The 51,891-nt window shown below is 47.0% G+C and overlaps 1 protein-coding gene across 7 annotated transcripts; it reads right to left on the reverse strand.

The window, feature by feature from the left end:
- Nucleotides 1–10,809: 10,809 nt before the first annotated feature.
- On the reverse strand, nucleotides 10,810–36,090 carry LOC139235097 (outer mitochondrial transmembrane helix translocase-like). Of its 7 annotated transcripts, none has more exons than XR_011588412.1 (10): nucleotides 32,017–34,437; nucleotides 29,996–30,094; nucleotides 28,843–28,963; nucleotides 27,783–27,983; nucleotides 26,982–27,088; nucleotides 25,154–25,243; nucleotides 24,900–24,950; nucleotides 24,616–24,788; nucleotides 16,712–17,091; nucleotides 10,810–15,585 (listed from the first exon to the last, which is right to left on the reverse strand). XR_011588412.1 is itself a non-coding variant. In XM_070866254.1 (10 exons), the coding sequence occupies exons 2-10, from the start codon at nucleotides 32,176–32,178 to the stop codon at nucleotides 16,971–16,973; spliced, it is 1,125 nt and encodes a 374-aa protein (XP_070722355.1). In that variant the 5' UTR covers nucleotides 32,179–32,194; nucleotides 35,985–36,090; the 3' UTR covers nucleotides 16,888–16,970. The 7 variants fall into 7 exon arrangements, 5 of the variants coding, with proteins under 5 accessions (XP_070722355.1, XP_070722359.1, XP_070722356.1 ...); XM_070866254.1 differs by lacking the exon at nucleotides 10,810–15,585 and adding an exon at nucleotides 35,985–36,090 and having other exon boundaries at nucleotides 16,888–17,091; nucleotides 32,017–32,194; XR_011588413.1 differs by lacking the exon at nucleotides 10,810–15,585 and adding an exon at nucleotides 19,525–19,661 and having other exon boundaries at nucleotides 17,003–17,091.
- Between the last annotated feature and the right edge of the window lie 15,801 nt (nucleotides 36,091–51,891).

Here is a 51,891-nt window from a genome sequence, read left to right on the forward strand (position 1 = left end):
GCATTGTTCAAACTAATAAATTCCAAGGGTAGGACTGCCGGGATTACAGACTCCTCCCAGCACACTCACACATGAACTGTTCTGATGAAGGGTCCTCATGGAAATATTAATCGATCTTTTCTCTTTCAGATGCCAAATCACCTGTTGTGTATTTCCAGGACTTGGGGCAATTTCATTACAGTTCACCTTCTCCAAGCTCTTTCAAAAGCCTCTTCTAAACTCAGCTCTTATGCTATACCTCCAGTTCCTCTCCCCTAACTTCTCTCCACTGGTGTGCTGCACGCATGAACAAAATACCAAGACACATAGAAACATAGAAAATAGGTGCAGGAGTAGGCTATTCGGCCCTTCGAGCCTGCACCACCATTCAATATGATCATGGCTGATCATGCAACTTCAGTACCCCATTCCTGCTTTCTCTCCATACCCCTTGATCCCTTTAGCCTTGAGGACCACATCTAACTCCCTTTTGAATATATCTAATGAACTGGTCCCAACAACTTTCTGTGGTAGAGAATTCCACAGGTTCACAATTCTCTGAGTGAAGAAGTTTCTCCTCATCTCGGTCCTAAATTACTTACCCAGAACTCTCCAGTGGCTCAATCGATAAGCTCGCTGCCCGGTGGTGGACAAAGTCACACAGACCGAAATGTTTCCAAGTTTGATTCCCGGACTAGTTAGGGACCTTTTGCCCGAATGCCACCCAGTGGCTCTTGCTGGATAGTTCATCGGTGAGGACATTAGGGCCTAAATATTTGAGTGTGCCCAAAAATGGGGTACAGGGAACAATCCTCGCACCTCAATAGATAGATCCAAAGTGGTATTGGGCCTCAGGCCTTGTTACCATCAAGCCAGCAAAGGATGGACAAAGGTCAAGATTGGATGAGAATTACGCCCCTCAGATTAAGGAGGCAGAGAAGGGGTTGGAAGGTTATGGCTCTGTGGTGCTGCACAGGAAGCCAGGGTGACTGTTTGGGTGCTCAATCCTGCTGCCAGCAAGATGCTACTGGGTTGCTTTTCCATGTTAAAAGAAAGATAAAGAACAACTTGCATTTATATAGCACATTTCACAACCTCAGGATGTTCCAAAGCGCTTTACAGCCAGTGAAGTACTTTTGAAGCGTAGTCACGGTTGTAATGTAGGAAAGGCACTATATAAATGCAAGTTGTTGCTGCTAACCTCACCGCCACCCTTGGCAAGAGCCGGGTGCCTCCCCACAAGTTGCAAGGTGTTCCCCTGGAAGTGGCAGAGGTACTGGGGGCTGGGGAGGGTCTCCTCCAATGCCCGACCTGCGGTGGCCATTGCGGCCCTATTGTCCTGCAAGACAGTAGATTGACTGAAGGCAAGGCGGGCAGTTGAGGGGTGTGTGCCAAGTGGCATGGGAGAGGCAGAGTAACAGAAGTGAAGGTATGAGGTTGGTTAAATGCAGAAAGGGGTTTTAGGGTTGTGCTTGCAGTGGGTACGGGAGTGTAGTGGTTGCGTTACTGGACTAGTAATCCATTTAGAGAAGGAAATCTGCCGTCATGACCTATATGTGACTCCAATCACACATCAACGTTGTTGACTCTTCCCTGCCCTCTGAAGTGCCCACTCAGTTGTATCAAACCGCTTGCAGTGGTTCAAGAATGACATAGAGTGTACAGAACAGAAACAGGCCATTCGGCCCAACTGGTCTATGCTCCACACAAGCCTCCTTCCAACTCCCTTCATCTGACCCCAAAAGCATATCCTTCTTCTTCTTTCTTCCTCGTGTGCTTATATGTTAAGGCATCGATGCTATTCGTCTCAACTACTCCCTGTGGTGGTACATTCCACATTCTCACCACGCTACGGGTAAAGAAGTTTCTCCTGACTTCCCTACTGGATTTATTTGTGACCATCTTACATTTATGGCCCCTAGTTTTTGTCTCCAATACAACTAGCACAGGAGCCACCGTATCCTGTTGAGAATTTGATCAAAAAGCAGAGGAACATTGGAATTGCTCGATGTAACCAGACCAAGGTCCATCGAGTGCCCCTTCTACTGTCCTGGTAGTCGTATGATACAATGATCATGGAGTTGTTGACTAACCACAGCAAGCAATCTCGATCAGTTTGTCTCCAACAGACCCAAACCCAAAGTGAGGAAAACTCCCAGTGCCGGGGAGATTTGAGAACCAGAGGCCCAAAGTCACTTGTTCCTCCCAAGCACACTGCCACATGTCAGGTCTCAAATTACTCAAATACTGCATCCTACAATATTATTTTCTGAAAGTCTCCCTGATTTGCTAAGCAGCTAGTGAAAATATTAGCATCTTAACACTGGCCAGGGAGAGGAGTGCCGGGTCCCACCTAAGACAGCCACAAACAGGTTCATCGTGTAACTGAAAGCCCGCTCCTACCCGTCTGGTTTCTCATGCGCTTGAAGCTTGGAGGTGTCCAAGTCAGCAGAGAACGGACAGGACTGTGGCTCTGCGGAGATTCCCTGTGCCCTCCTGGTCCTGGGAGCGAGCGGAGTCCTCGGGAGCACAGAGTAGCACTTGTGGAGCTTGCTTCTCAGATCCTGGATCTCCCGCTCTTTCTCGACAAGGTGAAGCTCCAGCTCCTGAATCTTGGCCTCCTTCAGGGTCAACAGTGCTCGGACGCCAGGCGCTGTCTCGCTCATTTTCAAGATGCACAGACTGCGAATCCAGCCCAGCTTGTGAACCCAAGTGAAACAAAGTGGGGAATGGAATGGTGGGCTTGACGAGAGAAAAAAAAACCTTGCATGCGCACACACACACACACATAAGCCTCTGCGTCATCTGCATTCCAACCAGACCAGGTCTCAGTGCCCAATAACTGCACTCATCAAGAACTCATCCCCCTGGTCATTAGCACCAAGAGTAGTGCTTGCCTCTCAAGTGCACAAAGCAGCGTCGATGCAGTCGGCTGTGTATCAATGTCGAAGCTCAGCAACGACGAATATTTGTTTCCACTGCAACCTGCCCGCACTCAAGTTGTGTGTCAGAGCCTGGATTAATACAGAACTCAAGAGCACTTGAATTCTCAGCATTAAGAAAATAAATGGAAGGCCTGCGCACAACACTCACGGGTCGCCAGTCTTGGCAGACACTGCTGCCGTACGACTCGAGGGGCAGAGGATGAAAAAGGAAAAAAATCTCTCCTAAAATTACCCCCCCTGCAATCAACCAACCCAGACAATCTCCAACTTCCCTTCATGGCCATACGCGAAAAGCTACATCTAGAATTTCCCCAAGAGCTGGTTTCAGTCGAGCTCAGCTCCAGCCTCTTACTGATTCTGTGTGTTCATCTTACAACAACAACTTGCACTTATCGTCATCATAGGCAGTCCCTCGGAATCGAGGAAGACTTGCTTCCACTCTTAAAAATGAGTCCTTAGGTGGCTGAACAGTCCGATACGGGAACCACAGTCCCTGTCACAGGTGGGACAGACAGTGGTTGAGAGAAGGGGAGGGTGGGACAGGTTTGCCGCACGCTCCTTCCGCTGCCTGCGCTTGATTTCTGCACGCTCTCGGCGACAAGACTCGAGGTGCTCAGCGCCCTCCCGGATGCACTTCCTCCACTTAGGGCGGTCTTTGGCCAGGGACTCCCAGGTGTCGGTGGGGATGTTGCACTTTATTAGGGAGGCTTTGAGGGTGTCCTTGTAACATTTCCGCTGCCCTCCTTTGGCTCATTTGCAGTGAAGGAGTTCCGAGTAGAGCACTTGCTTTGGGAGTCTCATGTCTGGCATGCGGACAATGTGGCCTGCCCATTATTTCTATCTCTGCTTTTTCCCTCCTGACACTCTTCTCTCCCAACTCCTCCCCTTCCTGTTGCCCAGTCATGCCACCTTTAGTTTCTCCCCTTTTTGGTATTCCCCCCCCCGCAAATCCAGCAAGTCCTCCTCCTTTACATTCTCCTGCCGCCATTCCAGGCTTGAATCCCCGTGGATAACCCACCGCTACTCTTTGGGGAATGCCGAAAAAGTCACAAAGGGCCCATCAAGGCACCGGTCGCTGGCTCCTCGGGAGCAGAATCCCCACTACCCCATCCTCCTGTCTCACCACCCTTCCCATCCAATACACCCACTGGGAACTAACCGTGCCAAGCTCCTTCCCATTCCTCACACGCTACCTATGCTGGCTCCTCCACTCTGTGACCACCATTGTAAATGGTTCCCTCTCCTCAGGTATTATCAACCTCACTTTCAAAACCAGTCATCTCCTCTTCAAAAAAAACTTGACCCTTCTGTCCTGGTAAATTACCCACCTTCCCACATCTCCAATCTCCATTTCCTCGCCAAAGTTCTTGAAATCGATGCCCACCTTTCCCGCAACTCCATTTGAATCTCTCCGATGAGTTTTTTGCCCCGTCACAGCCTTAACTAAATCACAGAAAGAACATTCTTTGTGACTGCAACAGTGATGCGCCATCTTCCTCTCTGCAGACTTCAGCATGATCATCCACACAATGCTCCTTCAATACCTCTCCGCCATTGCTCAGTGGGATTGGCCTTGCTTAGTTCCACTCTTGTCTAGCCGATCGTACCCAGACAATCTCCAACTTCCCTTCATGGCCCTGCTCCATTACATCCAGAGTCCCCCTCCTCTTCCTCATATACATGCTGCTCCTTGAGGACATGGTTGGCTTCCACATATACACTGACAAGTCCCAGCTCTAACTCTCCACCACCTCTCTCGACAATATCACTACCTCAGTGTTGTCAGACTACTTGTCCAACATCCAGTCTTGCATGACCCACAATTTCCGCCAGTTAAACATCAGGAAGACCAAAGCCATTGTCTTCGGCCCCCGCCACCAGCTTGATACCCTGGTCACCGATTCCATTCACATCTCCACAGTCACGTTTATTTCTTTGAGATTCTGCCTTGGTGAAACGCATTGCAACATTTTTCGATGTTAAAAGTTGCTGTAATAAATGCAAGCTGATAAACATCATTATTAACTTTCTACTCAGAATATGGAGCTTTAAACTAGAAAACCAGGTGTCTGAAACTCACTGACAGAAAGGGTGAGAGAGGCAGGAACCCTCACCATATTTAGAAGTACTTGGATGTGCACCTGAAGTGTCGTAACCTGCAGGGCTACGGACCTATAGCTGGAAAGTGGGATTAGGCTGGATAGTTCTTGGTCAGCCGGCGTGGACACGATGGGCCGAAATGGCCTCCTTCCGTGCTGTAAATTTCTATGATTCTATTTCTATGATTCTATGAATTAACCTCTGGCTGTTTCTTACCAAACCTGAAAATCATAAATGAAAAAAAAAACATCCTTTGCTATAAATTCCTACATTCTTCACTTGCACATATACCAACTCACACTTCATCATGTGCCAGCAATTTATATCATGTAATCCTGACTAGTGTGAAATGTGCCACATCATTTTTATCACAGCTTGAATCAACCCCAGATGGAATGGACTGATTTGCCTCTGGCTCGAAACCCATTCAATCTTTCATTCTACAATGCGGTCTATCAGGTAGCCCTAGACAAAAGCATTTCTACAAACAATAGGTCACTTACTACAAGATGTTAATTAGTGGTTGGGATTATGCAATAGTTTGGCTCTCATTATCACCATAGGCTGTCCCTCGGGTCGAGGATGACTTGCTTCCACACTAAAAATGAGTTCTCAGGTGACTGATAGAAACATAGAAACATAGAAAATAGGTGCAGGAGTAGGCCATTCGGCCCTTCTAGCCTGCACCGCCATTCAATGAGTTCATGGCTGAACATTCAACTTCAGTACCCCATTCCTGCTTTCTCGCCATACCCCTTGACCCCACCTAGTAGTAAGGACCTCATCTAACTCCTTTTTGAATATATTTAGTGAATTGGCCTCAACAACTTTCTGTGGTAGAGAATTCCACAGGTTCACCACTCTCTGGGTGAAGAAGTTCCTCTGCATCTCGGTCCTAAATGGCTTACCCCTTATCCTTAGACTGTGACCTCTGGTTCTGGACTTCCCCAACATTGGGAACATTCTTCCTGCATCTAACCTGTCTAACCCCGTCAGAATTTTAAATGTTTTTATGAGGTCCCCTCTCATTCTTCTGAACTCCAGTGAATACAAGCCCAGTTGATCCAGTCTTTCTTGATAGGTCAGTCCCGCCATCCCGGGAATCAGTCTGGTGAACCTTCGCTGCACTCCCTCAATAGCAAGAATGTCCTTCCTCAGGTTAGGAGACCAAAACTGTACACAATACTCCATGTGTGGCTTCACCAATGTCCTGTACAACTGTAGCAACACCTCCCTGCCCCTGTACTCAAATCCCCTTGCTATGAAGGCCAACATGCCATTTTCTTTCTTAACCGCCTGCTGCACCTGCATGCCAACCTTCAATGACTGATGTACCATGACACCCAGGTCTCTTTGCACCTCCCCTTTTCCTAATCTGTCACCATTCAGATAATTGTCTGTCTCTCTGTTTTTACCACCAAAGTGGATAACCTCACATTTATCCACATTATACTTCATCTGCCATGCATTTGCCCACTCACCTAACCTATCCAAGTCGCTCTGCAGCCTCACAGCATCCTCCTCGCAGCTCACACTGCCACCCAACTTAGTGTCATCCGCAAATTTGGAGATACTACATTTAATCCCCTCATCTAAATCATTAATGTACAGTGTAAACAGCTGGGGCCCCAGCACAGAACCTTGCGTTACCCAATAGTCACTGCCTGCCATTCTGAAAAGAAAAACACTGAATGTCAATAGTGGGATTCGAATCCACACCGCCAGAGGAGACTGCGACCTGAACGCAGCGCCTTAGACCGCTCGGCCATCCTGACTGTTGATGAACTCACTCTAAATGGAGGAAGATGCCTGTGCGTGAATTCTTTTAACTTAGGGTGGCCGTTGCACACCAGCCACTACACGGGCCTGACGGAGCAAGATCTTGGTCCAGTGGTAAGGGGATCCAAGACGACTGGCGACCAGGCTCCACCACATATGCCAATACACACACACACACACACACACAAACTCAAACATACCGGGGCACTGAGTCTAGCGCCGCACTCAAGAGCGCAATGCTATGCGGAGCATTTGCGTAGCGCTAACACACTACAACGCACTTCCCCTTCATTTAAAGGGGAGGGTCACTGCGCACTCTGCAGGTCCTGCCACTGGGCTACCAGGATTGTGATGGACCGGGTCAGTGGCCTGGCACCCATAATGGATTACCGATGGCAGCCCGGTCGTCCCGGGGGCCACCATTGACAATTTCCCCCGTGGGGCACAAAGGGGTTGGCGTGCACGGCGATGATGTAATTGCTGGGCGTGCACTGGTCTGGGGTGCTAATCGCGGGGCATGGCACAGCGCTACTAGGACTGTGCCCTCACAAACCTTCGAGGCAATTTCCCGGGAGGCGCTTTCATCCCCCGTTTGCCCGGGCAAGAATTTCACTGCGCCCCATTAGCGCTCACTGGAGGCGCTGATGGGGCTATTAAAAGGGGCAATTCCGTCCCCTTACAGTCTTTGACTGGTTTGAGTGTCAGCTGTGGCTCAGTGGGCAGCACTCGCTCACCTCTGTGTCAGAAGGTTGTGTGTTCAGGTCCCACTCCAGAGACTGGAGCACAAAAATCCAGGCCGACACTCCAGTGCAGCACTGAGGGAGCTCTGCACTGCAGAGGTGCTGTCTCTCGACGAGACGTCAAACCAAAGGCTCAAGGTAACTTACAAGTGCACAATTCCAATGGATCACACTCCTTCCCAGTCACTCCCAGCTGCTCCATCGAGCTTGCCCCACACTAATGATGGCCGGAGCACTATGACTAAAAACCTCCCCTCCCCTCACCCCTCCTGCAGCCACGTAATCTCCTGAAAGAGATGGAAAAAGAGAACCCCCTCTCCCCAGGGCCAATAAGGGGGGAAAAATGATGGATACTTCCTCTCCCACTCCCTCAGGCGATGGAAACCAGTCCAGGAGATACATGGACCAAGTGTTATCTATGAAGACACTTGCCTCCTATATGATGTGATCTCTGCCCCAGTCAGGAACCGGACCAGTTCCCTCTTGAAGGCTTCATAGAGTCAGCACCCACCACACCAGCCCGCAACACATCTCAAGAGGCTCACGACTCTCTGGAGAAAGAATCACCCAATATCCAGTCTACTCTTGGACAGTTGAAACTCGTGTCCTCTGATCCTCCCCAATCTGTTAAATTGGAATAATCTAGCAATAGGGATGCTATGCGGCCCTTTAATTATTGCATAGACCTTTATCAGGTCACCTCCAAGTCTACGCTGCCTTGAGCCGACCTGAGTAGCTGGGATTCTTTAAGCTAGGAATAATCACCCGTGTGGCGGGACGGGGGACCAAATCTGGGCACCGTACTCTGGGTGTGGTCTGACAGGCAACCTGTATGATGACAAAATGGTGTCCTTTGATTTATACTGAATGGCTCTATTAATACAACCCAATACCTTGTTAGCTTTAGTTAGTTTTGCTACTTTGGTCATGAACCTTCAATAATCTGTGCACAATAACACAAAGACCTCTTGCTCTCCCACCCTCTTTCAGCATTATTCCCTGCAAATGATACGTCTATTCTATGTTGACCCAACATGCCTGTCACTACATTTATCTAGATTAAACACCTTTTGCCATTGTGTGGCCTACTTCTCTCGAGTATGTAAATCTTTTAGCACTTGATTGCACAGATTTTAAGGTCATCTGCAAACTTACTGATCATACTCCCAACACCATTCTCCGGGTCATCGACAGTGAACAGTAGTAGACCTAGGACCGATCCCTCGGAGATTCCACATACCTCTAGGCTGAACCACATCCATTACCTACAATCTCTTGGCTGTGGGATTGCAGCCAATTCCTAATCCAGCGCTTCAGTTCCCTACTGATACTTCACAGGATAGAATCTTGTGTTATCTAGTCAGAGGCTTTCTGAATGTCCAAACCCCTTCCCCAGTCACTCCTGTTGCACAGAATTGCAAAAGGATAACTGACCCAATTCTCATTCAACACGAGCTTTTCCTGAAATTTGCTCACAAGCTTATCTTCAAATAATGTTGAAAAACAGCCAATCGGGCAGGGTCTGAGGCTGAAGTCTGGGCTGTCAAAATGCTACTGAGACATTGGGGGAAATGATGCACACTGCTTTCAACTGATAGTCACAGCCCTGGACAACAATGCCATGCCCAGGCCTTGGCTTGTAAAGACTTAAGAAAATATTCAAAAGCACAGAACAACCACCTTATACTGAAGTTAAAAAAATAACGACTTGCATTTCGATAGCGCCTTTCACAACCTCTGGACGTCCCAAAGCGCTTTACAGCCAATTAAGTACTTTTGAAGTGTAGTCACTGTTGTAATGCTGGAACATTTAATCATGTTATTGTAAAACTTGTATTCTTTAATGCACTTTTGTGTTACAGACTTTATTCTGGACATTAGAGATGTCCCACTGGGGGAAAAGTGATGGTCAAACATTATTTGCAAAAGTGTGGAGTGTTTTGATTGGTTCACCTTTCCTTTATTGAGGAACTGTTGGTTTTCTTATGCCCTTAATAGATTCTCATTGGTAGGTTTCCAGCCGCCAACCTCACTTGATTTTACTTTTTCACTTCTGATTCACTAGTTTCTCTTGGAACTGAAGTGTGATGTTGGAATTGTGACATTACAAAAGTGTGATCAGCAGGAAGTGCATATCAAATTCAAACTCAATACACAAGTGTTTCGACTGCAGTCATGTGACACATGTATATCATGAAACAGAAAGTTTCATGATATACATGAATATTATTTGAATGGAGAGAAATTACAACATGCTGCAGTGCAGAGGGACCTGGGGGTCCTTGTGCATGAATCCCAAAAAGTTTGTTTGCAGGTGTAGCAGGTAATCAGGAAGGCGAATGGAATGTTGGCCTTCATTGCGAGAGGGATGGAGTACAAAAGCAGGGAGGTCCTGCTGCAACTGTACAGGGTATTGGTGAGGCCGCACCTGGAGTACTGCGTGCAGTTTTGGTCACCTTACTTAAGCTTATAATAGTTTTGGAGGGGGTACAGAGACGATTCACTAGGCTGATTCTGGAGATGAGGGGGTTACCTTATGATGATAGATTGAGTAGACTGGGTCTTTACTCATTGGAGTTCAGAAGGATGAGGGGTGATCTTATAGAAACATTTAAAATAATGAAAGGGATAGACAAGATAGAGGCAGAGAGGTTATTTCCACTGGTCGTGGAGACTAGAACTAGGGGGCACAGCCTCAAAATACAGGGGAGTCAATTTAAAACCGAGTTGAGAAGAAATTTCTTCTCTCAGAGGGTTGTGAATCTGTGGAATTCTCTGCCCAAGGAAACAGTTGAGGCTAGCTCATTGAATGTATTCAAATCAAAGATAGATAGATTTTTAACCAATAAGGGAATTAAGGGTTATGGGGAGCGGGCGGGTAAGTGGAGCTGAGTCCACGGCCAGATCAGCCATGATCTTGTTGAGTGGCGGAGCAGGCTCGAGGGGCTAGATGGCCTACTCCTGTTCCTAATTCTTATGTTCTTAAGTCAGATATTTCTTACTGGTTTCTTTGGACCATGGCAAGAAGCCAGGGGTTTACAAATTCCCAGAAACAGTAAATAGTCTCTAATTGGCCTCATGATTTGTCTGAAGTCCATTACCCTCTAAATGACGCACGGGGTGTACCTGTTCACGGCAGATAAACATCACGGCCTGAAAGGAACATGCCAGGTTAGCAACAGAATAATACATTGCGTGCGACATGATATAATGCCCCTATCCTTGAGCTTTCCATAAACTGGTATAAAAAAAGACTTGAGCAACAGTAAGATTGAGATCTGTTTATTTCGCATCTCTTTACAATGATATCTCACGGTGATAATTTACTAGCAATGCAAGGAAAACCTGGGCTGGCCGATAACTGCCGTCAATAGAACTACTTGTAACAGAAGGCCAAATCAAAAATAAGTCTCCCCTCCTCCCCACTGTCACGCAGTCAATGATGCCGAATTATATACAGACATGGAACAATACATTAGTAACAAAAATCTTTCTGCTCAAGTTTCAGAAATACAAAGTCGCAGCAACACCAAGGTCCCAAAATTGAACTTATGTCTTCACGGAATCGGCTGGGCATCTTGCGCCTGCCCTCGGAATCAGCTGTACAGTTTGCTTAAAGTTTAGTTAGAAATTCAGAAATCCATAACGCGCAATTGTAAAAAAAATGTTAAACTGCAAAATAACCACAAATAAAATCAGGCACTAAAATGTGATCTTCCTTTCCTGTTTGGCCCTGGTCCACGAGTCTTCTAAACCGGCTAGCAGCTTTCCTCCTATTTAGTTGGCTGGTGGACACATGCACTGGGCAGGATTCGCTCACGCCGCTGGCTACAGCACACGTCTACAAAAATCAACACCTGCAAAAGATGATGTCTTCAAGCAGAGCTTTTACTGGTTAAAATTAAAACACCTAAAAAAAAATCTCTTTTGGTGCAACTTTTGTGTTTTAATATAATCAGAATGTTTTTCTTGTGTGTGTGTGCTGACATGATGAGGGCTCAAGTGGTGAGGAGTAACAAGAATAATCTGCAAAGTGACACAGACAGGTTAAGTGAGTGGGCAGCAATTTGGCAGGAGTATAATGTGGGAAAACGTGAGATTATGCACATTGGTCGGAAAAACAAAGAAAGCAAAATTATTTTAATGGGGAATTACAAAATTTTGCAGTACAGGAGGATCTGGGGGTCCTTGTACATGAAACTCAAAAAGTTAGCATGCAGGTACAGCAAGTAATTAGGAAGGCAAATGAAATGTTGGCATTTATTGCAAGGGGGATGGAGTATAAAAGCAGAGAAGTCCTGCTACAGCTGTACAGGGTGTTGGTGAGATCACACCTGGAGTACTGCGTACAGTTTTGGTCTCCTCACAAGAGGGATATACTTGCATTGGAGGCAGTTCAGAGAAGGTTCACTAGGTTGATTCCTGAAATGAAGGGGTTGACTTATGAAGATAGGTTGAGCCTATACTCATTGGAGTTCAGAAGAATGAGAGGTGATCTTATTGAAACTTATAAGATAATGAGGGAGCTCGACAAGGTGGATGCAGAGAGGATGTTTCCCCTTGTGGGAAAATCTAGAACTAGGGGGCATAGTTTCAGACTAAGGGGTCGCCCATTTAAAACGGAAATGAGGAGGAATTTCTTCTCTGAGGGTCGTAAATCTTTGGAATTCTCTGCCCCAGAGAACAGTGGAGGATGGGTCATTGAATATATTTAAGGTGGAGATAGACAGATTTTTGAACGATAAGGGAGTCAAGGGTTATGGGGAGAGGGCAGGGAAGTGGAGTTGAGGCCAAGATCAGATCAGCCATGATCTTATTAAATGGCGGAGCAGGCTCAAGGGGCCAAATGGTCTACTCCTGCTCCTATTTCTTATGCTCTCATTCAGTCTATTCCAGCTCATCCATTCAGAAATGTCCCTCAGTTAACTCTCTCATCATCACAGTATTAATGTTTTGTGCTGGTCACTGCTGATGTGATGCAGTTCTTGATATCAGTCCGAAATTTGCCTTTCCCCAGTTTGAACCTGCGACCCTTGTCTTACAGTCAGGGTTTGAAGACATTTAACTTCCATTCCAGCTCAGTGTGTATGCACCAAAGTCAACTCATTTATAAAAAAAATACTAAATGTAAACAAGCTTCATCCATCAGGTGTTCAGATAAGACCACCCAAAGAAAAGTCAGATTGGCAATTCCCTCTTTACACCGCCGCTCTCTGAAGACTTGCATTTATATAGCGCCTTTCACGACCACCGGACGTCTCAAAGTGCTTTAAAGCCAATGAAATAATTTTAGAATGTAGTCACTGTTGTAATGCGAGAAACGCGGCAGCCAATTTGCGCACAGCAAGCTCCCACAAATAGCAATATAATAATCTGTTTTAGTGATGTTGATTGAAGGATAAATATTTGCCAGGACACCGGGGATAACTCCCCTGCTCTTCTTCGAAATAGTGCCACGGGATCTTTTACGTCCACTGCAGAGAGCAGACAGGGCCTCGGTTTGTCTCATCCGAAGAAATCAAACTTTAAAACTCTGAAGGCAAGAACTTTGAAGTCGCGGGAATGCTCAATGTATAAAGACAGGAACATTGGTTATAGCATCCTGCACTCACAATCTTTCCATCGTATGCACAATGTGACCACCAGACCCTAGGACAGAACCCAAGGAGGTCTGCCCAGCACCAATCCAGGATAACAATCAAGTTAAACCTAAAGCTGACTGTTTTCACCCGTGCTTTGCCGATGATTGCCCTGTGATTATGATGATGCTGACTCTAGCTGTGGTACTGGTCACCCTCCAGTATCTCATCAAACTAGACATTCTTTATGCCTTGGCTTACAGAGCGAGTGTTGGCAATGGCAAGGTGGTGCATTTTGGTAGGAGGAGTGAGGAGGCCACCTACTCCTTGGAAAGTCGGCATCTAAATGGGGTAGACTGGCAAAGGGATCTAGGTGTACAGATTCACAAATCATTAAAAGTAGCAGTGCAGGTTAACAAGGCAATGAAAAATGCAAACAGATTACTGGGGTTCATTTCTAGAATTGAAATGCAGAGAAGTTATGTTAAACTAGTATAGAACCATGGTCAGACCACACTTGGGAGTATTGTGCACAGTTCTGGTCTCCATATTACAAAAAAAAGAGTAAGGATACACTGCTGCAAGTCCAGAAAAGAATCTACAAGCACGATAGCAGAATGGAGAGGGTGCAATGACGAGGAAACATTGAACTGGGTAGGGCTCTTTTCTCGAGAAAAGAGAAGGTTGCGGGGTGACCTGATAAAGGTTCTTAAGATTCTGAAGGAGTTTGATAGGGTAGACCTAGAGAATATGTTTCCACTTGTGTGGAGAGTCCAAAATGAAGGGCCATAAATATAAGATAACCATTAATAAATCCAGTAAGGAATTCAGGAGAAACTCCTTTACCCAGAGAGTGGTGAGAATGTGGAACTCGCTGCCATAGTCATTGAGGCGAACAGTATCGATGCAACACAGCTGGAGTACTGCGTGCAGTTCTGGTCACCGCATTACAGGAAGGACGTGATTGCACTGGAGAGGGTACAGAGGAGATTTATGAGGATGCTGCTGGGAGCGGAGAATCTAAGCTATGAGGACAGATTAGATAGGCTGGATTTATTTTCATTGGAACAGGGGAGGCTGAGGGGAGACCTCATTGAGATGTATAAAATTATGAGGGGCCTGGATAGAGTGGATAGCATATCTTAGCAGAGGGGTCAACAACCAGGGGCCATAAATTTAAAGTAATTGGTAGAAGGTTTAGAGGGGATTTGAGGGGAAATTTCTTCACGCAGGGAGTTGTGGGGGTCTGGAGCTCACTACCTGAAAGGGTGGTAGAGGCAGGAATCCTTAAAAAGTACCTGAAGTGCCATAACCTGCAGGGCTACGGACCTAGAGCTGGAAAGTGGGATTAGGCTGGATAGCTCTTGGTCGGCCGGCGCGGACACGATGGGCCGAAATGGCCTCCTTCCGTGCTGTAAATTTCTATGATTTGAGGGGAAGCTAGATAAACACGCGAGGGAGAAGGGAATAGGAGGATATGCTGATAGGGTGGGAGGAGGCTCGTGTGGAGCATAAACACCGTCACGGACCTGTTGAGCCGAATGGCCTGTTTCTGTGCTGTACATTCCATATAATAGGGATGGGTGCCGTAGGTCAGTATCAGGAATGCTGGCAGATTTCCCATGCTCCTTCAATCCACTGGGGACACTGGGGCCTGCCGTGCTGCCAGAGTGCCTCACTGACCGAGATCAGCTGGTACAGTGCACACACACACACACGAGGACAGGGTGGCACAAACGGACCACCTGCGAGACACAAATCTCCGACGGAAGTCACCAAGCTCATCGGGTAAAGCCTGATCTGAACCTGGAATTCATTTTTGGGTAGGATAGTGACGGCATTTAAAAAACAGTTGGGACTGTTGGCTTTTCCAGATGACTGAAATGAATAACTTCGCCATCTTGCGATCACGGAGCACACTGTACATAAAGGTAAATGACGGCGAAGTTGTAAACATAGAGTGCTTGGGAATTGCTCGTGGTGTCATCAGAGGAAAATAGTCAATTCACTTGAACTTATAATTGATGTCAGTTATTTCTGCAGCATTTTGCACAACCTCAGGACTTCCCAAAGCGCTTTGCAGCCGATGAAGCACTTTTGAAGTGTAGTCACTGATGCAATGTAGAAAACGCGGCAGCCAATTGGAGCACAGCAAGCTCCCACAAACAGCATTGCGATAAATGACCACAGCATCCATTGGTCGAAGGATAAATATTGGCCGGGAGAACTCTCCCATGCTCTTCTTTGAATAGCGTCATAGGATCTTTTACGTCCAGCAGAGGGGGAAGTCGGTGCCTCGGTTTAACATTTCATTGGAAAGACGGCACCTCAGACAGTGCAGCACTCCTTCAGTACTGAACCGAAGTGCCAGCTTGGATTTTGTGCTCGTCTCTGGAGTGGGACTTGAACCCACAACCTTCTGACTTGGAAAAGAGAGTGCTGCCCTTTGAGCCAAGCGGACACCTAGTTGGAAGAATATACAATGGGTAGAGATGCAAAAGCCGAAACCAGCTCTCATGACGGTTCAATTGTTAAAACAAACTTGCGTTTATGAAGCACCTTGTAAGACCACAGAGAAAAGTCTCAATTCATTATCCTGAAGTGCAGTAACGGTTATGTAGCAAATGCAGCAGCCATTTTGCAAAGAGTTTCCCCGCAAACAGCAGCGAGATGAATTACCAGTTCACGTGCTTTGTGCGGTATTGGTCGAGGGAGGAATGTTGGCCGGGGCACTGGAGAACTCCCTGCTGCTCCTTAAATAATGCCATGGTACTATACAATCGAGAACGCCGATACACTACAACGAGGCAGATGGGGCCTCAGTGTAAATTCCCAGAGGAAGACATTTGCTGCAATACATGCCACATCACCACTCCCCCCCCCACCCCCTCCCTCAGCCGTGCCGCTGGTGCAGCGTCGCAACCCCCCCCCCCCCACCCTCCTTGCCCAGCTCACCTCCGGCACAGCGCTCAAGTGCCAGCCGAGATTATGTGCGCAAGTCCTGGAAGGAGGCTCGAACCCACAACCTTTGGACTCGGAGGAGAGTGCCACCAACACTGACCCAAGTGCACTGCCTGATGTGGAACGGAGGAAGCGATTCGACCCCTGGTTTATGGTGAATTCGTTGAAATCAGGCGATTGGTAGAGAGTGTGCAACGATCGATCTTAGCGGCCTGGGTTTGGTGGGGGGGGGGGGGGGGTGGAAGAATTAATGCAGGTTTCCTGCTCCTATTATTGAGCAGCCCCTGTTGACAAGGTTGGGCTAGGCTGCACCACCTACCCTGGGTGCCAAATAGCTTGGTGACATTCATTACCCCGGCTCACAATTTGGGAATAGATTACTCTCCGTGAGGCACTGGAGGGCACCTGAGATACTGCACCCCCAGTGAGAGTCAGCACTGCAGGAGAGGCGAGGAGATTGGATGGGAAAATATAGCAGAGCCACTGACACGTTTAGTCGCGCTCTTGACTGAAGCGGGGGGGGGTCACCCTCACTGGGCGAGATAACTACAGGAATATTGGGTGTACGACAGGCTCTTCCACTAATCCTGGGCCAAGCGAGGTCTGTACCAGGCATACGTCGACTCACCAAACTCTCAGCGCACACAACCTTGCAAGTAGGTTGAACTCTCTTTCTTGAAGCCAGCAGTGGAAGTTGCCGATTGCTACCCAGACAGCGAACGAGTGTTGGTGGCTTCTCAGCAGCACCTGCAGTCCAATCTCACGAAGGGAAGGTTTGCCAAACTTAACCGGAACAACAAGAAGTCTATGGAAGTGCCTTTAAAACAACTGAAAGTGACGTGCACAAGTGAATCCTGTCGGTCAGTGTGGCTCAACGTGTGCCCCGCTCAGTCCACAGGAGAATCTTGCAGTCTCGGAGTGCCAGTCCCTGCCTTTGATTCTTTCATCTTCTCCAAGGCCAGTCGTAGGTCCGTCTGAGTCATTGCTCGCAGATCCTCAGGCGCGGAGCTTAAAAATACAGAACATACATTAGATTGTCCTGCCCGACAGTCAACAACAACAAATTGTATTTATATAGCGCCTTTAACGTAGTGAAACGCCCCAAAGCGCTTCACAGGAGTGTTATGAGACACAAAATTTGACACCGAGCGAAATTAGGGCAGGTGCTTGGTCAAAGAGGCCGGTTTTAAGGAGCGTCTTGAAGGAGGAAAGAGAGGTAGAGAGGTTTAGGGAGGGAGTTCCAAAGCTTGGGGCCCAGGCAACAGAAGGCACAGCCACCAATGGTTGAGCGATTACAATCAGGGATGTTCAGGAAGGCAGAATTAGAGGAGAACAGACATCTCGGGAGGTTGTGGGGCTGGAGGAGATGACAGAGATAGGGAGGGGCGAGGCCATGGAGGGATTTGAAAATAAGGATGGGAATTTAGAAATCGAGATGTTGCTTAACCGGGAGCCAAAGTAGGTTAGCGAGCACAGGGGTGATGGATGAGCGGGACTTGGTGCGAGTTATGAAACGGGCAACCATTTTTGGATCACCTGTAGTTTACGTAGGGTAGGGTGCGGGAGACCAGCCAGGAGTGCGTTGGAATAGTCAAGTCTAGAGGTAACAAAGGCATGGACGAGGGCTTCAGCAGCAGATAGCTGAGGCAAGGGCAAAGATGGGCGATGTTACAGACGTGGAAATAGGCAGTCTTAGTTATGCGTTCAAGTCTGTGTCCCTTGGACTTAAGGGAGCGAAGATGTGAGCTGTACCGGGGGAATGGCCACGGTAAGAGAGAGTAATTATTTTAACGGGGACTAGGAATGAAAGGTGGTGGTGAGGATGTGCTTGAGCAGATTGGGAGCTGCAGAAATTACACGGTGAGTGGAGGGCCAAAGGCTGGACAGTTGGGACTTCATAAGTGCAGTGGTAAGAGAGTCGGGAGTGTTTGTTTCCAGGGGCGGTCACAGAAGGAGGTAGGGTTGGGATGTTGGTGGAGAGTGATACAAGGAAATGGTCAGAGATGGCCTTATCTGTGATTGACACGATGGGAGTAGCGAGGCCACGAGAGTTGGCATGGTCGTGAATATGGGTTGGGGAGTTTACATGGAGGGAGAGATTAAGGGAAGATAGGATGCTAGTGAACTCAAGCGGGGAGAGAGCGTGATGAATTGAGATGGAAGTTGAAATCACCGAGGATGAGAAGTTGTTTGGTGCAGAGGAAGAGGGAGGAAAGCAGTGAAGAAATATCGGTAACATTTTTATGGTACTTGGGTGGGCGAGAATTTTAAAATGAGGGCTGGAATAGGGCGAGATGCTCAAAGGAGGAGAAAGTGCGGAGGAGTGGGGGGGACAGACCAAAGAGTGATTTGGTGATGAGAACCACACTGCCACCACGGTGGTCTGAGTGGAGCAAGTGGTGGAAGGTGTAGCCAGGCGGGAAGGTGTCATTGCCCTTCAACCAGGATTCCGTCAAAGCCATGATGTCGATGCCATCATCCACGATAAGCTCATGAATGGGAAGGGCCTTGTTTGCCAGTGAGCAGACATTCTGGTGGGAAATATGGAGAGGGTCAGTGATGGACTCTCCACTGACAGTGTCCACAGGGTCAGTGCTGGGGGGGGGAGGGGGGTTGAACAGAGCGGAAATTGGCAAGATTAGCCCCCAGTTGAAGGGTTGGGCAGGAATGGTTGACGAGAGAGTAGGATGGGACATTTGGGATTGCTGCTCGCAAGGAGGCAGCGACGAGTGCCTCGATGGGCCCATCGGAGGATGCCAAGAGAGGCACAGAGGGAAGCTGCAGGCTTGTCTAGGAGAGTCGAGCCTGGGATGGCGGCAGGAGAGTAGGAAGGTCAAAGAGTAATGAAGGATTGGGGTTTTGGAGGGCAGAGTACCCGAGAGAGGAGAGATGAAAAGAGGCATGCCAACAGGAGAGAACGGTCAGGGAGGGATCAAGAGGAAAGGAAAGAGGGGGGGAAAAGTAGAAAAGGTATTGAATGGCTCTGGGTCTGGAGCGACAGCCAAAGTGAGAATGCAAATGGACATGGGAAAAGCCCAGATTACATAGGCCCGTTTAAATGTCGTAGTTAATGGGATACAATAGTAGGGTCAAAGTCAGAGGTCTCATGGAAGGACAAAGCCAGCATGAACAGTATGGGGCCGGCATGGAGCATCGAAGAACCGCCGTCCGAAGCAGGCCAATGAAGCCCAGAAGCTATCTGAAGTGCAGAGAGATCGAGGATTTGCTGCAGAAAGACGACGGCCACGTTGTCACAAGTTTGCGCATCGCGGTAGATCGCCGTAAAGCCAGCAACGGTTGAAAAGCGGCAGCACGAGCGAACCAGCAGCTGCTCGCTGGAAGCCAGCGGAGCTGAAAAACCAGCAGAACCAGTTCAGCAGAGACGCAGCCAAAAAGGAAAAATAAAACTTTCAGCAGCAGAGATGGAGAAGGTAGTCTTACTGTACAATCCTGTGTAGAAACGCAGTGGTGTACTCCAAGTGTAGTTCAAAGCAGAAACCTAGTTCAGCCCTGTCCACTGAAGTCCAGGAGGTCGGAAACCAATTTGACAAAGAATTCAGAGCAAGGCCTTGAGGCGACTGAAAGCAGAGTACAGCCAATCAAACAGTGTAGTCGGTAGAGCAACGAAGTCCTGTTCGCGAGTGAAGGAAATCACATTTCTTCAGAGATTCAGCAGTTGCAAACTCTGAGGCAAAGAACAAACGTCAGAGGATGGTCGGTGGGCCCTGCAGGCTTGGAGCTTGCAGGTTCAACTCATAGCTTGGGCTGAAATGCCTTCAACAACAGAGACAGGAGTGGAAGAAAGGAGATTTGGGAAAGAAGGGCAGAGGATGGCCATTGATGACACGGATACAGTTGAGCAGGTCAGAAAGGAGCTTCCACTCCAGGAGCCATCTTGCCCAGACTGGATACCGATAGTTGCTTCACATTGCAGCCCAATGACCCAAACCAATTCATCTTTCAATACTGTCTATCTGCCCTGCCTTATTCTACTCCGCCACCCCGCACCATGCCCCATCATCTCCTGAACCCACTAATTCGCTTGGGTATGGTTCCCTGGGCACTGGTCAGTTTCCTATCTCACTCAAGTGCCCATTCTTCACGTATGTGACTGGACAGAGAGCGGTGGCAGGGTTCCTGACTGTGGGGAGGCCATCACGAGTGAGCTCGACCTCATTGCCATCCAACTCGCACATTCCGGGGGGGGATAAAAGATTGGAGGGGAAAATATAGAGGAGTCCAAAGCTATTGTCACTTTTAATCGCGAAACAGGTCTTCGCTGAAGTGAAGTCACCTTCATTTGGTGAGACATCAACTACAGGAATCCCAGAGTGTAGGACAGGTCTCTTCCACTAATCCTGGGCCAAGCGAGGCCTGCAGCTAATATACCGCTGGTCACTGAACTCTCCACCCACGCACCTTTAAATACGTTGAACTCTCTAGACACCAGCACTGAGAGTTGTGTGTGCACGCGTCTCATAGACCAGACAATAGTTTGGTATTACCCAGTGTCAGGACTTATGCATTTGGCCAATTTCAATGGGATGAGAACGGATCTGGCCTAGGGAAATTGGAATCACAGATTGGCATGCAAAACTATAGTGGAACAATGTGCTGCCTTTAAAGAGGAAACAGTTCAGGTACAGTTGAGGTACATTCCCATTAGGGGGAAAGGCAGGGCAGCTAAAGTCAGAACTCTCTGGAGGACGAGAGAGAGAGAAAGATGAAGCAGAAAAAAAGCGCGTATGACAGACCGAGAATACGTCTGAGAATCAGGCTAAATATAGCAAGTTCAGAGCAAAAGGTGAAATGAAAATAAGAAGGGCAAAGAGAGGGTATGAGAATAGAATTGCAGCTAACATAAAAGGTAATCTAAAAGTCTTCTATAGGCATATAAATAGTAAACGGGCAGCAAGAGGAGGGTGGGGACAATTCGGGACCAAAAAGGAGAGCTACACAGGGAGGCAGAGGGTATGGCTGAGGTACTAAATGGGTATTTTGCATCAGTCTTCACCAAGGAAGATGCTGCCATAGACAGTGAAGGAGGAGGCAGAGGAGATGCTGGATGGGATAAGAATTGATAAAGATGCTGGCTGTACTTCAAATAGATAAGTCACCAGGACCGGATGGGATGCATCCTAGGAGGCTGAGGGAAGTGAAGGAAGAAATCGGGGAGGGACTGGCCATAATCTTCCAATCCTCCTTAGAAACAGGGCGCCAGAGGACTGGAGAATTGCAAATGTCACACCCTTGTTCAAAAAAGGGTGTAAAGATAAACCCAGCAACTACAGGCCGCTCAGTTTAACCTCGGCACAGGGGAAGCTTTTAGAAACAATAATCAGGGACAAAATTAACAGTCACTTGGACAAGCATGGATTAATTAAGGAAAACCAGCACGGATTTGTTAAAGGCAAATCGTGTTTAATCAACTTGATCCGAGTTTTTGATGAGGTAACAGAGAGGGTTAATGAGGGCAATGCAGTGACATGGTATACATGGATTTCCAAAAGGCATTCGCAAAAGTGGCACATAATATGCTTGCAGCAAAGTTAAAGCCCATGGAATAAAAGGGACAGAGGCAGCATGGATACGGAATTGGCTCAGTGACAGGAAACGGAGTAGTGGTGAACGGTTGTTTTTCGGACTGGAGGAAGGTATATGGTGGTGTTCCCCGGGGGTCGGTACTGGGACCACTGGGTTCCTTGACATATATATTATGATTTGGATGTGGGTGTACAGGGCACAGTTTTAAAATTTGCAATCACACAAAACTTGGGAGTATACTGAACAGTGAGGAGGAGAGGGATAGACCTCAGGAAGATATAGACAGGCTGGAGGAATGGGCGAACACGTGGCAGATGAAATTTAATGCTGTGAAGTGATACATTTTGGGAGAATGAGAGGCAATATAAACTAACGGGTACAATCCTAAAGGGGGTGCGTGAACAGAGAGACCGGGGGTATATGTGCACAAATCGTTGAAGGTGGCAGGGCAGGTTGAGAACGTGGTTTAAAAAAGCTTACGGGATCCTGGGCTTCATAAATAGAGGCATAGCGTATAAAAGCAAGGAAGTTATGATGAACCTGTATAAAACACTGGTTCGGCCTCAAATGGAGTCGTATGTCCAATTCTGGGCACCGCACTTTAGGAAGGATGTGAAGGTCTTAGAGGGTGCAGGAAAGATTTACGAGAATGGTACCCGGGATGAGGGACTTCAGTGACGTGGATAGACTGGAGAAGCTGGGGTTGTTCTCCTTGGAGCAGAGAAGGTCGAGAGACGATTTGATCGAGGTGTTCAAAATCAATGAGGGGTCTGGACAGAGTAGAGAGAGAGAGAGAAACTGTTCCCATTGGTGGTAGGGTCGAGAACCAGAGGACACAGATTTAAGGTGATTGGCAAAAGAACCAAAGGTAACAGAAGAAAAAACTTTTTTACGGAGTGAGTGGTTAGGATCCAGAAGGCACTGCCTGAACGAGCAGACTCGACCACAGCTTTCAAAAGCGAGTTGGATAAGTACTGGAAATAATCTTTTTTTTAATAAACAGGGCTACGGGGAAAAAGGGCGGGGGACTGGCTGAGGTGCTCTTGCAGTGAGCCGGCATGGGCTCGACGGGTTGAATAGCCTTCTTACTTGCTGTAACCAGTCTATGATTCATTTAGGGAACGGTAGCATAGTGGTTCTGTTACGAGACGCGTAATCGAGAGGCCTGGGCTAATGATCCAGAGGCACCAGTTCAAATCCCACCCCGGCAGCTGTGGAATTTCAATTCAATGAATTAAATAAATCTGGATGAAAAAGCTAGTATCAGTAATGGTGAGCATTAAATTACCAGATTGTCGTAAAAACCCATCTGATTCACTAATGTCCTTTAGGGAAGGAAATCTGCCGCCCTTACCCGGTCTGGGCCTATATGTGCCTCATGACCCACAACACTGTGGTTGACTCTTAATTGCCCTCTGAAATGGCCTAGCGAGCCACTCAGTTGCATCAAACCGCAAGGAAAACACCTCACGTACTGCAGCGGTTCAAGAAGGTGGCTCACCACTTTCTCAGGGGCAATTATGGATGGGCAATAAATTCTGGCTTTGCCAGTGACGTCCACATCTTGGGAATGAATAAAAAGTAAAAGATTGGTCACTGGTTGTACAACTCTCCGCCACATTAAACTGTACCCCAGCAATAGTCAGCACCTTCAGGAGAAGAGGGGCAAAACAGGACCCAGATCCACAGCTGATTTTGTCACCCACAGAAAAGGAAAAGACTTCGATTTATATAGCACCTTTCACGACCACTGGATGTCTCAAAGTGCTTTACAGCCAATTAAGTACTTTTGGAGTGTAGTCACTGTTGTAATGTAGGAAAGCAGCAGCCAATTTGCGCACAGCAAGCTCCCACAGACTGTAATGTGATAATGACCAGATAATCTGTTTTTGTTATGTTGATTGAGGGATAAATATTGGCCAGGACATCGGGGATAACTCCCCGGTTCTTCTTTGAAATAGTCCCGTGAGATCTTTTACGGTCCACCTGAGGGGGCAGACGGGACCTCGGTTTAACGTTTCATCCGAAAGACGGCACCTCCGACAGTGCGGCGCTCCCTCAGCACTACACTGGAGGGTCAGCCCAGATTTTCCGTGTTCCAGTCCCTGGAGTGGGATTTGAACCCACAACCTTCTGACTCAGAGGTGAGTGTGCTGCCCACTGAGCCACAGTGAACACTGTCAAAGGAAGAAGGATAATGGAACAGTTCCTACCCATGACAGCGCTGGGAAGCGATGAGTCCTCATGTGGTGATGGAATGCGACAAGTGGATAGAACTACAGGGCATACAAGTAGCCCTTGTTTTCTCCGAAAGGGCCGCGTTCACACTTCACTCCTCCCTCTGTATAGACGACGCTCGATCAGCTCCGTTGGGCGGGCAACATCGTCCGCATGTATGACACGAGACTCCCAAAACAAGCGCTCAACTCGGAGCTTCAACACGGCAAGAGAGTCCAGGGTGGCAGAGGAAACGTTTCAAGGACACTCTCAAAGCCTCCTTGAAAAAATGTAACATCCCCACCGACACCTGGGAATCCCTGGCCCAAGACTGCTGAAAGTGGAGGAAAAGCATCCCGGAGGGCGCTGAGCACAGAGTCTCATTGCTGAGAGCGTGCTGAAGCCAGGTACCCCACCCACCCGTTCCTTCAACCACCGTCTGCCCCAACTGTGACAGAGACTGGAGGTCCCGCATTGGACTCTTCAGCCAGTGTGGAAGCAAGTCATCCTCGACTGAGAGAGAGAAAGACAGAGAAAACGGAGCGAGAGAAAACAGAGCGAGAGAGAGAGAGAGAGAGAGAGAGAGAGAGAGAGAGAGAGAGAGAGAGAGAGAGAGAGTGCACGCTCCCTCTGTCTCCCCAGCCCCCTCCGTATCGCCCTGTTACACGTGTGTTAACTCTCCCATTGTAGCACTAACTTTGCCCGTAGGTGCCTCCCAGCCCAAGCACGACTGTCCCTCAATGATACAAAGTCCGCAGCGACGAGAGGCACCTTTCTTCGAAGTCGGCAGCCTGCAATTGCCTCCTGATGCGCTCCATTTGCTCTTTACGGACAAAGTCACGGAGCCGGTGCAGGGCTGCCTCTCTGCAGAGCTCCTGCAGGTCGCTGCCCGAGTACCCTTTCGTCTTCTCCGCTATTTCCTTCAGCTTCACGTCATGGCTCAACTGGAAAGAACATATTAAAAAAAAAACATCAGTAAGTGCACACTACTTATAGCAGAAAGAGCACTGGGTAAGAAACAAATGCAAACCCGAGAAAAGGAGTGAGACACGTACACATTCACCAGAAAGGATCAACTTCAGAATCTCCTGCCGCTGGCTCTGCCTCTGGTGGATTACAGAGAAATGGTTAGTTCTCATTGTAAACTCAGACAAACGGAGATAACGTGCCATTCAATGGAAACTGAATTTCTTGGTCCATTGCCTCCATTCGCCCCTCCCCCCAGACAATGCTCAGATCCACTCAGAAACCAGCACCGTCACCACAACCACACAGAAACGTTAAGGAGGGGCTACAGTCAAACACTCACAGGCAGGCCCACGTGGAATGCACTGGGCATCCTTCGCAAGATGGCTGGATCCACATCCTGGGGCCGGTTCGTTGCCCCCATCACAATCACCTACACAAAGGACACAGAAACAAGAAACAAAAACTGCAAAACGTGCTCTGTTCTCACCTTCCTGGGACATAAGAAATAGGAGCAGGAGTCGGCCATACGGCCCCTCCAGCCTGCCCCGCCATTCAATAAGATCATGGCTGATCCGATCATGGACTCAGGTCCACTTCCCCGCCCGCTCCCCATAATCCTTTATTCCCTTATCGGTCAAGAAACTGTCTATCTCTATCTTAAATTTATTCAATGTCCCAGCTTCCACAGCTCTCTGAGGCAGCGAATTCCACAGATTTACAATCCTCAGAGAAGAAATTCCTCCTCATCTCAGTCTTAAATGGGCGGCCCCTTATTCTAAGATCATGCCCTCTAGTTCTAGTCTCCCCCATCAGTGGAAACATCCTCTCTACATCCACCTCGTCAAGCCCCCTCATAATCTTACACGTTTTGAGAAGGTCACCTCTCATTCTTCTGAATTTCAATAAGTAGAGGCCCTACCTTCTCTCATAAATCAACCCCCTTATCCCCGGAATCAACCTAGTGATCCTTCTCTGAACTGCCTCCAAAGCAAGTATATCCTTTCTTAAATATGGAAACCAAAACTGCACGCAGTATTCCAGGTGTGGCCTCACCATTACACTGTATAGCTGTAGCAAGACTTCCCTGCTTTTATACTCCATCCCCTTTGCAAAGAAGGCCAAGATTCCATTGGCCTTCCTGATCACTTGCTGTACCTGCATATTAACCTTTTGTGTTTCATGCACCAGTACCCCAGGTCTCACAGCATTTTGCAATAGGGGCTTTTACAGTTAATTTCTTCTTCCATTCTGTTGCTGAAAGAGCTGCCTCTGACTGGGATATGGGCTCCACAGGCATCAGCCGTAATTATTCCTAATCTGACAATTAAATCGGAGGGAGTAGGATTTAGAAGTACGAACTTTTAATCAAATCACTGCACTCAAAAGTTGGGAGTATAAAAATAAGGAAGTCTTGCTACAATTGTACAGGGCCTTGGTGAGACCACACCTGGAGTACTGTGCACAGTTTTGGTCTCCTTGTTTAAAGAAGGATATATTTGCCTCGGAGGTGGTATAACAGTTCACTAGATTGATTCCTGGGATGAGAGGGGCTGCCTTATGGAGGAGAGATTATGTAGAATGGGCCGATACTCTCTGGAGTTAAGAAGAATGAGAGGTGATCTCATTAAAACATACAAGATTCTGAGGGGGATTGACAGGGTAGATGCTGAGAGGATGTTTCCCCCGGGCTGGAGAGTCTAGAACCAGGGGTCACAGTCTCAGGATAAGGGATTGGCCATTTAAGACAGAAATGAGGAGGAATTTCTTCACTCAGAGGGCTGTGAATCTTTGAAATTCTCTGGCCGAGAGGGCTGTGAATGCTGAGTCTCTGAATATATTCAAGGCTGAGATAGATAGATTTTTGGAGTCTAGGGGAATCAAGGGATATGGAGATCAGGCGAGAAAGTGGAGTTGAGGTCGATGATCAGCCATGATCTTATTGAATGGTGGAGCAGGCTCGAGGGGTGGTGGGGCCTACTCCTGCTATTTCTTATGTTCTTAAACAATCACATAATCGGCAACATTAAAATCCCCATTTTAAAACTTATGGTTTTATAATTGGTCATCACAAGCAACACAGACATAAAGGAGCTTGGAATATGTAGCTTCAGAGTTCTGTTTCTTGTCCTGACCCTGCCCAAACTGGTTTCAGACAGCTGCCCATTTACCTGGCAATCTGTGTCAGTGCTCAGTCCGTCCCACAGGCTCATGAACTGTGCTTTCATCATGGCCGTCGCTTCGTGGTCCATGCACGAGCGAATCCGCAGAAAGGAATCTAGCAGATTGAACACAGGCACAGCAGTAAGGATCAACGGGATACAGACTGGCATCAGGCAGAGGGCAGGGGGACACAAATCAGCCTCGACTGCTAAACGTACCCCTCGCACATTATCCACAATACCCAGCAAGTACAGGCCCCACCTGAGTGTGTCGCTCTAATTGATGGGTTTGATTTATACACAGGGCAACAGATACCCGGGACTGAGTTACAGGCTGGAATCTAAATCGTGGAACTCAGGGCGGGGGTTAGTATATAGAACAACAGATCCCATTGGTGGAAGGGTCAAGAACCAAAGGACACAGATTTACGGTGATTGGCAGAAGAACCAAAAGTTGACACGAGGAAAATATTTTTTTTAAATAAACGCAGAGTGGTTAAGATCTGAAATGCACTGTCTGAAAGGTGGTGGAGCAGAATCAATTGTGGCTTTCAAAAGGGAGTTGGATAAGTACCTGAAGGAAAACGATTAGCGGGGCTATGGGGGGAAAAGGGCGGGGCAGTGGGACTAGCTGAGGTGCTCTTCAAGAGAGCCGGCACGGGCCCGACGGGCCGAATGGCCTCCTCCTGTGCTGTAACCGTTCTATGATTCTAACCCGCTTTTCTCTTTCAGGGTCTGACAAAGGAGAAACGTTCTGGAGTCACCCCCCCCCCCCCCCATGCAATCATTCTCCAGCGCGTCAGGGCTTACCTATTTCATCAATGAATATAATACACGGTTCGATTTTCGCAGCCAAAGAGAAGACGGCAGCTGCCAGTTTCTGTGACTCCCCGTACCACTTATCAGTTAACGTTGAGGCCTGCATGTTGATGAAATGGCAGCCAGCGACACTCGCTGTGGCTTTGGCGATGAGGGTCTTCCCACAGCCCGGAGGGCCATACAGCAAAACACCTGTGCACAGGTGCAGAAAGAAGGCTCACATTTAAAACCCATCATAAAGAGAGTGTGCTGCAGGATCCAAAAGAGAAAACAGGTGGATGTTGGAGGTCGCTGACCATCACACCCAAAGGTGTGCTTCAGAAATGCAGACCTGGCTTTTTACTTTACAGATTTTTTGAGATTTCCAATATTCAAAGCTTATGGCCAAGCGGTCTGCAAACTACAAATCTACACTTACTGCAAGGGGAGGTCTTGCTGCCCCAGCACAGCGTATGGATGAACAGAGAGAATGACAGCTCAAGGACAGGTAGATAAAGCCCTGGGAGTGTTTGATGAGACAGTGTAGAGGGAGCTTTACTCTGTATCTAACCCCCTGTACTTGCCCTGGGAGTGTTTGATGGGACAGTGTAGAGGGAGCTTTACTCTGTATCTAACCCCGTGCTGTACCTGCCCTGGGAGTGTTTGATGGGACAGTGTAGAGGAAGCTTTACTCTGTATCTAACCCGTGCTGTACCTGCCCTGGGAGTGTGTTTGATGGGACAGTGTAGAGGGAGCTTTACTCTGTATCTAACCCCGTGCTGTACCTGCCCCGGGAGTGTTTGATGGGACAGTGTAGAGGGAGCTTTACTCTGTATCTAACCCCCTGTACCTGCCCTGGGAGTGTTTGATGGGACAGTGTAGAGGGAGCTTTACTCTGTATCTAACCCATGCTGTACCAGGTAGATGGAGAGTTTCCAGACGTCAGTTGTGTAGTGATAAATATACCACGTGATCCCAAGTCATGAGATACTGGCGTTATCTAATGCACTAAACAGTACACCGCACTTCAACTACCATCCTGCCCCCACCCCAAGTCCAAATCAACCCTCACCTTTTGGTGGCTGAAAGAGTTTGGATCCAAGGAATAAATGCCTCTTCTGGAAGGGGAGAATGACCGTCTCCTGTAGCTCAGTGATAACCTCATCCAGCCCAGCAATGTCCCGCCAGGTCACCTACAGGAATGGAAATAGATTATATTTACATACTTAGAAACATCACAAAACACAGCGAGTGCCGTGACTGATATTATCATGGCAGCCATTCTGTGTCCCCATTAAACAGCAATGAAACAAGTGACCAGTTCAACTGCTTTCGCTGTTGGTTGCGGGAGGAATGCTGGCCAGCACACTGAACACATCCTGGTTTCTTCAAGTAGTGCTTTGGGATTTTTAATGTCTGCTTAAAGCACCCAACCAGGCAGACGTTTTAACATCCCACCTGAAGGACAGGACTCATGACAACGCACTCTTTCAGATTACAGATTCAAAACCAAAAATATACTGACCCAAAGCATTACTGACCGAGTCAGTCTGTAATTAGGTCCAGCTCATATCCTGTTCACTCCCAATGGGCCCTGCTCCCCTGAACACTTTCAAAAACCTTATTCTACCCAATAGCAAATGAGCTGTACAACAGAACTTCTCCAACAGACTCCAAAAGACAGATTCCTGTATCACAATGGACTTATCCTGCAGGGTGTATCTGTAAAATGACTTTAAAGTTTCTTGTTCATAACTTTAAAAGATGTTTACACATTCACTTGACAGCAGCTGGTGTCGGCATCAGGAGACAATCTTCAGTGTATTGTGGGGACTCCAGTACAGAAAGTCGACAGAGAGTTGCGAGCACGACTCTCACACTCCTCCGCCCCCCCACCCCCTGATTCCCTCACTGCCTCCCCACCCAAGAAACTTTAGCTCATTTTGTGCACTGCATTCATACCAACAGAGGTTTAGAATTAAAATAAACTCCCCAGAAAGTCCGGACAGCGTTCTTCCACCTTCATGTCTTTACTTTATGCTTTTCTTACCAGTAGCTGCAACTCTTTTATTTACCATTTCTAAAAGGCTCCAGTTCACAATTCAAAACACCCACAATGTCACTACAATGGACACTTGATAGCACAGTCCAGACATGGATAGCATCTGATGAAAGATACATCTTTGACTTAGTAAGTGAACAAATCTATCAGGGCAACGCCTCACCTTCAGTGCTCTGGGATCCACCAGATGAGCTGCTATTGTCAATTCATATTCCGAGAGTTTGATTCCTTCCACGCCGATCTGTTTCATCAGCTTCTCTGCCTGTTGAATAGTTCCAACAACACACTTTGGCTTCAGTCAAACAGGACTCTGGTGAAGGTTTGACATTTATACTATGCAAGAGAACAGGTGGCAGAAATGATCAGGGTAGGTGGGGGCTGTTGGGGAGCAATGCCAGGATACACCTTTTGTTCACGGTGTCAACGAGTGAAAACCCCAGTCAGCGCAAGGTGACATTTAGGGAGCAACGGGCAGAAGGGTAGTCAGGCGCACACTGTTCATCCAAAAGGTAATGAAGTTATAGAATATTAAAGTGTAGTGCAAATGGGCTCGAGACAATTGAACACGTTTGATGAGAGAAGGTCTGAGGGATATGATTGAAAAACTGCAAATGTAACGCCCCTATTTTAAAAAAGGCAGACAAAAAGCAGGAAACTATAGACCAGTTAGCCTAACATCTGTGGTTGGGAAAATGTTGGAGTCCATTATTAACGAAGCAGTAGCAGGACATTTGGAAAAGCAAAGTTCGGTCAGGCAGAGTCAGCATGGATTTATGAAGGGGAAGTCATGTTTAACAAATTTGTTGGAATTCTTTGAGGATGTAACGAACAGGGTGGATAAAGGGGAACCAGTGGATGTGGTGTATTTGAACTTCCAGAAAGCATTTGACAAGGTGCCACATAAAAGGTTACTGCACAAGATAAAAGTTCACAGCGTTGGGGGTAATATATTAGCATGAGTAGAGGATTGGCTAACTAACAGAAAAGAGAGAGTCGGGATAAATGGTTAATTCTCGGGTTGGCAATCAGTAACTAGTGGGGTGCCACAGGGATCAGTGTTAGGACTCCAACTATTTACAATCTATATTAACAACTTGGAAGAAACGACCGAGTGTAACGTAGCCAAGTTTGCTGACGATACAAAGATGGGAGAAAAAGCAATGTGTGAGGAGGACATAAAAAATCTGCAAAAGGACATAGACAGGCTAAGTGAGTGGGCAAAGATTTGGCAGATGAAGTATAATGTTGGAAAGTGTGAGGTCATGCACTTTGGCAGAAAAAAATCAAAGAGCAAGTTATTATTTAAATGGAGAAAGATTGCAAAGTGCTGCAGTACAGCAGGACCTGGGGGTCCTGGTGCATGAAACACAAAAGGTTAATATGCAGGTACAGCAAGTGATCAGAAAGGCCAATGGAATCTTGGTCTTTATTGCAAAGGGGATGGAGTATAAAAGCAGGGAAGTCTTGCTACAGTTATACAAGGTATAGGTGAGGCCACACCTGGAATACTGCGTGCAGTTTTGGTTTCCATATTTACGAAAGGATATACTTGCTTTGGAGGTAGTTCAGAGAAGGTTCACTAGGTTGATTCCGGAGATGAGGGGGTTGACTTATGAGGAAAGGTTGAGGAGGTTGGGCCTCTACTCATTGGAATTCAGAAAAATGAGAGGTGATCTTATCGAAACATATAAGATTATGAGAGGGCTTGACAAGGTGGATGCAGAGAGGATGTTTCTACTGATGGGGGAGACTAGAACTAGAGGGCATAATCTTAGAATAAAGGGCCGCCCATTTAAAACTGAGCTGAGGAGGAATTTCTTCTTTGAGGGTTGTAAATCTGTGGAATTCGCTGTCTCAGAGAGCTGTGGAAGCTGGGACATTGAACAAATTTAAGACAGAAATAAACAGTTTCTTAAACGATAAGGGGATAAGGGGTTATGGAGAGCGAGCAGGGAAATGGAGCTGAGTCCATGATCAGATCAGCCATGATCTTATTGAATGGCGGAGCAGGCTCGAGGGGCCTTATGGCCGACTCCTGCTCCTATCGCTTATGTGCTTATAGGGGTTGATCGATCAAAAAAGGATGGCCTTTTAGGATCAAATGGACTCATCCTGTTCCCAAGCATTCTTAAGGGGCAGACAGATCGGCACTATTTAAGAGGAGCTTGCACTCGATGACCATACCCTTTTTTTGGCCTCCAGCTTCTGTCTCCGTGCAGGATCGATGGCGTCCACCATCCATTTGATGCCGAAGTAGGTGACCGCTCCAAATACCGTGAGGCGGAAGAGCAATCCCAGAACCTCGCTCCGGCTCAGTGGTCGGGTCAGTGCATCGTTCAGCAGCATGTTCGTTATTTGTGAAACCAGGAGGGGAGAATAAAAGTACAGAGGTGAAAGTCCAGTCAGTGCCTCTCAGCTGATCAATAATCAAAGCGACAGTAACACTCGCTTTCATATCCCCTCAAACTAGGAAATGGCTCGATCACAGATCCTTTAAGATAAGGGCCGTTAATACCGGGGAATGAAGCACTGCCACTTTTGACATCCATCATTTACAACACAGGCGACTACATTAAAAAAAAGCTCTACCACTCTACTCTCTGTCCCTACAGAGACCTTCAACCCCATCGGCTGCACCCCGCCTCCCCCAACTGCACCAGTGTGAATACTTGCACTTGCCACGTGGAAAGAGAAAGAACTTGCAGGATTACCAGATAAATGTTGGCAGGACACTGGGAGCATTCACTGCCCTTCCTCAAACAATGCTGTGGGATCTTGCTCGCCCTCCAGAGGGGCTGGACGAGACGTCGCCTCCATCTCGACCCTGTACTGAAGTGTCAGCCGAGAGCTTGCGCTGAAATCGTTAGAGGAATTTGAAAGGCTCCGACTCGAGAGGCAAGCGAGCGAACAACTGAGCCAAGCTGCCGCTATCACATGAACCACTCCTGCGAGCTCAAGAGTTATCCAGATAATGGCCAGTTGGACCTCGTACCCACTCGCCACAAGATTGAGATGCATCAAACAAATCTCCTAGCCTGCAAGTCTTCTTCTCATTAATCACTCCCAACATAGGTTCCCCAACACTGACAACTCTGCAGTTCAGTCTCAAGTTAGATATACAACTGGCGCACAAACATGCCAGTTAGTCTGAAATCAGGGAGCTGCTCTGGGTGTGGTGTGACAATTCAACCCATTATTCCAGGTTAGACCAGCTTGGATCGACTATGCTTAGATATCTTGCAATGTCCACTGGTCAGAGCAGGCTTTGAGCAGACCACTGGATACTGTGCCCTCGTGTTTCGTGGGCACTGGCCGAATTCTGAACATTGCCAGTCAATCTGAGTCAACCATCCACGATCCCAGGCTCCTGGAAGCGAATATCATGACTGCTGCCAAGTCCAGGGGCAGACTTGGGCGAGGGTCTAGAACACCACCAACACTGGCTGGACAGACCACATGACCTCCCACCAACCGCTCGACCCAAACAATAACCAATTTTTTTATAACTAATGCAGGAAAATGTTCAAAGAACATGAAAAAAAAACACAATTTGCGAAATGCCCCTATGATTTTTTTCTTAGTTTGCTTGCAGCAGTGCCCTGGAATTTAATCAATAATTCTGGAGTCTGCAGGGCAACCCTAGGACTTAACACAAAACAGAAGGAGGCCATTCAGCCCCTCGAGCCTGTTCCGCCATTAGATTGGATCATGACAGATCTGTATCTCAACTCCATTTACTTGGTTCCATAAAGTTACTATTGAATCTTCTTTCATCATCCTCTCACGATGTGTACATCCGTACATTCCAGATCATAACTCGCTGCATAAAATAAATTCTCAAGCCCCCTCTGGCTCTTTTGCCAATTACCTTAAATCTGTGTCCTCGGGTTACTGACCCTCCTGCCAGTGGAAACAGCGAACAGACCGTCAATACCGGCAGCAGCAGTCAATACTTGTGTCTTTTTAACATAATAAATCTAGTCAGTTCCTCCCATTGGTTTATTATTTTTCCTTGTATCTCTGGTACTTTATCCTTTTTCTCTGCTGTGACGACCGATACAAAGTTATTATTTAGCAAGTCTGCCATTTCCTGATTTTCAATTACAATATCACCTGTATGTGTCTTCATGGGGCCCACATTAGCCAGCCACCCTCTTTCTCTTAATATTCACGTAAACACAGTTACACTCCTGTTGACCCTGCACACGAGGCGCGTACCGCACAGCGGGCAAGAGTCCAGCACGTTGGTGAAGTGATTGAAGTAGTGGCAAGGTGGTCAACAGCCCCCTCAGCCCAGGTCCCAGGGATAAAGAAAGACTTGCATTTATAGCACGCCTTTCATGACCACCAGACGTCCCAAAACCATTAACAGCCAATGAAGTGCTTTTGATGTGTAGTCACTGTTGTAATGTAGGAAACACGGCAGTCAATTTGCACTCAGCAAGCTCCCAGAAAGAGCAATGCAATAATGACCAGATAATCTGTTTTTTAGTTATGTTGATTGAGGTATAAACATTTGCCAGGTCACCGGGGATAAGAACTTAAGAAATAGTAGAAGGGGTAGGTCATTTGGCCCCTTGAGTCTGCTCCGCCATTCAATAAGATCATGGCTGATCTGATCCTGGCCTCAACTCCACTTCCCCGCCCGCTCCCCATAACCCTTCACTCCCTTATCACTCAAAAATCTGTCTCTCTCGGTCTTAAATATAGTCAATGACCCAGCCTCCACAGCTCTCTGGGGCAGGGAAGTCAAAAGATTCATGACCTTCCGAGAGAAGAAATTCCTCCTCATCTCCGTTTTAAATGGGCGACCCCTTATTCTGAAACTATGCCCCCTAGTTCTAGATTCCCCCACGAGGGGAAACATCCTCTCTGCATCTACCCTGTCAAGCCCCCTCAGAATCTTATACATTTCAATAAAATCACCTTTCAATCTTCGAAACTCCAATGAGTATCGGCCCAACCAACTCCCTGCTCTTCTTCTATATAACGCCACAGGATCTTTTACATCCAGCTGAGGGAGCAGACGTCTTAGCGGTTTAACGTCTCATCCGAAAGACGGCACCTCTAACAGTGCGCCTCAGCACTGCACTGGGAGTTTCAGCCTAGATTTTTGTGCTCAAGTCCCTGGAGCGGAATTTGAACCCACGACCTTCTGACTCAGAAGTGACTGTGCTACCCACTGAGCCACGGCTGACAGTGTCAGGGATGGACGGACGGGGCCCCATGGGTGGAGAAGCGCTGGAGAAGTACCATCAGCGCTGCCTCCGCAAGATCCTGCTAATCCAGTCAGAGGATAGACGCACAGTCAGTGTTCTTGCTCAGCCCAACATCCCCAGCATCGAAGCACTGACCAACACTCGACCAGCTCCGTTGGGCGGGCCACATCGTCCGCATGGCCCGACACGAGACTCCCAAAAGCAAGCTCTCTACTCCTACACGGCATTGTACAGTAGACGCCTCAAGTCGCTGGAGAAATACCACCAACGATGTCTCCGCAGGATCCTACAAATCCCCAGAGAGGACAGACGCACCAACATTAGCGTCCTCGACCAGGCCAACATCCCCAGCGTTGAAGCACTGACCAACACTCGACCAGCTCCGCTGGGCAGGGCCACATTGTCCGCATGCCCCCTGACACAAGACTCCCCAAAGCAAGCGTTCTACTCGGAACTCCTTCACGGCAAACCAGCCAAAGGTGGGCAGAGGAAACGTTACAGGGGACCACCCTCAAAGCCTCCCTGATAAAGTGCAACATCCCCCACCGACACCTGGGAGTCCCTGGGCCCAAAGACCAGTCCGCCCCAAGTGGAGGAAATGCATCCGGGAGGGCGCTGAGCACCTCGAGTCTCGTCGCCGAGAGCGTGCGGAAACCAAGCGCAGGCAGCGGAAGGAGCGTGCGGCAAACCAGTCCCACCCACCCTTTCCCTCAACCACTGTCTGTCCCACCTGGGACAGGGTCTGTGGTTCCCCTATTGGGCTGTTCCACCACCTAAGGACTCATTGTTAGTGGAAGCAAGTCTTCCTCGATCCGAGGGGCTGCCTGTGATGATGATGATGATGATGATGGTGGTGGTGGTGGTGGTTGTTGTTGTTGTTGTTGCAGAAGGGGGCAGCGGCAAGCAACGTCCCGCTTAACGGCCGCGCTCCTTACTTGTCGCCCTTCGCTCGGTTTAGGCCGAAACGCTGCGATATTCGGCCCGCAAGCTGACCCGGCCCGCCGCCATCTTCTGCGCAACCAGGCAATCCGCTCCGACCGGAAGCCGGCCTCCAGGCGGCAGTTCCGCCCGCGCTTTAATTGTTCCGCCCGCTTCGGTGCAAATACAATTGCCAGAATTGTACCGGTGCATGCTTTCTCGCGCTTATTGTATTTATTTGCAAATTACAGTGCCCCCAAATCATTAAATGTTTATGCTTGCAGGGGATTTGAAAAATCTTATCAAGAGCAGAGAGATACAATTGGAACATGTAACACAATTTAAGCCACTAACATTCTGCAGCATTTTACACAAACATTCACACCTGATACATTCAGTCTGACATTATTTCTGCTGCTGCTCAGATACTTTCAGAACAAACTTTAATGGCAGGAATGGCAACTCAACATTGCTGGTTACAGGATTTTCAGATGAGATAGAGAGGGGGAAAATAAGGAAGGGGGTCGCAATATTGGTTGAAGAAACAAATACAGCTGTGAGAAGCGATGATATCCTCCTCACAGTCTGCGGGGCACCGACCTACAGCCTCATGAAGAATCTTCTGGCTCCGGTGAAACCCACAGATAAGTCGTATGAGGAGCTGTGTACACTGGTTCGGCAGCATCTTAGCCCGAGGGAGAGCGTGCTGATGGCGAGGTATCGGTTCTACATGTGCCAGCGATCTGAAGGTCACTAAGTGGCGAGCTACGTCGCCGAGCTAAGGCGACTTGCAGGACAATGTGAGTTGATGCCTACCTGGAGCAAATGCTCAGAGACTGTTTTGTACTGGGCATTGGCCACGAGACCATCCTACGAAAACTTTTGACTGAAGAGATATTGACCCTCAGTAAGGCCATTGTGAAAGCACAGGCGTTTATGTCAACCAGTGATAACACCAAACACATCTCTCAGCACACAAGTGCTATCAATGTTCATAAATTAACTGGAACTGTGTTTGCGAGCAGAAATGTACAGGGCAGAACCCACGAGTCTGCAACTGCCAGCAGGCCTGAGGTGACCCAGATGACTGAGTCCCCAACAAAGGATGAATGCAAGGCAATTCACACCTTGTTGGCGTTGTGGAGGTTTCCATTCAGCCTATTCATGCCACTTCAAAGGGTATGTTTGCAAGAGTTGTGGAACAGTGAGGCACCTCCAACAAGCTTGCAAACAAGCTGCAAGCTCTGCAAAATCTGCTAACCACCAGGTGGCAGAGGAAGATCGGTCCAGGGTGGATCAAAGCAATTTCGAGCTTCAGAGAGAGGAGGCAGATGCTGAAGTACATGGGATGCACACATTTTCGACGAAATGTCCACCTATAATGTTAAACGTAAAATTGAATGCCTTACCCATAGCCATGGAACTGGACACTGGCGCTAGCCAATCCATCATGAGTAAAAAGATGTTTGAGAGACTGTGGTGCAACAAGGCACTCAGACCAGCCCTGAGCCCCATCCACGAACTGCCACTCTGGATTGTCCCGGGTGATGGCCCCACACTGCTTGGAAGGAGCTGGCTGGGCAAAATCCGCTGGAACTGGGATGACATCCGAGCGCTATCACATGTCGATGAGGCCTCATGTACCCAGGTTCTTAACAAATTTCCTTCCCTTTTTGAGCCAGGCATTGGAAACTTTTCCGGAGCAAAGGTGTGGATCCACTTGGTCCCAGAGAGAGTGGAAATCGAGCTGGACAGGCTGCAACGCGAGGGCATCATCTCCCCAGTGGAATTCAGCGAGTGGGCCAGTCCGATTGTTCCAGTACTCAAAAGTGATGGCACGGTCAGGATTTGCGGCGATTATAAAGTAACTATTAATCGTTTCTCGCTACAGGACCAATACCCGCTACCTAAGGCAGACGACCTATTTGCGACGCTGGCAGGAGGCAAGACGTTCACCAAGCTCGACTTGACTTCGGCCTACATGACGCAGGAGCTGGAGGAGTCTTCGAAGGGCCTCACCTGCATCAATACGCACAAGGGACTGTCCATCTACAACAGATGCCCGTTTGGAATTCGGTCGGCTGCAGAAATCTTCCAGAGAAACATGGAGAGCCTACTCAAGTCGGTACCATGCACGGTGGTCTTTCAGGATGACATAATGGTCACGGGTCGGGACACCGCCGAGCACCTACAAAACCTGGAGGAGGTCTTCCAGCGACTGGATCGCGTAGGGCTGCGGCGGAAGAGGTCAAAATGCGTCTTCCTGGCAACAGAAGTGGAGTTTTTGTGGAGAAAGATTGCGGCGGATGGCATTCGGCCCACAGACACCAAGACAAAGGCTATAAGGAGCGCCCCCAGGCCACAGAACGTCACGGAGTTACGGTCATTCTTGGGACTCCTCAACTATTTTGGTAACTTCCTACCGGGGTTAAGCGCCATTTTAGAGCCCCTACATGTGTTATTGCGCAAAGGTGAGAACTGGGTATGGGGAAAAAGTAATTGCTTTTGAGAAAGCCAAAAACATTTTATGCTCCAACAAGCTGCTTGTATTGTATAACCCGTGTAAAAGACTTGTGCTAGCATGTGATGTGTCGTCGTACGGAGTTATATTACAACAAGCTAACGTTGCGGGGAAGTTGCAACCTGTCGCCTATGCCTCCAGGAGCTTGTCTAAGGCCAAGAGGGCCTACAGCATGATTGAGGAAGAGGCATTAGCGTGTGTGTTTGGGATAAAGAAAATGCATCAGTACCTGTTTGGCCTCAAATTTGAGCTGGAAACCGATCACAAGCCCCTCACATCCCTGTTGCTGAAAACAAGGGAATAAAAACTAATGCCTCAGCCCGCATACAAAGGAGGGCACTCGCGCTATCAGCGTATAACTATACCATCCGCCACAGGCCAGGCATCGAGAACTGTGCGGATGCTCTCAGTCGGCTACCATTGCCCACCAGGGGGTGGAAATGGCGCAGCCTGCAAACTTGTTGATGGTGGCGCAGCCCGCAGACTTGTTGATGGTCATGGAAGCGTTTGAAAATGATAAATCATCTGTCACAGCCAGCCAAGATCCTCTGCTGTGCCTAGTAAAAAACTGTGTACTGCATGGGAGCTGGGCCAACATCCCCGTTGAAATGCAAGAGCCAATCAAGCCATTCCAGCGGCGAAAGGACGAGCTGTCCATTCAGGCAGACTGCCGGTTGTGGGGTAACCGTATAGTGCTACCAAAAAGGGCAGGGAGACGTTCATCTTGGATCTCCACAGCACACACCCGGGTAATGATGAAAGCGATAGCTAGATCCCATGTGTGGTGACCCGGTATCGACTCTGACTTAGATTCCTGTGTACAGCAATGCAGCGTATGTGCTCAGTTGAGCAACGCGCTCAGAGAGGCACCACTAAGTTTATAGTCCTGGCGCCCCAGACCATAGTTGAGGATCCATGTCGACTACGCGGGCCCGTTTCTCGGTAAAATGTTCCTGGTGATGGTGGATGCTTTTTCAAAATGGATTGAATGTGAAATAATGATGAGAAGCACCGCCACCACCACCATTGAAAGCCTGAGGGCCATGTTTGCCATCCATGGCCTGCTTGACATACTGGTCAATGACAACGGGCCATGTTTCACCAGTGCCGAATTTAAAGAATTCATGACCTGCAATGTGATCAAAAATGTCACCTCAGCCCCGTTTAAACCAGCCTCCAATGGGCAGGCAGAGCGGGCAGTACAAACCATCAAACAGAGCCTTAAACGAGTCACAGAAGGCTCACTCCAAACCCGCCTGTCCCGAGTACTGCTCAGCTACCGCACGAGACCCCATCGCTCACAGGGATGCCCCCGGCTGAGCTACTCATGAAAAGGACACTTAAAACCAGACTCTCGCTGGTTCACCCCAACCTGCATGATCAGGTAGAGAGCAGGCGGCAGCAACAAAATGTAAACGATGGTCGCGCCACTGTGTCACGGGAAATTGATCTGAATGACCCTGTGTGGAAGAAAGAATCTATGAATCTATGGCTTATGGTAAAGGGAAGGGTTAAATTCTGTTTTTGCTATATTTGAAGAAATAATAGGACTAGAACAACACCCACACTTTTTAGCCTTGAAACTTAGAAATGTAATTAAATGACTATCTGGTATTAAAAGGGAGTCTCCTGATATTCTGCTTATCAGACTGTGAACAGGGAGAAATTATGCAAGGTCAGATAGAGTGTGTGCCTCCTGAGACGACCTTTGTACTCACGGAACTAATGAATAAGATTCCTTTTCTCTTTCTGTATTCTATTTCTGTATAAAGATAGGGACAATTTGCTTGTAGAGCAGAGTCTTCTGCCTTGGTACGGTCCAAGCAGGCTCTCCGAGATATCTCGCTATTTTTTAATAAAATTATCTCGAAGTGCAATTCTGAAAGTCTCCGCCTGAGTTAATTTAAGCTAAATATTACCTCGACAGATTCAGAATTTTTGTTATTTTAGCTTCTTTGAAATACTTAGCTTAAAATTTAGCAAAAAAATAGCGAGATATCTCGGAGAGCCTGCTTGGACTGTACCAAGGCAGAAGACTCTGCTCTACAAGCAAATTGTCCCTATCTTTATACAGAAATAGAATACAGAAAGAGAAAAGGAATCTTATTCATTAGTTCCGTGAGTACAAAGGTCGTCTCAGGAGGCACACACTCTATCTGTCCTGGCATAGTTTCTCCCTGTTCACAGTCTGATAAGCAGAATATCAGGAGACTCCCTTTTAATACCAGATAGTCATTTAATTACATTTCTAAGTTTCAAGGCTAAAAAGTGTGGGTGTTGTTCTAGTCCTATTATTTCTTCAAATATAGCAAAAACAGAATTTAACCCTTTCCTTTACCATAAACCATAGATTCATAGATTCTTTCTTCCACAATTCCCTCCTTGTTGATCTTTTTAAAAATTTTTTAGATCAACACAATTTCCTATATTCTCTTCTTGCTGAAAAGGGGGTTCATACCCTTCAGGATAGGGTCACATTTTGAGATATTCGTCTTCATCAACCTTTTCCTCTAAGCGACTTAACCTTCCTTTCATGCACACACTTTTCCTTTTTATTTCGGAGATCAGGCCTATTACTTGACTAATTACATTTTTTAATTTTATCCACATTCCGCAAAGGATTATTAATAATACAAGCATAACCACATCTACGATTACTATGGGATGTATAGCAAGCTTCAGTACTGCTGTAGCTTTTGGGGACCATCCGGTAAACACATCCCACCAGTGGTGTATTGTCAAAGAGGTGACTTCGTCTGCGATTCTCACTAGCTGCCCCTTCTTGTAACTCATTTCGACTCTAAATTGGTGGATGTCTCTGCCTTGCTTTGACAGAGCTTCCTCAATTTTCTTGTCATTACGTATCAAATTGTGCAGTCTGGTCAGATTAATTACTGGGGGTAAGGGTTCAATCTTGTGCATAGACAGATATTTTTCTACATTTTCCACTGCCCGAAGGTATAAGTTCTTTTTACTTCAGGGTCATACAGGGTGTAGACTCTTCTCACGCATTTATTAATGGGGGTTTATACAAAATTCCATCCAGATAGACAGGTTTATTTCCTGTCACACAGATCTCATTCTGTCCTATTTCCGTAATATCAGTGTCATTTGTTGGCTTTAATTCCCATTTACATACTCCAATGGAGTGCTGCAGTGAGCATGGTTCGTGTATGGCAGTCTGATAGGGACATACCATTCCGAATGGCCACCTAGCACATCCCCTCTGGTGATGTGTCATATTCTTCTCATCGACCCAATCTCCTTTAAATTCTGGGTCCCAGAAGTTCTGTCCAAACAGCTGGGGCATTACTTGGAACTGACACCAAATTTCTTTTCGTGTCTTACTTACTATCTCCATAGTAACGTTACATCCTTTTGAATTACAACTGGTATATCTTTTTTGAGGATTAATGGTTAAATTAAGAAGCTTATCCCTTTTGTTAATTTCCAGCAACCTTTCTCATGTGTTAGCATGGAGGGATAATATTTTCCTTTCTAACTCGGCTCTTAACAGTTGTCTGATCATTTCTTTAAACAGGCAATGGGTGTACTTGTTTACTCCCTGTTGTTCCTTCATTAGGTTCTCTATTTCCTTCTCTATCCCTTCATTCTGTTCCCAGGTCATTTCATTTATGACGTAACCTGATATCTGTAATTGTTGTAATCCTTCATCCCAGGCATTTCTGATCTTTATATCTTCCCCTACCAGTCCCCCGACGGCCTGGATTTTATTTTGTAGGGTCTCGATATCCATGGAGTTCAATGCTCCTATTCCTGCTCCCACTCCACCTAACACAGTCTCTAATACATCCCGTTTCTTTCTTTGGGGTCTTTCTTTTTCAAAAGATACCTTAACACTGGTTGTGTGGCAACCATCTTCTTTCTTTGGGGGATATTTAATTCGTATTGTTAGATTTAATACACCTGGGGATCTTACCACTGGGATGCGAGTGGTCAGCATCCTTTTTAGATGTCCCGGGTCCCGGTCTTCTGGGTGGCCGGATTCTTTTACTGACCATTTTACCACGAATAGGTCTCCTCCATTCACCGGGGTGTTATTCATGCACAACATCCGCTGCCCATCTACCATACTTGTAAATGAATAACGGAGGAAGTCTTTTCTCTCGTCCGGCCCTCCTATGTACCCCCATCTCTTGTTTTTCCCTGTGCTCCGGGTACACTTGATCCACACATCGGCCTGGTATTCTATAAACAACTGATACCCTTTCCCCAATATAAACTGGAATTCCCCTCTTTCTTCCTTCATTCCACATGCCTCACATCGTGCCGTAAAATTCCCTACTTTACAACTTTGGCCTACTGGGCATATAAAATTGCCTTGCTGCCTTGCACTATTACTTCTTTCCCATACCATATTTCCCTTCCATACTCTTCCTTCTTTTAGGACCTCTTCCTCCTGCCGGGAGTTCCCTGTCGCTAAAATGATCAGTGTACCTAACGTCCATTTATAATTTTTCCAAGAGTCCCTTCCCATCTTCCCTTTCTTGTTTGTTTCTATACCACTCTTGAATTAAGTCGTTACAATAACAACACGTCCACACGATAGTAACAGTGACCCAAATAATAAAGGCCCAAACTGGCACACAAATGAGCTCTGACATCCGTTCCTGAACTTTTGGGCAGTACTTTCAAGTCCAAATATTTAATTTAGTACAAGAGCAGGTACAGTTCTTCAGCGAGAAGATGGCCTTTTCCTTAGTCAGGTAATCGTAGTATGTCCTGGTTCAATGCCTTTTCTTTTGGCTGTACTTCGTCGGGAAAATAATATTTACAATGGATTGCATGCACCCAATTTGGATGCTTTTCCAACTTCAGCGTTGTGAGAATTATCTGATATGGTCCTTTCCACCTAGGAGAAAAGGATTCTTTGTTTAATGTTTTTACCAACACTTGATCTCCAGGCCTAAAAGGGTGCATATTTCCTTCCGACGGGGCACCTGTGTCTGCTTTATTTGTTCATACAGACTCCTTGCTATTTCACACATGGCCTGAGCATACTTTAGTGATTTTTCATCATTCCAAATTAATGCTATTTTTTCAGCTGCCAGTGGTGGTTTTACGCATTGGTCTTCCCAACAAGGCTTCATGTGGTGTCAAACCAGTGTTTCGGTTTTTCTGGTTTCTCATTGTATACAATACCAATGGTAAAGCATCTGGCCACTTTAGTCCAGTCTCCTGACATACCTTGGTGAGGGTAGATTTTATTATCCCATTTACTCTTTCTACCATTTCCGAGGACTGTGGCTGATATGGTACATGTAACTTCCACTGGAAACCTAACGCTTCTGCAAGATTTTGCACTATTTTTCCGGTGAAGTGTGTTCCCCTGTCACTGTTGATTCCCATATGTATCCCATATCTTGGTACTATTTCTTTAAATAGAATTTTTACTACTATTCGGGCATCGTCTCTCCTAGTGGCGTATGCTTCTACCCACCTTGTGAACCTATCTACTATGACTAATAGGTACTTAAGACCTGATACTGGACAAAATCAATTTGCAAATTCTCAAAGGGCATACTTGGCTGGGGTAGATGATCATATTCAGCAGGTGTTTTACCTCTGTTATTTTGTTGACAAATTTGGCATGTTCTAGCAACTTTCTCAATTATTACTGTTATTCCTGGTGCATACCACTGTGCATTAATAGCATGTATCATCCCTCCTTTGCCCATGTGAGCCTGACCGTGTGCTAGGCGAGACAGGGGCAAAAATAGAGATCTAGGGCAAACAGTTCGCCCATCAGGGTGGCACCAGATGTCATTTCTGAGAAAACAACCCTGGTTTTCCCAAGTTCTTCTTTCTTGCATAGTAACTTGTTGTTGGGCTGTTTTAAGTTGTTGGATGTCAAGTACCTGTGGAGGGGAAACTGAGACTGCTTGAAGGCAGTCTGCCTGTGCCGAAGCGGCCTGTTTGGCTGCCTCGTCAGCCCTCCTATTTCCTACTGATACTTCATCCTCACCGGTTGTGTGAGCTGCACATTTGATAACGGCTACCTTACTTGGCAACTGAATGGCGTCTAATTTTGTATAACTTCATGTATCAAAGGGGAGTAGAAATTGCCATTCAATTGCCAACAATAGAGGGCAGCCTTTTCTTTGTTATCCTCCCTTTTCTCTTCTTTAATCCCATTAAAGAACTGATGAATTTTATTTGGAGGGAGCTCCATGTACATTCCTTCCTTTGTGCAATAAATTGTGGCTCCTAGTTTGCACAAAGTCTGTCTTCCCAATAAAGGGAGAGGTGTTGTTTTAGAGACTATCAAAGTCTCATCATTAACTGGTTGTCCTTCAATTATCAATTTGGTAGGTTCAGATAAAAATTCTTTCATGGGGATACCGGCCACACCCACACTTAAGACGGTGGTGTTGCTTACAGGTAATCCCACAGAGGATGGTACAGAAGACATAGTAGCACCGGTATCCACCAGGAACTTCACATAAGTGTCTCCTACTTTTACTACTGCCAGAGGGTTTTCTTCTATGTCCGCTGATAGGCGGAGAGCTGGCGCCTGTACCACTAAGCCTCCGGGGCATCCCTATGCTGATTGGTGCGGGTTGGGGTTAGAGAACAAAAACTGAGGGGCCAAGGGAGGTGGAGGTTCGGGGAAACCCCCTTGCAATCCTCCACCCTGTGTCGGGGGGCACCTGCAATCGCGAGCCCAATGCCCTTTTCTTCCACAATTTCTACACTCATCTTGAGAGCGGTCTCTTTGGGGCCACTGTCCTCTCCCTCGTCCTTGTCCTCGTCCCCCATATCCTCCTCTATTATTCTGCGCTTGTCCTCTTCCTTTTTGCTGATAGTACTGACCTGCTGTTTTAGCCTTGTTTTCCTTATAGGTGAATAGTCCCTCCCTATCCATGTTGGCCACTACTGTGATCATTTCTTTCCAACTTTTTCCTTGCCAGTCCAAGACCTTAATTTTGTATTTTCTTGCTTGTTGCGGCAACATGCAATTTAGCAAGGTTTGTACTGCCAAAGGTTCATTTTGATCCATCGGGATTCCTGCATGTTCGTCCCAACTATTTTTCCATCTACCTGCAAAATCTATCATTGATTCTTCTGCTTTCTGCAGACAGCGTGTGACTTCCCCTATATCTCCGTGCTTTTTAGCTCCCTTTAATATGGCATCCTTGCCCCTGTGTTGCAACCAATGTTCCCGGGACTCATTTCCTTCTTCCTCATTGTCTTCCCGCCAATCCCCATTTTCGCCGGCGGGTATAGGGAACATGTTTTTCACCCCCTGCCAAGAGGACCCATATGCTGCCTGCAGTAATAATTTCACATCTCCGGGGAGGGGGTTATATATGGTACAGGTTTGCTCAAGCCAGTTGTGAAAGGCTACTGGCTTCTTAACAGGGTTAGGGGCGGCTGATATCATATCCCGAGCCTCCCCCGGTGTCCAGGGCTTTAGAACAGCAGTTGTTCCGATCATTACACAGGGGGCCTGTAACGGGGGGATAGTGGTGGAATCAGCATGTCTTACAGTGGTCCTGGTACTTATTCCTGGGTTAGGGGGGTTGTCGTTATTCTCGATTCCTCCATCCGCCCCCCCCTTCTCCATTTTCATCTTCTGGTGGGTCTTGTGGGTGGGCTCTTCGCCTGAAGGCCTGATCTAGCTGGGCGGCCACTATTTCTGTAATTTTCTGCCAATCATCCGGCTTGGTGGTTGGAAGACGGGGATATAAGCCGACAGGGGAAGCGATCATAACCAGGGCACTCGGGGGGCTGTAAGAGGGAGGGGGCTTCTCCATGCCCTCCTCCTCTTTCTTTTTATTTTTCGGGGGCTGGTGCCTTTTTGCCACCTCAGTCTATTTTTTAAAACAATTCTCCATATAGTTTTTATCCCAAGTGGGGTCCCCCACCCCATCTTTGGGTCTGTCTCCATTCCTCAATTAAGGACAATTTAAAACTTCCTCCATATGGCCAATCCTCATCAGACCAGCCGTACAAATCGCTACTAAACGTTACCGCGTATCTGTCGTCTCCTGTTTCTTTAATTACAATGTCCGCCGGCGAGCCGGGCGGCACAATAGGATCTCCTACCTTCTCTCGTTGCTTTGCTACCTTACGGATTCGTTTCTCAGTTTTAGGATGTACTTTCATTCTTTCAGTTGAGAGGTCAGCTTTCTTTCCTTTTCTAGGAGCTGGGCGCGAGCGCCCTGCTTGACTAGAGCCGTTTCCCATTCTTCCGGGTGCAACGTCTCGTGATCTTTTCTGAAATGAGAGTTAGGACAATTCTACAAAATATACAATAATTTACAAAGCGCTCACCGGTGTTCTCTTTTCCGCTCAGCTCGGGGTCTCCTTTTGCCTTTTTGTTATTTTAGCTTCTTTGCGGTAGCTACCTTAAATTATGCCTCACCCTTCAGGGGATCTCGGCGTCCCGTCCCCCTTTTGCTAGGACGGCCTAGGCACCTTCCTCCTTTCAGCTAGGAAGGTCCTTAAAATTCCTCTTTTCTCTTTAAAAGTTACATTTAGTTCTTTTGGATCTCGTTTTTTTTTTATAGATCCTGCCGGACTACGCCAGAATCTGTCGAGGTAATATTTAGCTTAAATTAACTCAGGCGGAGACTTTCAGAATTGCACTTCGAGATAATTTTATTAAAAAATAGCGAGATATCTCGGAGAGCCTGCTTGGACTGTACCAAGGCAGAAGACTCTGCTCTACAAGCAAATTGTCCCTATCTTTATACAGAAATAGAATACAGAAAGAGAAAAGGAATCTTATTCATTAGTTCCGTGAGTACAAAGATCGTCTCGAAAGGCACACACTCTATCTGACCTTGCATAGTTTCTCCCTGTTCACAGTCTGATAAGCAGAATATCAGGAGACTCCCTTTTAATACCAGATAGTCATTTAATTACATTTCTAAGTTTCAAGGCTAAAAAGTGTGGGTGTTGTTCTAGTCCTATTATTTCTTCAAATATAGCAAAAACAGAATTTAACCCTTCCCTTTACCATAAGCCATAGATTCATAGATTCTTTCTTCCACACCCTGTATATGTGCTAAACTATGGACATGGTCCCAAGTGGATCGCGGGCACGGTGATAGCTAAAGAAGAGAGTAGGGTGTTTGTAGTCAAACTAGACAATGGACAAATTTGCAGAAAGCAAATACACATTGCTTTCTGGGCTGAGGTGACATGTTTGATCCCATTGCAGGTCATGAAACGAGGCTGCGGTTCACAGACTGCTCTGAACAACCCACAGCAGACACCACCTTTTTCGAGCCCACAACACACACCCAAAGGATCAATGACACCACGCCGGACTAGAAAATCGAACCCATCACGCCCAACAGCCCAACAAGGCCAGGATCACCTAGTAGCCCTGCAGGGCCAACAACACGCCAGCCCAGCGAGGGCACAGCCAACACACCAGAATGGACATTTGTACCGAGGCGGTCCACCAGGGAAAGAAAGGCTCCCGACCGCCTCACTTTGTAAATAGTTTTCACTTTGACTTGGGGGGGGGGAGTGATGTTGTGTATCTGTAAAGCATGCATTCCCATGTTCCGCCACCAGGGAGTGCATCCCCTGAAGTCCCAAGGGATCCCAGCATCTAAGGCATGCCCCTAAGGCATGTTCCTCACTCTGGAGTGTCTTATTAAAGACTGAGGTCACTGTTACTTTAACCTCCCTGGTTGCAGCCTCATCTGTGCTAGGAACACAATAAGCTTAGTTATGAAAAAAGACAAAAATACACCAGGTGTAAAAGATTTCAATTAGGGAAAGGCTCATTTTACGAAGCAGAGATGTGATTTAGCCAAAGTGAACTGGAAACAGTTACTTCATGGTAAATCAGTGTCAGAGCAGTGGGAGGTGATCAAGGAGGAAATAATGAGGGTTCAGAGCAAATATGTTCCCACAAAGTAAAAGGGTGGGACTAAAAACCAGAGGCCCCTGGATGTCAAGGAACATACAGGGTAGGATAAGGACGTTTTTGTCAGATACCAAGAGCCCAATACAAAAAGCCTAGAAGTGTATCGAAAGTGTAGGGCTGAATTTAAAAAGGAAATCAGGAATGCAAAGAGAGGGCATGAAAAAATCTTGGCAAGTAAAATCAAGATAAACCCAAAGATGTTTTATAAATACATAAAGAGAGAGGATAACTAAAGAAAGAGTAGGGCCTATTAGAGACCAAATAGGTGATGTGGGTATGGTTCTTAATGAATACTTTATGTCTGTCATCACAAAAGAGAGGGACGATGTAGACATTGCCTTTAAGGAGGAGGACTGTGAAATATTAGGAGAGAAACATAGTTAGAGAGGATGTATTAAGGTTTAGCAGCGTTCAAAGTAGATAAATCGCCAGACCTGGATTAAATGTATCCCAGGTTGTTAAGAGAAGCAAGGGAGGAAATAACAGAGGCTCTGACCATAATTTTCCAATCTTCTCTGGCTACAGGCGTGGTGCCAGAGGACTAAGAACATAAATACATAAGAAATAGGAACAGGAGTAGGCCAAATGGCCCCTTGCGCCTGCTCCTCCATTCAATATCAACATGGCTGATCATCGACCTCAACTCCAATTTACCACCCGATCTCCATATCTCTTGATTCCCCTAGACTCCAAAAATCTATCTATCTCAGCCTTGAATATACTCAGAGACTCAGCATCCACAACCCTCTGGGACTGAAAATTTCAAAGATTCACAATCCTCTGAGTGAAGAAATTACTCCTCATCTCTATCTTAAATGGTCTACCCCTTATCCTAAGACTGTGCCCCCTAGTTTTAGACACTCCAGCCAGGGGAAACAGCCTCTCAGTATCTACCCTGTCAATCTCCTTGGAGGACTGGTAATGGAGGACTGCTAACATTGTACCGTTGTTTAAAAAGGGACAAAAGGGATAGAACGTGTATTTACAGGCCAGTCAGTCTAAATTCAGTGGTCGGCAAATTATTGAAAAAGATTCTAAGGGACAGTATAAATCATTATTTAGAAAGCCATGGATTAATCAAGGACAGTCAGCATGGATTTGTTATGGGAGGTTTGTGTCTGACTAACTTGATTGAATTTTTTGAGGAGGTAATGAGGGGGAATCGATGAGGGTAGCATGTTTGATGTAGTCTACACAGATTTTAGCAAGGCTGGTCAGAAAAGTAAAAGCCCATGGGATCCAAGGGAAAGTGGCAAGTTGGATCTAAAATTGGCTCAGAGACAGGAAGTAGAAAGTAATGGTCAAAGGGTGTTTTTGTGACTGGAAGACTGTTTCCAGTGGGGTTCTGCAGGGCTCAGTACTAGGTCCTCAAAAGTAGTAATCTCGGGATTGCTACCAGTGCCACGTGCTCGTCAGAGTAGGAATCGCAGGATAGCTCAGATGAATACGTGGCTTGAGCAATGGTGCAGCAGGGAGGGATTCAAATTCCTGGGGCATTGGAACCGGTTCTGGGGGAGGTGGGACCAGTACAATCCGGACGGTCTGCACCTGGGCAGAATCGGAACCAATGTCCTCGGGGGAGTGTTTGCTAGTGCTGTTGGGGAGGAGTTAAACTAATATGGCAGGGGGATGGGAACCAATGCAGGGAGATAGAGGGAAACAAAAAGGAGGCAAAAACAAAAGACAGAAAGGAGATGAGGAAAAGTGGAGGGCAGAGAAACCCAAGGCAAAGAACAAAAAGGGCCATTGTACAGCAAAATTCTAAAAGGACAGAGGGTGTTAAAAAAACAAGCCTAAAGGCTTTGTGTCTTAATGCAAGGAGTATCCGCAATAAGGTGGATGAATTAACTGTGCAAATAGATGTTAACAAATATGATGTGATTGGGATTACGGAGACGTGGCTCCAGGATGATCAGGGCTGGGAACTCAACATCCAGGGGTATTCAACATTCAGGAAGGAGAGAAAAAAAGGAAAAGGAGGTGGGGTAGCATTGCTGGTTAAGGAGGAGATTAAGGCAATAGTTAGGAAGGACATTAGCTTGGATGATGTGGAATCTATATGGGTAGAGCTGCAGAACACCAAAGGGCAAAAAACGTTAGTGGGAGTTGTGTACAGACCTCCAAACAGTAGTAGTGATGTTGGGGAGGGCATCAAACATGAAATTAGGGGTGTGTGCAATAAAGGTGCAGCAGTTATAATGGGTGACTTTAATATGCACATAGATTGGGCTAACCAAACTGGAAGCAATACGGTGGAGGAGGATTTCCTGGAGTGCATAAGGGATGGTTTTTTAGACCAATATGTCGAGGAACCAACTAGGGGGGAGGCCATCTTAGACTGGGTGTTATGTAATGAGAGAGGATTAATTAGCAATCTCGTTGTGCGAGGCCCCTTGGGGAAGAGTGACCATAATATGGTGGAATTCTGCATTGGGATGGAGAATGAAACAGTTAATTCAGAGACCATGGTCCAGAACTTAAAGAAGGCTAACTTTGAAGGTATGAGGCGTGAATTGGCTGGGATGGAATGGCGAATGATACTTAAGGGGTTGACTGTGGATGGGCAATGGCAGACATTTAGAGACCGCATGGATGAACTACAACAATTGTACATTCCTGTCTGGCATAAAAATAAAAAAGGGAAGGTGGCTCAACCGTGGCTATCAAGGGAAATCAGGGATAGTATTAAAACCAAGGAAGTGGCATACAAATTGGCCAGAAATAGCAGCGAACCCGGGGACTGGGAGAAATTTAGAATTCAGCAGAGGAGGACAAAGGGTTTGATTAGGGCAGGGAAAATGGAGTACGAGAAGAAGCTTGCTGGGAACATTAAGACGGATTGCAAAAGTTTCTATAGATATGTAAAGAGAAAAAGTTTAGTAAAGACAAACGTAGGTCCCCTGCAGTCAGAATCAGGGGAAGTCATAACGGGGAACAAAGAAATGGCGGACCAATTGAACAAGTACTTTGGTTCGGTATTCACGAAGGAGGACACGAACAACCTTCCGGTTATAAAAGGGGTCGGGGGGTCTAGTAAGGAGGAGGAACTGAGGGAAATCCTTATTAGCCGGGAAATTGTGTTGGGGAAATTGATGGGATTGAAGGCCGATAAATCCCCAGGGCCTGATGAACTGCATCCCAGAGTACTTAAGGAGGTGGCCTTGGAAATAGTGGATGCGTTGACAGTCATTTTCCAACATTCCATTGACTCTGGATCAGTTCCTATGGAGTGGAGGGTAGGCAATGTAACCCCACTTTTTAAAAAAGGAGGGAGAGAGAAAACAGGGAATTATAGACCGGTCAGCCTGACATCGGTAGTGGGTAAAATGATGGAATCAATTATTAAGGATGTCATAGCAGTGCATTTGGAAAGAGGTGACATGATAGGTCCAAGTCAGCATGGATTTGTGAAAGGGAAATCATGCTTGACAAATCTTCTTGAATTTTTTGAGAATGTTTCCAGTAGAGTGGACAAGGGAGAACCAGTTGAT

This window comes from Pristiophorus japonicus, chromosome 22, assembly GCF_044704955.1.
Source record: "Pristiophorus japonicus isolate sPriJap1 chromosome 22, sPriJap1.hap1, whole genome shotgun sequence".
In the NCBI taxonomy this organism is placed as follows: domain Eukaryota; kingdom Metazoa; phylum Chordata; class Chondrichthyes; family Pristiophoridae; genus Pristiophorus; species Pristiophorus japonicus.

Excerpts from the sequence above, each read along its gene's own strand:
- LOC139235097 (XM_070866254.1), bottom strand. The coding sequence starts at position 32,178 with ATGCTGCTGAACGATGCACTGACCCGACCACTGAGCCGGAGCGAGGTT. Across the intron at positions 30,095-32,016 it reads AGCTGGAGGCCAAAAAAAGG|GCAGAGAAGCTGATGAAACA; the intron begins GTATGGTCATCG and ends ACTATTCAACAG. Across the intron at positions 27,089-27,782 it reads TATATTCATTGATGAAATAG|ATTCCTTTCTGCGGATTCGC; the intron begins GTAAGCCCTGAC and ends TCAATCTGCTAG.